Source organism: Scleropages formosus, chromosome 1, assembly GCF_900964775.1.
Source record: "Scleropages formosus chromosome 1, fSclFor1.1, whole genome shotgun sequence".
Classification (NCBI taxonomy): domain Eukaryota; kingdom Metazoa; phylum Chordata; class Actinopteri; order Osteoglossiformes; family Osteoglossidae; genus Scleropages; species Scleropages formosus.
In genome coordinates this window covers 31912978-31973587 of record NC_041806.1, presented here as the reverse complement: position 1 = coordinate 31973587, position 60610 = coordinate 31912978, and the positions used below count along the sequence as shown (strand labels likewise).

The 60610-nt window shown below is 44.9% G+C and overlaps 2 protein-coding genes across 3 annotated transcripts; one reads left to right on the top strand and one right to left on the bottom strand.

Annotated features, from left to right (window-relative positions):
• The first annotated feature begins 3545 nt into the window (after positions 1-3545).
• Positions 3546-16563, top strand: LOC108924106 (ras and Rab interactor 3-like). 2 transcript variants are annotated; one of them, XM_018735278.2, is made up of 10 exons: positions 3546-4044; positions 6185-6608; positions 7129-7243; positions 8539-8611; positions 9342-9433; positions 9731-11062; positions 12656-12964; positions 13555-13686; positions 14098-14261; positions 14520-16563. In XM_018735278.2, exons 1-10 carry the CDS (start codon positions 3998-4000, stop codon positions 14835-14837), a joined length of 3006 nt encoding a protein of 1001 aa, XP_018590794.1. In that variant the 5' UTR covers positions 3546-3997; the 3' UTR covers positions 14838-16563. The 2 variants fall into 2 exon arrangements, with proteins under 2 accessions (XP_018590794.1, XP_018590795.1); XM_018735279.2 differs by lacking the exons at positions 3546-4044; positions 7129-7243 and having other exon boundaries at positions 6477-6608.
• Positions 16564-30511: 13948 nt separating this feature from the next.
• On the bottom strand, positions 30512-52821 carry tmem121ab (transmembrane protein 121Ab). Its single transcript, XM_018735162.1, has 2 exons — positions 52613-52821; positions 30512-33041 (listed from the first exon to the last, which is right to left on the bottom strand). The coding sequence occupies exon 2, from the start codon at positions 32276-32278 to the stop codon at positions 31334-31336; it is 945 nt and encodes a 314-aa protein (XP_018590678.1). The 5' UTR covers positions 32279-33041; positions 52613-52821; the 3' UTR covers positions 30512-31333.
• Between the last annotated feature and the right edge of the window lie 7789 nt (positions 52822-60610).

Sequence of the window (60610 nt, the reverse complement as noted above, 5' to 3'; positions counted from 1 at the left end):
AGAAAATCGGTCCTATATCCAGACAGTACAGCACATGCATCAGACCATACAGGGGCAATACTCGGGGAGGGGGAGGGATCCTTTCACCCCTGCTGCATTTAGCCATGAACAGTAAGGGGAAAAAACACTTGTAGTGCAGAACTGGTGTCATCGTCTTTAACAAGGATGTGACTTAGGTGGAATGACTTGATGATGCTGAAGCTCATTGTTTCCATTCGGTCCCTTCTATTTCACTTCCCATTGTGGTGAGTTGCACAATGCCTCTATACACTGAGCTCTGTCACTAGGAAACTCCCTTTGACACACATCTTGTAGGGGGGGCGGGGTTCGGGCAAGACAAAGGACATGTCCTACTAGTTTCCCGGGAGGTGAAGAGATTATGGATTTATTAAAAACGGGGTTAGTCGTGTGTGAGACTGCATGATGTGTGGGTGAGTCAGTAAAACTTGCACTGTGATCTCTCCTCATGACCTGCAGATCAATGTGCCAGCCTAGTTTCTGATATTGTATTCTGGTTCCACAGTTCCATGTTGGATTTTTCTTCCCCAAAGGATATTTTGTGCTTCTAGACTTGGGGAAAGGTGGCACACCACCACTGGGAACTGTTCTTTCTTGCATGACAGATGACATGTGAATATTGCACTTTAATGAGCTGCTGTCCTTTTACTCTGAAACAGTGCTTCCTTTAATGAGGCAGGGTCAACACTGCCAGTCTTCACATGGGCTGCAGATGAGATATGACATGTTCATTTCTCCTCCATTTGACCTCCAACACCTCTTCCTACCTTAGCAATGTGCGCACAGCTGCTGGTGAACCTGGGAACCAAGTACACCGAGCATTGCGGCCCACCAGTGCTAGGCTAAGGGGGAACGATGCCACGGAAAACATCCTCGCCCTCAGACTGGCAGCTATAACACTACACTGCCACATTGCAGTCAGGATGTCTGTCTTCCTGGAAGGGGGGGGGGGGGGGGGGGGAAAACTGTCCAAGGAGTTGAAATCTGATGGGTTTAAAACTGCAGGGTGTTTTGAAAAGGCAGGAGGAGGCTGCTCAGGTGCCAATGTTGAAAGCTTGGTGTTTGGGTGTATGTGCAATCTAGAGAAGGGCAGCTTTAGCCTTTATTTGTTCGAGGTGCTGGTTAAGGAATTTAAACCAATTTATTTCTAGAAACACTTCTCATGGCCTTGTACAGGGTATGCCGGTATTTTGGGATGACTTCTCGGCACTCCGGTTGGACCACGTACTGGACTCTTTCCCTCAAGGCCTAAAGGATGTAAGAGATGACTTTGGACCCTTTCTGCCAGCTCCCACATAAACAAAGGTTGATGGGTCTTTTGAGTTTCCTCATGGCTGCGGCTATGAAGGGGCATTACTCTCTACACCTGTGTCTGCAGCCTAACCCTGCCCACCAAAAGCATGCAAGTTCTGGATTGCTGGCTTTTTTTTTTTTTTTTTTTTTTCCTTCTCCCTTCTTTCTCTTGTCCTCTGAGCAAGACTGCAGAGCATCACTGGCACCGGGAAAGAGGATTTCCTCATCTTGGGGTGTTTGGGTGGCCTGAGTGTAAAAGTCTACATTTTCCAATGGGGAAACCTGGCTGTGGACCTTTGAGGAAGTGACCATGTGTGCTTCACTGCAGCTGTGTCTACTGCATTCTATCCCACAGCCTTGTCACCTAGCTTTCCTCTCCTTTGTCCTTTTAATCATTCACTTTAATCCCCCCCCCCCCCCCCCCCACCATTCTTTTGTGGGCTTGTCTTCTTTCTGAGGAGGAATTTTTTTTGGGGGGGGGGGGGGGGACTCCAAGGTTGTTCTTCCCCTGTCCACTGGAGAGGCTCTGGAGCAGCTCACTGGTATGGTCACAGCATTATGTTTAGGCCCTGACATAAAAACACCCTGCTGTTACACTCCATGTTCTGTATATGGTTTAATGTTCCACAGAAATATTTGCTCCTCCAGAAATATTTTTACAAGGTCATGGATGGGTGCATGAGCGATGCCATCATTGTAGGGTGTTGGATTCACGGTCAAGCGTGTATTCTCAGTGAAACTGTGCACACACGTGTACATGAAGGCGTTTCTCTAAGGTGAATGCAAAGTTTCAATACAGAGAGAAACACTTAGGTCATTTGTTGAAAGTATATAAATGTGATGGAAACTGGAGTATAGTGGATGTGTATAAATGACATGAATGTACTGTCTTGCTGTCAGTGAACATATCGTAATACATTTTATTGTAAAGCAATAAATGACAAGGTTTGATGTACAGTTAAATCCTTTAATAGGGGTGTACAATCACAAATTAAACATTGCAATGTTTCCTAGTTGATGTGGGGGGTTTTTTTGGCTATGCCTTCGGTATTTTTCTGTAGTTATATTTATCTCTACCTCTTTGTTCTCATTTTACATGTCTAAATTTTGCTTGCCGTCTGACCCATATTAGCAATACTGTGAGGCGTCTGAGGAAGAGGACACACCGTAGTACATTGGGGGAGATTCCCATGAGCCATCTTTCAGGAAGCAAAACCCGTGCTGCTTTAGTTTCCGCTGACCAGCCTGCCTGGAACTAGTTTCACGAGAGGCTTGTGTAGTAACGGCTGCTTTCCGCTGCCAAAGCTTCCAGAGCAGTGTGAGCAGCAGTCAGCCTTCCTGAAGGGGAAGTGAGCGCTGCCATTTCCCCCCCCTCCCTAATTTCCTCCCCTTTCCAAACTGCCCAGCAGGTTTGCAAACTGGACAGTTTGCTGACTGTAGTTTTGTTTGCTCTAAAAAGTGGAGTAAGCACCTTTTGGTTTAACTTTAAGATGACACCCAATGATGAATCATGTACTTACTCTTTCATAACCTCCAAATTTCAGAGTGCTTCTGTGGAAAATGGTGGCTGTAAATGTACAAATATCAATTATACCCTTTTCAAACCGACTAAGGTAGTGAAAAGTGTTATGTTCTGGAAGAGGGTCACAGTAACAGCCTTATTCCTTAAGAGCTGTGACAGCTGATGAGTGGAATGAGCAGTCGGTCTCTGCTTACAAAAAAAGTTCACGAAAGTATATCAAACAAATCCCAGAGCTCCTGAGCTGTGACCTTTCCACAGCTGGCTGAGCTGACAGCTGCAGTATACACATGCGTGCACATACACTCCCTGTGAAGCAGTAACCTTCTGCCAAGAAGGGGTGGGGGGTGGTGCAACAGACTGTCTCTGTGGGCCGCCTGGTTCTGAGTAAACATGAGTCGTGTTACAGTATTATCTCACTCCCTATGAAGGTCTTTGGTCCATGTTCTGCGTTTCTAAAGGGGAGGCGCTGCGAATTAATACATGTGGTGGTTTCTCCCCTCCCTTGTTTCCTATAGCTTTTTAAATTTTCTTGCATGCTCTGTGAGAAGCGGAGTCCGGTGTCTGCATACCACAATCCGCACTGCATTCCACGCATCTGGATCCTTTTAATTTCCACAGGAAAGCGGGGGGAGGGGGGTGTGGACCAGGCTGAGTCCTGAGCTTTTTTTTTTTTTTTTTTGTCGTCCTGCATGATTCTTTTGGGGTGAAATGCATCAGCAAGCGATCCAGTGTTGCTTGGGTTTGGGGAGCCAAGATGAGCTGAAGGCTTCTCCTCCTCTGTGTCGATGGAGGAGGGGGGCATTGGGGGAGGGGTAGCTGAACGCTGAGCACAGATGCAGTGGGTGGTGGATCAGGGAGGCTCAGTGACCACTCTGGACAACCTCATTCTGACAACACTGCTGTTCACATAAACACAGGAAGTCTAGAGAGAGAGAGAGAGAGCGCGAGTGAGAGAGAGGGGGAGCGCACGGGGAAGATCGACTTCTTGCCATACTTCTTTTTTTGGTTGTTTCTTTTCACTTTGCTCTGCGTGGGACAACTAGGTGAGGCCGAGATGGACTGGCGCCCCCGCTGTGGACGGGCTCCTCGGCAGCAAAGTCGCGTGTGACGCTGGGTTCGAGAGGAGAGACGAGCACGGTTCCTGCAGCTCGGGCGAGTTCCAGGATGTTGAAAGCGACTGCTATCGCTCAGGAAATGAGACCATCAGCTGGGTATGTGTGGTCAACGCTTCACCTTGGTCAGATTCCGGCCTGGTTCTGTGATCTAAGAACCTACTGGTCTAAGTGCGTTGTCTGCCTACACGGGCTCAAAATCGGGCCCAAAAAAAAAACAAAATCTTAAGTTTGCCGTTATTTACATTGATTCATTTAGCAGACGCTTTTCTCGAAAGCGACGTACATCTCAGAGAAAATACAATTTAGGCATTACATTAGGAGAAAGACATAGTTGGAGATGTGATTCTTAAGTAAACTTTTGTTTGTTTCCACTTTATGCACCGATGTTCGTTGCACGAGTAGGTGCACAGAACTCAAGATAGACTAATCCTGATCACCTTCCTCCAATTTTTTTCCTTTTTTTTTTTTTTTTTTTTTTTTAAAAAGGTAGAAACATTTACACAATACAGGAGAAGCGGCTGTGTAAAGGCTTATCTGGGCATGGTGATAAAGTCACGGTGCAAGAACATTTACACCATACACGAGCTTGAGAGATATCTTTATATTTGAAATTTTATTGAATGTATTTCCCATGCATCATGTTTGTCCTCACAAGTGACATCTTGATGCAATTTCATCTGTTCCTGCAATTTGTAAAGATAGAAAGATTCATGCAGCTATTTGTTTTTAAACTGTGCCTCATGAAGTGTTGGAGTTTACACATTTTATGGTTATTCTCTCTTACTGAAGAATCATCTTAAAACCCATTAAAATGTACATTTCTGAAGATCTTCATTTTGAAGGTACTACTTTTGTTTTATGTTTTCTCTTCTCCATTATGTTTACTCACTTTTTTTCCCCTTTATTTTTGGAACATACTGTCATTCAGTGAAATGTGATTAAAAGTTCTTTCTGTTTTATTGGACAGTCTAAATCAGAGAAAATAAATTTTCCTTCAGCAATCTGATATTTTTCCTCTGGTAAAAATCAAGCTGCTCCTCGAATTATTGCCAGCGTGTTAAAGTCAATAATCCTTAACGTATGAGTGTGAAAGAAGTGATGGTCTTTAAACAAGTTGTAGCGTATCCTGTCATTTTGAAGACCTGTGCTGGGTAAATAAAGGTTTTACTCTCTCAAACATTGTGGGATGTGTAACGATGAAGTGTCCTCATTCCAGTAAACATAAGTTTTGAAGAAAGCGGGTTTTAAGGGATTAAAATTACCGACAAACAAGTTGCAGTAGGCTGCCATTCGAGAGGCTTCGACTTGGGTCAACAAGTACTTTACCCTAACAAACATTGGACATGTGTAGTGGTGTGGTGTACTGCTTTGCTCTTGGCCTTAGTTAATGCTTCAGTGCCATTCGGGAGAATTTTTTTTAAACTTTTTTTAAAAATCGTGCTCCGCTCTAAAGGACAGGCAAGATCACCGACGGATGGGTCATGTGAGCTTGTCCCGATTCTGTGTTTGGTTTGTCCCACACTTGTAGATGTTTGCTCTGGTTGAACGTGGGGCTCTGCTGCACACGCTGAAGTGTCCGCATGTTGCTCTCTGCAAACCGTGCCTTGACCGCCCCTGATGTCACTACACGTCTTTGCAACCCGAATGTCAGGGTAACATAGCTGATACGAAGTTTTTTTAAAAATAAAAAAGAAAAAATACCCGCAATCCGAGTTGGATAAAAAGACCAAACGGAAGCCACTTACATCCCTTGACACTGGATGCATGTAATACTTGTTTGATTTGTGTGGTTTTTTTTTTTTTTTTTTTTTTTTTTTTGTGGGGAAAAATGTGGTGTAAATTTGTAATTGAGAAGCTTGATCATGTGCAAAGGAAGGAAGGCCTAGTGACTGTCTTTAAACAGAATACTGCTGCTCTTTAGCCGCGCGATAGTTGAAATATTGTTGGAGGGAATTTTTAAAGAGCAAAAAATAAAAGAACGTTTAACAAGTTTCCTACGAGACATTCTGGGGTTTCAGCTGTGTTAAGACTGAAGTATCTTGTTGCGTTATGGGACCCTGGGGACAACTGCGTTGGGGGTGGTGCGAGGTGTTGAAGGCACAGCCCTAAGCCGGGTGGAGGATGAGTCACTGTGAGTAGGGTGGAGGAAAGGGACGGTTTGCTGGGAACACGTCTCTGCGTCCTTGTCCTGCAGGGAGATGATGGTTGGTAATGGACTCACTCAATGTCTCCACAGGGCCGGTCAGGAGCCACGCTCTCCCACTAGACCACGGATGATGGCCACCTCACCCCGTTCCCCGACCAGGTTCAAGCTTCCGCACACAAACCCCAGGACAACCTCCAATGGCAGTGCCGTTCACTTTATCCCTCTGAACCGAGTGTCCTCCTTCACTCCAGCCCCTGCGCCAACCCCAAAGCCTTGCTGCCCCAAGGATCTTATTCCTCCATCTTCTCCAGCACCCAAATTACCTTGCACGCCCCCCTCTTCCCCCCCCATGGACCTCATTCCCCCATCCCCCCCAAGTTCCTTGTCCCCAGAACCATCTTCCCCACCTGGCATAAGCATTTTGGAGAGGCTCATCAAGACTTGCCCAGTATGGCTGCAGCTGGGCATGTCCCCAGAGCGTGCGGCACTCATCCTGTACAGAGAGACCCCTGGGGTAAGTAACTGAACATGACACACAGCAATCCAGCAGGAGGCGCAAACATGACTAGGTGTCTAGCACTTCTTTAGGACCGGAGGGATATCAGTCATCGCAGAGGCTTTGCTCAGTGAAAATGTCACCTCAAGGTCAGCTGATTCTGCCTATGGTACTAAGTGGTTTATGGTATCCTGTGCCCACCGCAGACGAGGAGAAATCGCACGTATAGTGACACTGAGCCAGTTTCGAGGGCGCTGTGAACAGATTTTGTAAATGTTTATGGAATACCACAAATACAAAGTTTCTTCTTTTAAGTACATTCTCCTTGAACACCTTTGACAGCATAGAGCTCAGACTGTAAAAGTCTAAATGTTCTCTTGGCAGGAGCAACAGCTAAACACCCCCTCAGAGCCATTATGCAGCGAGAAGTACTTTAATGAGCTGTTGGATTATTTGTCTCATAGGATAAAAATAAAAATCTCTGCATCTCTTGGGTATGTGGTCGTACCAATGAAGGCAACTTCCTTTGAATGCATAGATCTTCCTTGTGAGGAAGAATCCAGTCCTGAAGAAGATGATCCTATCAGTGCGATTCTGTGACCAGGAGGGGGAGCCACAGGTCCAGGATCTTCTCATCAGGGAGGAGAAGTCGTGTGAGTAGGCTGTAGAGTGCAATGTCTTGCCAGGGGACGGCAAGTTATCGAGGGAAGGAGAGCGATACTTGTCTGCAGTCATCGTTGGGGCGTGTAGCTGAAACCGCGGCGAAGCTGACCAGGAATCGTCTGCACTGCTTCTCCTACAGTGAAGACACGGTGCTTAGCGAGTGGTTTTCTCTGCTGGTTGAAAAACACCTTCTGGCCACCTTGGAGACTGCTGATGCATTCATTGTAACACCTCCAGCGAGCAAAAACCACACACCAAGTAGCTCTGTAAATGGTCTGTCGGGGCTGCTGTTCGCTATGGGGAGACGTGCCATCCGCTTCCTGCCTTCTGGCTCGTCTGAAGGTCGGGACTTCCTGCTTCGCCGTCCCCATCAGACGAGCTAGTGTTCCCTTTGCCTTCTCAAAGCAGCTCTGTGGGCTGGTGGTGGGGAGAAGATGATGATGTTTCCTGCGCCGTGTTTATTGCAGGGGTTGCTTGGGAGCAGGAGTGCGTTTGGGGGCAGGGCGCCGTGAAGCAAGCCACGGAACCGGAAATGTGAACAGGACAGAAATAGCACCACGCTAACCGCATTTGTCACGTTGCTTGAGAGTGAAGCTCTACCTCAGCTGTTTATTATCTCATGACCAGTGAAGCACGCATATGTAAATAAGGCAGGAGGTCCAGCCAGTTGAATACTACGCTTTTACATTTACTCATTCAGCAGATGCTTTTCTCCAAAGCGACTTAAAGGCATGACCAAGGTGATGTGTAGTGCTACGTACAGTACAGTACAGTGCACTACCTACAGTCATTTACCCATCAATACAACGGGCCAGCATAACGCACACACACGTACACACACTACAGGCGATTTGGTGTCACCAATTAAGTTGAAATGCATGCGTTCGGACTCTGGGAGGAACTAGGGCAATATGTCGACTCCACACAGAGTGGGTGGGGATGGAACCCATGTCCGATCCCCTTGATTTTGCAGCGCCTGCTTCAGGTCAGGCTTCCAGCTGCTGCAAAAAGCTCAAGTTCGACAAAATGCATGTGGATTCAAGAGGCCCAAAGGCCATCAACTGTGTTGTAAAACTACATATACTGGGATATTACCTCAGTCTATCTGTGTTCAAGGCTGGTGGTCAGTGTCACACAGACCTGCACACACTGATTCTATTGTGATGGAGCAGGAAATGGTGCTGTGTACGTGTGTGTGAGAGAAGAGCTCATCACTAAATTACACGCACCCCAAGCCCCCACCTAACCACTCACTGTCTCTTGCTCTTTTTCCTTCTCTCTACAGTGGTGTACTTGGAGGGCTCAGTCCTCGTATTTGACGACATTTTCAAGCTCATTGCCTTCTACTGTGTCAGTCGGTAAGCTGAACCCCTATCCCGGTTTGTACTATACCGTGCTTGGATGACGTCTGGGTAAAGCAGGCGGTAAGCTCATGCCTGCTACGGTCTATGACATCAGCACCTGGAGTAAAAGAAAGGCCGGACAAAGTGCTGGTCAGCGTGGTCTCGCTCTGGTTGACTCGTATCGGCACTAGAGATTTTTCATCCCACACAGCCTTTTCAGGGACATTCTTTACACTAACAGGGTGCGCAGTGCAGACATATTTATATAATACTCAGGGGTTTGTACTTTTATCATAAATCATGTGGTTAGAATCCAAAGCACTCGAAGTTGGTGTAACAAAGCTTCATGACATAAGTAACTAAGGGAAAAGGTCTGCAAAAATTTTTTTTTTTTTTTTTTTTTTTCCCCCTCCCCCCCCCCTTATCTGAAATGCAATACACAAAAATAATGCGAACAGCATCAAAACACAGGGACGGGAGTCTGTTGCGACAAAAGTCACAGTAAAGAGGAGTGTGATTTCGGACCTCAAAGAGTTTTCTTATAGGCAGCAGTCAGTTTAATGTCATACATTAATCACAATGTATGTAGATTGTGAGTGGAGAACTGTAAGAAGATGGTGGAAAATGCTTTCTTTGGAGTGTCATCCCTCTAGAGAAAATGTCCCATACGTAATATAGTTTCGCAGCCATATACATGATGAAATGACGTTTCACAGCAGTGGCATCTCATATTTTCTCCCATCAGAGATATTCTTCCATTCAAGCTGAGGCTGCCGCAGGTCATCATCCAAGCAACAAAACACGAGGATATGGAGATGATGTCAAGTTTGGGATCAGGTAAGTAGGCAACGTTAAGCTTCATCCACAGTGGACTGTGAGGTGTCATTCCGAGGTGGCAAAGAATTACGAAAAAGCCTTGAGCAAGGTTCTTTGTTCCCAGCTGTATAATTGGGGGAAATTTTAAGCTGCTGTGAGTTATTCTCTACTCAGCGATTTCTACAGTTCATAGGATGGTCAGTAATTTGAATTCTGTAACTCCGAGGTGGGTCATAAAGCTGGTGTTTTTCGCCCTTTTGGATATTAAGGGCAGATGGCGTGATGAGTTTGACCCGTTTTCTCGCTTTCCACCTGCAGAGTTCTGGGGATCATCGCTCAACAGGTGTGCAGAGGACAGGAAGTCGTGCAGTGAGCCAGCAGGCCAGGTCCCCCAGGCTGTAGCTCACAGCAGTCGAGACCTGAGTGAAACGGAGCCATCTGCTGGAGGTGACCGGCTGTGGTACGTCAATCCCATATTTATCGAAGAACACTGCAGCAGCCTGCCCATTGTCAGGAGCCAGAGCCTGACCACACCAGGCCCAGCTGTGCTGAGGTACAAGAGACCTGCCCCTCTTCCTCCCCGCCCTCATGCCTTAGAGGAGCACCCACTTCTAGCCATTGTTCCTCAGTGTGCCCCCAGCCAAGTAGAGAAGAAAGAGGAGAAAGAAGGCAGCAGAGGGGAAGCCAGCACGCCAGAGGAGCTGTTGCCATGCAGTCCACATACCGCAACGTCACAGCCATCAGGTCAACGTCGCATTCCCCCTGTCCCACCACGCCGAAAGCCATCTGAGAAGCAACTGCTGGAGGAGCAGGAGGAGGAGGAGGAGGAGGAGAATGTCTTGCTGAAGGAGGATGAGAAGCCCGCCTTGGTGCCCGTTGCCACCTTGGTCTCCATTGACGATGCCAGCACAACAGAGACCTTGTCTACTGGAGACAAGGTCCCTACTCTGACCACATCAGTCCCCCTGGCCAGGCTGACCAGTGATTCAGAGAGCACTGTTGCCCCTACTGCAGGAAAAGCAGCAAAACCTGTTCCCCCACCTCGTCGAAAGAGGCAGACCTTGCTGACCAAAATGGTGTTGACATCACCGGTGAGTGGAGACCCATCCTCAAACCTGGCCATCCTGGAAGGCATTAGAGGTCCCCCTCAGACCTCCAGCACCCCTACCCCAACACGACGTTCTGCCTCAGGCACGGACCTTCAGGGCTCTGACATGTCCCTGTACTCCCCTGAGGGCGGACCGTCCCAGCTCGACCCAGACTCCTACTCAACCAGCAGCACCGAGGAGGATCCCGATCCGAATAGCAGCAACATGGCCACAATAAAAAGAAGCTCCACCATCATGCTGGACAAGGCCAAGCAGAGGCTGTCTATGGTTAACCTGTCACACATCTTCACCAGCTTCATGAGTGCAGACAAGAAGTTGAAGAAGCGCATCGTGGAGCTGGCCCTGGACCGGGAGTCTTACTTTGGAAACCTGGTGCGGGACTATCGTACCTACACCCTAGAGACTATGCAGAAGCACAGCTCCAGCACAGAGATGCTACAGGAGATCCGGCTGATGATGACCCAGCTAAAGAGCTACTTGATCCAGAGTGCTGAGCTGAAGAGCCTGCTAGAGCCTCTAGTCCCCCCTGAGGAGAGGCTGGGTAAGAAAGAAGCTATAGTACTTACTATTCCACACCTTCTCAACTCTAGCATCTCGTATTGCACCTTTTAATACAGAACACAGCCACAACACATGACAGTTGATGCTCAAATCAAACTCCTTGTAAAGTTTAGGCTGCAACTCTTCATCTCACCCACTTTCTAGCAGTGTTATATTTTTCTTTTGTTCATCGAGTGAATGCAACAATCAGTGACAATAGTAAAGTTCCTCATGCTACTTATATGGGTTTTAAACACATGCTGACTCATTGAGTCCTCCCAAGTCATCTCCTTTGGAGCAGCGTGAATATACTGTTCTGGGACTCATTGTCATAGACGCCAAACAAAACGGCACAGACTCTGAAGAGCGATCTAAGATTATTCTCATCGTGTGCAGCAGCAGCACAGTCGAGACTCCCTTTTCCGTCGTAATAATATCAATAATTAAAGATAGGAACACATGGTGGTTGTAATAATACAGCACGGCGATCTGCTTGCACATTATCGTGATGGTCTTCAGCTCATTTAAAAAATGAATTGAGTTCTCTCAGTGGTCTTAATTTACTCAGTGATTTGGATCTTACAGTGAATTACTGATTTATACAAAGATGAATATAATAAGAGGGTGGCACAGCAAGTAGCGCTGCTGTCTCACAGCGCCTTGGTAGTGTGAGGACATGAGTTCGATCCCTGCTCAGTCTGTGTGGAGTTTGTATGTTCTCCCTGTGTCTGTGTGGGTTTCCTCTGGGTGCTCTGGTTTCCTCCCACAGTCCAAAGACATGCTGTTCAGGTTCCCCAAAGTGTGTTAGTTGACAGAGATTGTGCTCCACTGATGTATGGATGAGTGACCCCTTGTAAGTAGTGTATCTAGCAGTGTAAGTCACTGTGGTGAATAAGGTGTGTGGGCTGATAACACTACATAGAGTTCATTGGAAGTAGCTTTGGAGAAAAGTGTCTCTTAAATAAAAGATACTGATTTATAAAAAAAATTACTTGTACATAAAAATCCAAACTTTGATCAAGGAGACAATTATGCTTTCATAGGCATGATGCAGAACTGTTTTTATTTCTTCATGATTTTGTGGCTTAACCTAGAATGTTAAGCAGTCATAATAGTAGGTGTTTAAGCTTGGTTGTTTAGGGTTCTGCATACTCATGCATGTTTGTCTCCATAGGGTGGCTGGTAGCATAGTGGTTAGCACTGCTACCTTTGGACCCAAAGGTTGGAGGTTCAAGCCTCATGTCTGATTGTACTACCCTTGAGCAAGGTAGTTATCCAAAATTGCTCCAGTCAAATTACCCAGCTGTACAGATGCGTAAATAATTCAGTACCTTAACAATGTAAGATGCTTTGAAGAAAAGTATCAGCTAAATGAATGTGTGTGTGTGTGATGGTCTGCACCTTCAATGCATCATGACCATTTTTTCACCATCCAGATGTTAATGAAGAACAACTCATTATTCTGCCTTTATATTGCTGTAAGAAGAGGGCGGAACAACTCTGCAGTTATGTTCTAGTGCTTTTTTTTCATAACATTAACATTGCAATGAGCTGATGAAAGAAATGTTGCGGTTTGGGATGGGGGACTTTGTAGAGGCCATCATCGAGGCAGCGCTTTGCAAGAGTGTGCTGAAGCCCCTGCGCGAGGCCATCTACTCGCGTCTGCGTGACATCCATACACAGGATGGTTCGCTGGATCGTGTCCGGGACAACCAGCAGGTGGTGCTCAACACCACCACCACAGATCTGGGTGTTACCACCAGCGTACCCGAGGCACCCGCCATGGAGAAGATCCAGCTAAAGCTGAGTTCCCTGTACAAGGAGTACTCCCCTGAGCAGAAGATCTCCTTTCTGCTCAAGACCTGCAAGATCATCTACGAGTCCATGTCTGTTAGCAGCCCAGGTGAGCAGAGACACTTCCTGTTTGGCTCAACATATTTTCTGTGCCCTTATTGTTATTGCCTGATGTTTTTCATTAATGATTTTGAAACAGCAGGGTATTTTTCCTGTAGAAGTCTGCATTGTGTGCTTTGCTCAAAAACATTATAGCAGGGCCCTTCCAGTGGTTGCACTCACTTCCTTCAGTTTACTAGTCCCCCGTCCACATCTTAACTATGTGGAGTGCTGATCTTCAGCTGTCAGATATTCAAATGCCTTCCCTGTCAAATCACATATGCTTTAACATCACACAATGAGTGAAGTAGCTGAATTTCCTCTAGCAGAATGGCAGTGTTCTCCTTTGATCATGCACCTCTGTCTACTAACCAAGCTCCATATGGTCTCCACGTCCAAAGTCGCTCTCTATTAGACAGTGCTTGCAAAGGCAATGAACGTACGCTGTACTGTGTCATTGGCTTGCTGGTCCAGACTGCTCACTCCTCAAGAGATTGAATCACAAGTCATCTACTAATATTAATATACATATATACGTGATGTGTGTAATGAGCTTTATTTATGTTCGCCTATTTCCGTTATGTTCCCATTCTTCTGCAGGGAAGCCCTACGGTGCGGATGACTTCCTGCCTGTGCTCATGTATGTTCTGGCGCGCTGCAATATGGCCACTCTGCTTCTGGACGTGGAGTACATGATGGAGCTCATGGATCCAGCGCTGCAGCTGGGAGAAGGTGGGGAGTGATGTGTGTGGGTGGGTTTGGGGGGTCCTCCACTTGTCTCACACATGCACAAGGGAGCCCCAATGAGGCGTAGCTGGGTCGACACGGTCTTGCACGGTTCATTGCCGCCATCCGCTTCTCAAAAAGCTGGTCTGAAATTTGGAATCTGGGTGACACTTAAGACTTGGCTCTGTGTCCCTGGTAATAAAGCTGGGAGCCTTGTTGTGTACCACATCAAAGCAGGCTGCTGTTTCAATTACGGTAGTGTAATGCCTGCTGTTTGCTAATGAGCCAGATTGTAGCTGAGGGACGTTTTTCGTGTCTGGAACCACTGTCAAAAAAGGATGCTTGTTGAGTCACAATCTGTGCAGGATTAAATTAGGGGCGACACTTGCTGTGTCCCCGCTTCTGTGTGTCACTCAGGCTCATACTATTTGACGACTACCTATGGAGCGCTGGAGCACATTAAGAATTATGACAAGCTGGAGGTCACCGGGCAGTTCAGCATTGAGATCCAGGACTCGATTCACCGCTGGGAGAGGCGGCGCACCCTCAACAAAGCCAGAGTGTCCCGCAATTCCGTGCAGGTATGTGCGGAGATGGTCAGAGATGTGTACTTGACTTTAAATGCGCTATAAATGTAACCTGAGCCATCCAACCTTAGACTGGGTTGGATGCTATAGCAATCTGTGGAACCTGTCAAGCTGGGCCAAAAGGCAGAGGTTGAGGATACATGGTTGCTTGGGCTATGAAGGACCTGGAATGTGGCTCAGGGAAAAGCTGTTAGACTACTAGATGGTTCTCAGGGCAATGACCAATACCTCTTACTTTTATGTACCATACAGGACTTCATTAATGTGTCCTTCCTGGAGGCAGGCTCTAACACCAAGACCTTGGGTGCCCGCCCGGGCACGACAGCCCTTGACCTCTGCACCCAGTGTGCAAAGAAGTTTGAGGTTCTGGAGCCAGAGTGCTATGGGTTGTTTGTGCTGGTGGAGGGATGCTACCGGGCTCTGGCCCCTGATGAGCTGCCTTTGTCTGTGAAGTCCAGCTTACACCACAGTGAACCCCGCAAGGAGTACTACTTTGTTTACCGACCGGGGGGCATGGGGAAGGAGGCTGTGCCTCCTAAACCAGACACCCCCCCAGACAGCTTGATCTGATGAACAAGGCTGAGATCCACCATGGGTTTATAAGGTGCTTGTTTCTGCTTTCACAAAAAATGTTTTTGCAACAGAATGAAAAATTCTTTTGTTTGAACACCACTGAGGTTCAGTTCAGTTCACTTTATTTTTGTGTCGTGCTCTTCACTGGAGTGGCAGAGCACTGAACAGTGTTCCAGAAGACACTGTAAAGAGTTCCAGATGAAGCAACATTTTTGGTTAGATGGGTAAGATATAGTAAGTGATTAGATAAGGCAACTGACACGTGAGGAGAGGAAAACAAAAAAAACTCAGAATTAAGAAAGGAGAGAAATAAACCTCTTGGGTCCAAATATCAGTGACTGCCCACTCCTCCTGGACATTCTATGTAGTGACATGGGACCTGTGTAGATATATTAAACCAAAGGGGAAAAGCATGGGTGTCCCAGGATGCAATGTCACACCTCAGGAAGAAAGAGATATATATGAGAGGGGGAGAGAAGAAAAAAAAAAGAAACTCATGAGTATATCAGCTGGCATACAGAAACAGAAAGAGGAGGTCAAAACAAGTGGGTTTTCAGTCTAGGTTTAAAGGCCACAGTAGAAGGTGTGCTTTACTGCAGTAGTAACTTTCACTGGTGTTAGGGGAATGATGGCTGAATGCTTTGCCACCCACAGTTTTCGTGCAGATCTCCGGGACCACAACAGACTGGCCTCCTATGAATGCAGAGAATGACGTGGCTCATAGTTACTACATCAGTGATGTAGGTTGGCGCAAGACCTTTGAGCTCCTTGCAGGTTGAAAAGAGTATCCTGAAGCCACATCTACAGTATATGTCAGGTAGTCAGTGAAGGGATCCAAGAACTGGGCTGATGTGGCAAAGTTTCTTGAAACCTGTGACATTTCTGGCTGCTGGAGGTGGAGGGAACACAAAACACGGGTTAGACGGAGGAGAGGACATAGTAGGAGCAGCCAAGCAATAAGGAGTTGCAGTAGTCCAGCCCACTGGATACGAAGGCATGAACTAAGCTTCTCAGTGTCCGACCCTAAAATGACACTGAAATTCCTTGCAGATGATGTATAACAATTTTTCACATTTTGCAAATCTTTGCGCTGAGCCACCCTATGTGGACTGAAGGAGAAGCAATAACTTTTTATTTTTTCTTGCCAATCTGTAACACTGCTAGACAGGAGATACCCAGACTCTCATTCCACTGAAATACATATGGCCAATCATTTTGTCTTGGGTGAATAGCCTTTGTTTTCCGCAGCTTTCCATTAATGACAAACCAGCATGGTTGGTGCACACAGCCTTCCACTTCCAAACTCCCTTCCTGCCACTACTGTATGTATATTACCTGGCATTTTTGCTCCCGCAATGAGATCGCTGAACTGCCAGTTGTTTGGAAATTCTTCTGTAGGTGCCATAAAATCCAGAAAGTAAACGAGTTTTCATACAGAATACATATCATTCTGACACCACTTTCCCTTCTGGTATGAGCATATTCACATTTGGAATACGGTTAGTGCCTTTTCGAACAGAACTGCAACTAATCTGCCCCTTCACCTTGTAGAGGCAATGCTACTGCTATAATTACTTTCCTGAATTAAAACACAATATCAAGTTCTATACCTTCAACTGGCAGAAAAATTACTCGGTGGAAAAAAATTTGTGATGACTGAAATGGAAGAAGAGCTCTCTGCCATCCAGGACTGTAAAAGAAATGTATGTTTTTATTTATATATACACATTGTGTAATTTTTTCCATTATGCAGTATGTCACAGTTAACTTCTTGACTTATAAAGTATTATTGTGTGCGGTGGTGACTCAATTTATCATGTTTTTGACATTTTTATACTTGGGCTGTACAGTATGTTGCACCAATGTATATACTTAAAAAAAAAAAAACAGTAATTTGTAATAAATCAGACATTTTTCAAAGCAAAAAGTATCATTTGTGGAAATCTGGCATATGAATATGTAATTATGCATTGGCAAACACACTTTTATTGAAACCATTCTGTCCAGAATGGTCATATGCCAGGGTGGAGGGGAGAATATGGACATGAAACAGCAGCACAAATAGGTGTTTTTGTGTTTGAATTGGAAAATGGATGGGGGGCTGGGTGTTTTTATATCTCTAACAGTACTTTGAGGCACTGGTTGTTCATTAGCCTCCCTCTACACGAGTATGAGGACTGCATCTCTTTCTATTCACAGGATGACTGAACAATTTATTTTTCAACATTTTTCAAGTGAGGGTAGTTTTTTATAAATTCATTTAAAGAGTAGCAGGGTTTACTGTCACAATCACCATGTGTTCTCAGCTACACCCAATATTCGACAGTGTGTGTTCCTTCAGGGTTAGATTTATTTGACTCTTGAGCTCTACAGAGCACAGTAATAAATTGGGTGAATCCAATATAGACATGGAGGCTCTTAGAACACCCCAGACAAGAAATTAAAATTTTGTTCATTTCATGCTTACACCAAAAGACTTTTTAACGCATCAGAGGATCAGTAAGTCCTTCCTAAGGGCTGCTTCATTCTCATTCCCCAAGTAAAGAGTTGCGTTTGGTCTTTATTCATGTAAAATTCATAATAAGAATGTTTTTAATCCCATCAAGGACTTTAACTGATGCAATAGAGACTTTTGCTCTAAGGGCAGTTTGAAAATCCTGTCTTGGCTCAGTATTTTTTGACATGGAGTCACTGGCCACCAGTTGCCTATAGATGCCTGCATCTTGTACCACTACTGATGTCAAATAACTTATTTTGCAGACTCTATTTACTCACGAATATAACTCAACCTTCTGCGCTGTCAATGTTTTTGTTTGCTACCCCTGTGACTGAAGCCATAAACTGATCGCAGCTGGTTCTTACAATATGAAAGTCTCTAGATGCCATTTTAACAAAGTATTGACTTCTATTGTGTCTAATTAGACACTGATGCTGTGTAAACACAGAATGATTCACCGCTACAGTTTGTCCCCACGGTTCACGGCCATCCTTTGAGTCACAATGACGGTGCTGACACATTAGTGCCATCACAACATTGCGTCTGTTTGAGTACCAACTGACTCACAGTCTTAGGCCTATGAATAAAATTCCATGTGACCTTTAATAATATTTCACATTAACTTTAATGTGTAATACTGGAGTTCAAAGACTGACTTCAGTCATTTACAAACACCTGTAGAATGGACTGCACATCTTCATCGTATCCCTCTCCAATGCAACAGGGTGACTAAGTGGTGTGGCACCCCCAGCTGACAAATCAAGGTGGCATGTCATGCTCTCTGCTCTGTCCTCATTTGTGCGGCAGGGATCCCAAGCATGGGTGCTTGTTGAAAAAGACCAAGACTTAAGCTGAGGACTTTGACACTAACTCCTCAGGAGATCAGGCCAACAGCACTTCACATTATGTTTGGAAGTAGTGGAGAAGGGCCTCCCTCTTTTCAGATACATTCTGTGCTTCTGCCAGCCATTCATTTAAATGATAGCAATATCAAGGAACCCTAGCAAGTAGAGCCTGCAAACTAATAAAGAGATCGAAGAGGCCTAGTGTCACCATACTAGATCACTGAAATGGAAAAAAAAATTGTAATTAAAAAAACATCTGGTCAGCACTCCTGAGTCTTTCAAACGATAATTTAACCTCACAGATTCTTTCTGAGAAAGGTTTAATTACATCTGATAGACATTAGTAAAAGTGGAAGTGCAACCAATACTGTTAACCTTCATGTCCCCCAAAAGCATGTGTATTTGTCCAGGTACAGCCTACAATTGTATAGCATACAGTCCCTCAACCATCACAGGTACATCTTCGCATACTGAAGCGTGTCTTTGACATCTCTAGCAACAACTGAACACCACTTTCAGTCTCCAAGACTGCAGTCCTTTATCTTCCTGCTGGTCCTTGCCCTTGTCAAGAGCTCTCTATGTCCCTGGACTCCTTGTTCATCTTATCCTCACAGGTAGTCAAAAGCCTGGGAGTAACAACTGCCTCTAGTCTTTTCTTCTCCCAACACATTCTAGCCTTAACCCACTCTTGCAGACATATCCTCATAAGGACGTACTATGCCCTTCACATGTATCTTTAAGAGCAATGAAATACATCATCTGAATCAGGTATGGTATCTCAGTGTATTTATAATTATTCGTTTTCCTCTTTCATGTGTTAGAAGTTGTGTTTTACTGTGTTTTAAAGTTGCTTTTATGAAGAAATGTGAAATCAATTTTTTTGCACTTGGTAAAGCAAAGCGTTTTTGATGCACAGATTTAGAAACTGATGAACGAAACTGCTTATATGACTTAATCCAGTAGGAAAACGGGCAACTGGTCCTTTCTTTGACAGATCTATAGCCCAGATTTGTCAACGATGTTATGTAAGGTCGAGTTTGAAGTCTTTTAATGAGGATGCTAAGACAAGTCTGAATTTTTTCCGAAGCAATCTAACTCATGTCTCAAGCTAGTACCAGTGAAAGGTTACATATAAATTTTAAAGAAAAAGAAAAATCCATTAGAATGTTCCTTCTTTTGTCCAATCAGTTTGCTGAATGTGGATCTTAAAATTGTAACCAAAAAGTTGGGCCAAGCATGCTTCAGACTTACCTTCCAGACATAATTAAACACGATCTAACCGGATTCATTAAAGTCAGGTTCGGCTCCGATAATATATGCCTTATATATTATCAACTTCATTGCTGTAAAAGCAAGAACCATCTCTAATTATCTCTCTTGATATTGAAATGGCATTTGACCAAATAGAGTGGAGTTTCCTATTTGTTGCCTTGGACAGACTTAAAATGGGAAACAACTTTACCAACTTAATCAAGCTCTTATATTCAAATCCTTCGGTGCAAGTTAACACAAATCGCTTTCTGTCAGACACTTTATCTGTTGGAAGAGAGTGCCAGCAATCACTGGTGAGCTTCAACCTTTTAAGGAATAATTTCAGCCTACCAAATAGACTTCTATAAATATCAACTCTGTCACTTTATTGCTGCCCTAGAAAAGCAGAAGAGATTACTGACAGAAATAACAAAAGTGGAGAAACAGCTCATTACACCAAACTCCAGGGCCATGATTTTGGCATTATATACAATTTTATCAAGCACTGGTACCTGCTTTTTTTTATGAACCGAGGGGGACTTGGGAACAGAATTTGGGCGAGTCTCTTGGCGACCATGAATGGTCATCTATGTGTGGTAAAGTGTTCCCTGCCTGTACCTCCCTCAGCATCCAGGAGCAAAACTTTACAGAATCTGCCTCACTCCAGTGTGCCTTCACAGGATGTTCCCTGGGGCATCTCAGTTGTGCTTTAAATGCAAATCCCCTCTGGGCACTGATTCTGGGGATGTGGTAAGACAAAGTTTACTAGACTGAGGCACATGCAACAATCCAACCAACCAATTTCAAAAACCACGTGTCCCAACCGGGGTCGTGGTGAGCCGAAGTCATTGGGCGCAAGGCTGGGGAGGACACACCCTGGACGGGACACCAGTCCATCGCAGGGCTATGACTAGGAACCCAAGCGCACAGCCGGGCAAAGGTAATGGAGCAATTGTAGGGCAAGCACCTTGCTCAGGAGCATTGCAATCGGAGGCGGGGATCAAACGGGTAACCTTTGGAGCCAAAGGCAGCCACCCCCTAGTCAAGAAACCATTAATTAAAAATGATTTCTCCCTAACTATGCCCTTGTTAAGACATGACCCAAACTCCTTTCTTGATGATGTTATGGTCTATAGACTCTACATTTTCACCTATTTCACCTATTTCAAAAAGAACTGTTTTTTAATATCATGGTCGAAGTTCCATCTGTAAACATGTTGATGACTAGAGCATTTAAATCTCTCCCATTGGAACAATTAACATTTGAGTTGCATGACAATTCTAATGAATTGTGTGGAATATCTGGAAACCCTTCTGGAAGTTATTAGAAGGTGCTACATGATCACACTTGTGATAAACTGTAATCTTTTGACCATGACTCATCACTCTATGTATGTGGACATATTTTTAGTCCCTCTTTAGTCCCAGTTTTAGTCCCTTTTTAAAGGTAAAAAAAAGTAAAAGAAATAGTTATTTCGGTAAGGAATTGGCTGTTTTTGGGCTAATATTAATATAAAATGACTTCTCATATGTGTCAATTTGTCTGAATAATGACATTACCTGTAGAAATTCTGTCTTAAAGATCCACTGTGACATCAAAAATACTGTATTGTCGGTAGCCACTTGAATACCTATGCTAATGTTATTAACATTAATAACTGCATTAACTCATCGGCCAAGGGACAAATGGTTTTTCAGAGTTACCCTTTCAAAATAACATTTCTGAATGTTTTTAAGGAGGTTTCTAAAGTCAGACTTTGTTATCCCTGAGTCCTTTACTTTTTGTGCATATGTTACAGACAGCCCTCGTCTTGATTTTCCCACGATCTAGTTTTCTGAAGCTGAATATGATCAAAAATAATGCTCCCATCTCTCAGGTGGTTTTGTTTTAGAAGGAGGTAACTGAGGGATTGTTAGGTGTTACCAAAATTATCCTCAAGACCATACTAAAAAATACAAAATCAGAAACATTGAATGGAATACAAAGCATCTTTTTGCGGATATTTTCTTTAATGCTGCATTTTTATTTTCTTGACACGCATTATTCGGTTGATTCTGGAGTAAAATGTGTCAAATGGATAAAAGCATCAGGCATTTCTTCACGTCCTGGTAGAAGACTTGATCAGATGACCTGCCCAAGCTGTGACTCCGTCAGTCTCGGTCACTGTGCATGGAATCAAAGCAATGTGTGAAATTTATTTGTCTTTCTTTTTGTGAGGGAAACTCATTACCTCTATATTTACTCTCACCACCTTTCATACCCTTCAACCAAATATGTGAGAAATTCACTTTTCTGCATCCAACATATAGCAAATCAATACGTGCTGGCAATGTGAGATCAGAGCACAGTTCTGACATGCTTCTCAGCTCGTCAATCGGACACACAAAATTTCCTGTTACGTGTATGTGGCTACCCTGCAATGGAATGGTGTACACCCCCCACCCCCCCAGTGATTCCTGGAAAGGCTCTGGACTGACGTTACCCTGCCCATGCAGTTATTCAAAGTGAGTGAGAGTTTCGAAGCAAAGTGCAACCACATGTTGCTCAACTGCTTGCTTGCTCATAAATCCAAATCAGACAGGATCTGCAAATTGTAGGTAAGCTTTAGAAAACATGACCTACAGCGGTGCATAAAGGAGATTTAACTTTCAGCACCAGCTGTCCACTGACAATATGAAGATACTCTGGAATCACTGAAGATCTTTTAAAAAATGCATCCAGATTTTTAGCCCCTTCCTCATGGCCAGTTCATTTAATTCCAGCTCTCTTCCTATTATTTAGAGATAGCAGACTGAAATGACTATCCAAATTGTGAAATAAGTCTTTATGCAGACCGTGTCTCTTTATTTACAGGACCTCTCCATCTAACTCACAGCAATTTATTACATCATAACCTGGTTCAGCAGAATGCCAATCTATTAAAAGTAATACATCAGGTGATATAAATCTTGGCTTCTTCCTCCAAGAAGACCCCCATGAGGTATTCTGGTTCACTATCTTGATTTTTAACGTGGTCAGGACTTGCTGTCTGCTACTTAAGAGCATTCATTTCACTGAAACTTGAAGAGATGTAATAGATTTTTTCAACTTCTTAAAGTATCAGATGGATCCTTAGCGGAAGGTCCAGCAACTGTTCATAAAAAAATTAACACCTTACCGGAGATTAATTAGCTGCTCTGCCGTATGCTAGTTTACACAAAGTCTCATCTACTTTTTTTCTTTTCCCAAACGCAGAGCATCGTGGATTAAGCACAACAAACTTTCTGGCTCTCGAATAAACCCTACAAATGAGATTAAAGGATTTATTAATTAGATTAACGTACACGAGTCGTGGGCAGAACATTTAAAAAGCCCATTATTTGTACCTGAAGTGCATTTCTTCCATGTCGAAAGCTCACACAGATGCTGAACACAAAATCCAGCACCTGCAAATTTACACCGGGAGGCGGAAACCTTCTTGCATCACCGAAGAGCCAGAAAGGATTTGAGACATCAAAAAACTAATTAACATCTGTCTCCATCCCTTCCTGCTTCCCAAAGAGAGGTTGACCCAAACACTGGCACCAGCAGTACGTTTAGAAAAAGTAACAAGTAAATAAATCCCGGTGAAAACAAGACATTTTGCCTGGCCCAAATTGTGGGAAATTAGATTTATGATCTGTGATTTGTGCACGCCTCGTGTAATGTCCTTGACAGCTATTACCGAGCTTTATAGCTCTGTGCTCCTGTCTAATTCATTTAAATCTCACTCGTTCTTCTCTTGAATGTCCTCTGACAAACCGCTTCCAAATATTCAGTCATAACACTCATGCAGTAAGGCAGGCAGAACGTATTAAGCTAAAATTTGGCATGTAGTTCTATAGCGAGGCCATGCCCAAATAACACGAGAGCTGGGTTTTCAGCTACTCTGCAGATACTTCTCATCGGTGAAATGGGAATTTTACACATTTAGCTCCTCCTGCCCCTAAAACTCAAATGTGTAAGGTGCCAGGGTGCAAGTGAAGCCCCAAGAGAGCGACCTTTAAAGTGCAGTCCACAGAGCTGGAAAGGTGGGCACCACTGTTCAGGGAAAAGCCCTAAAATAAGACGGAGAATAAGCTGTGGTGCCCGATAAGAGCCGGGCACAATAGCCATGTTTGCTTTAACTCACACGTCAGCCTTTCTTCATCTGCTCATTTTGTTTTTCTTTGGTCTGCAAGTGTGTGGGAGGCTGTGGTTTTTCTCACTCACACCCCAGCAATGTTCCATGAGGGTACTTGTGCCCGTGACTTCCAAACAAAAACACATTTGATCCTGCACACTGTGTTGATGCAGAAGCAAGTGGACTCCAGTGACCGATGTAAATTTAGTCTTCACATAACATGCCCAAGTACATGTCCCTTTTGGGTGAACGAAGGTAAATGTCATTTATGTTGCTGTGAAATATCCGATTTATCCAGCACTTATGAGCATATGGGCATCTTGTTCTTTCCCCCTTCTTGCTCTGTTCTCCCCATTGTGTTACTTTTTTTGCACAACAATAGAGTCTTTCGGTTCCCCATCATGTTACTGACCTCAATTTAACTGTAAAACTGACCACAGTCCATGTACATCACCACGTCAGACCTGGGTGCCACAATGGTGCAGCAGGTAGTGCTGGTACCTCACAGTGTCTGAGGTGTTTGGGCGTAAGCTCGAATGCATCACATTAAAATATTCTCCTTGTGCCTACGTTCCCTTCCAAAGCGTGCCTGATTCTGGGATCAGCTGCAACACTGCCCAGGTTATCGAAAGGAGGTATGCTCATACACCTACTCATCATTGTATTGGAGAACAGGCTACAGGACTCAGGCGCAAGATATGATGACTCTTGGGCACCCAAGAACTGATCACAGGTGGAAGCTGTCAAACTAGAAGTGGATCTTAACTGATTGACCAGAAGCCCTAGGAGAGAAGGGTTTCTTTTTTTTTTTACATATATTTATTTAGCAGATGCTTTTCTGCAAAGCAACTTCCAACAAAATCTATGTAGTGTTATCAGCCCACACACATTATTCACCAAGGTGATTTACACTGCTAAATACATTACTTACAATGGGTCACTCATCCATACATCAGTGGAACACGCACACACTATGGCTCAACCTAGACAGCATGTCTTTGGAGTGTGGGAGGAAACCAGAGCACCTGGAGGAAACCCACACAGACACAGGGAGGACATGCAAACCCCACACAGACTGAGCGGGGATCAAACCCATGTCCTCTCACTCCACCCAGCTGCTGTGAGACAGCAGCGCTACTGGCTGTGCTACCATACTCTTTTACAATGAAATGGTTCTACATGAGTGGTTTAGGAAAACACACAAGTTACTCAATTTATAGTAAATTCCTCTTATTAAAATCTATTTGAAACATGAACTCTTTCAGTGTATCAAAATTACATTTACAGGGAATAAAAGCTGAATGCAAAATATATCCCAGAGATTTGAAATCCTGACAGACATGCCAGCCAGAATTTATCTTTGTCAAGAGGTAATTACACGGTTTCCACACACACATCTGGTTGTTCAGCATGCAGCAAAACTTTACACTAAAAACTCTTTTTTACATGCAGACAAATCACTCCTGTTCTTCTTTATCACTGGAGATTCACTGATTTATTAAGCTTACTATTCACTTCAACATGTGAATTCTTACAGTGAATATTTTTTCATTTATGTACTTCTTCTTTTTCTCCTTTTTTTCCTCAAATTAAGCCCTGATTATTGTGCTATAGACACCTTTACTGGACTTTTCCATTGCACCAGTAGCTGGTCCACCTGTACAATGTTAGTAAACCACACTAAGATATTTACAATGATTTCCTAATTTGTACAACTATATGCTGTCTCTTAAGTCCCTTACTCAGGTGTACTATTGCAGTCAAATTCAGGTCCTTTGTGATGGCCCTAAGCACTATGCTACCTGCTGCCCTAGCTAGGGTGTAAGTGTAGGGATACTCTTTTTGCTGACACTTCTTTCTGCAATATCGTGCAGAATATATTTTTTTAAATTTTCCGGAAGCAAAATAAATATAGTATTACTCAGCAGAATCGAAGGCAATTAATTATTTATTAATTTACGTTAATAATAGCACTTTCGAAGTCTCAGAAATATCTCAGAGGAGTGTGTGGTGCACAGCTGAGTGGGGGAGGAGGTAAGGTGGTCGGTGTGAGTGGGTGGTATGGAAAGAAGACAGTACTTGTCAGCCGTTGTTTTATGACTCTTTTGTTGCTGTGCAGAGAAAGCCATTTATTGGGCGGATATGGCCCTGACAGATGTGATTTAAGCATAGAAGATATACATTACTAATGAGCATCTGCTGGGGGTCTATTAATAATACTGCATGTATTGTCAGTAGTGACACGTGGTACTGGACCTTTCCCAGAAGCATTCGGCCAAGACAGCTGCAGGACAAGCACCAAGGATGCGGGCAGTGCTGGCAGTGGTTGTGTCGCATGTCCATGAGGTCTTTGGTGTGGAACATAGGAGTTGCCCATGCTGCTTGCTAAACGTTGTGTCCTCTTTGTTGTGCCCCTCTCATAATCATCTGGACAACATATTTTTCATTTTACTAAGATCAGTTTTTTTATGTCATTGGATTTTTTTTTTGTGGGGGGTTGCGGTGGCGTGGCAGGTTTGCCCGGTGCCTGCTGTGCGGTGGGTCTGGGGTTCGAGCCCTGCTTGGGGTGCCTGGAGGTGGACTGGTGTCCCGTCCAGGTTATGTCCCCTCGACCCTGCGCCCTGCGTTGCCTGGTAGGCTCCGACTCGTCGCGACCCCGCTCGGGACAAGAGGTTATAGACGTTGGTTGGTTGGATTTTTTTGTGATCTAAACCGGCTGATCTCTCTGTCGCCTGCAGTGAAAATCAAAGGCAAACATCCAAAGAAGGAAATCGTTGAATGAAGGTGTCACGCAGTCAGGTGCAATAAAAGTAACCCTCTTTCGGCTCAACGCGGGGTTTTCAGCATTGGCTGTTCCCTCATGCTGGGTTACGTGCCAAAACAAACATCCTCTTTAAAGCCGGTCCGAAACACTTAGTCTTAATGTCAGAATAAGCCACATAAATGTCAAAACAGAGTCTCTTATGTACCTATTGAGGAGAAACAACTCCACCCTGGTGCACCTCGCTTAGAACCCGAAATGCCACTCGCCTTCACTGTGCCCCTGGCCAAAGACATATTACAGAAGAACGAGTCTCCTGATACTCTTCTCTGGATATGTCAGCTGCAGCGAGAATAACATGCCGAATAACTTTGCCCTGTACGACTAGTAGAATTACAAGTATTTAACTCACCTCTCTGTTGGGACGGAGATTACAGCTTCCAGATGAGGAGAAGTGCCGGTTGTGGGCAGGGATTCAGGCTTTTCCGATAAAGAGTGTGTATTTTTTTTCCCCCTCAAAAGGTCTGTCACCAGAGAAACGTGACCTGGCTGTCGCAGTTCAGCTTAAGAGTACTTTTACCTTTTTTTCCCCAAGACCCGATGTTCCTTGGTTGTAGATTTCAGGGAGAAAAAAAACTGTTTTTTTAGTTTTTTTCGTGCGTTTGAAAAGCAACATATTCAGTTTCATTGAAAATCACAAAGCACATTGTATTTATTGCACACAAATTTGTTAAAATCCCTTTTTCGTATTTTATATATTTTATAAAAAAGCATTGTTTTGTACCTTTTCTTTGCATGAATCCTTGTTTTGGAACATAAGGGTACAGGGCTCGGTGGGGCATGGCGTTGCAGCGGCACAGCAGGATTGGTCTGTGCCTGCTCTCTGGTGGGTCTGGGGTTTGAGTCCTGCTTGGGGTGACTTGTGATGGACTGGCATCCCGTCCTGGGTTTGTCCCCTCACCCTCCACCAGCCTTATGCCCTCTGTTGCTGGGTTAGGCTCCGGCTCACTGCAACCCCACTTGGGACAAGTGGTTTCAGCCAGTGTGTGTGTGTGTGTGTGTGTCTACATGGCTGTTTGGTCATGGGTTGGAGAACTGCTGCTTAGCCTGAACTCACCAACTGTTCACTACAAAATCTACACCATATGATCTGTAGGTTTTCATGTGGAAGTTTCTAAGCAGGGCACAGTGTTGATATTAACGAGCTCCACTTTCAGACCCGGTGGTGCCTTGGAGCAAATATGATGTTTTCGTGGGTCAAACTGTCCCAGATTCGCCACTTCATGAGTTTAATATGTTTTCGCTGGAACACTTGGAGTTGCTGTGAATATGCGGAGATTTCCATAAACGCGATTGCCAGGGAAGTTATTTACTGTATTGATGAAGTTTACTGTTTTGCTTTTTCTTGTGGGGTTAAGACTTAAAGAGGATTTTGTGCTATTTTCAGGTCCACGTTTGTTTCAGGTCTCATTTCCTGCTCTCAACATTAAGTCCATCTATTGGGCCTCATTCATCCGACTGCACACTTATGGTAAATAAATTGTATCAAGGTGTTAAATAATTTCTCTGATGATGCAAAACAGTCCCACTCTGCTCACAAAATCCAAGACTCACGGTTATTAATTTTTAATTGTAAACAGCGATCTTGGCGGATTCACATCACACCACAGAATCCTGAGATTGCTTTTTAAAAACTCCCATTGAAAAAGTGCAGCAGCTTATTAGTCTCAGTTTAAAGCAGATTTCCTCAGCGCTGTTCCCAAGAGCAGCTCAAGACATGCTTCCTTTGATTCCCCAGGGATTATGATGAGCCGCATTTAACTCCAGGATGAATTATCTCAGATTTTTCTTTTTATTGTCTAGCTCTTCACCAAAAAGATATGAGGTGAATGTTTGTCAAATGTTATAAGAAATGTTACCTCCAGCAGAGCAAAATGTGAGATGCTGAAGAATAGTGGGGTGGCAATAAGTGCATTATTAATGTGTATTGACCAAACAAAAACCACAATATAAGAATATCTTGCAAAGGGGCAACGGGAAACTTTTCACTGTACATTTATGCATTAAGCTCAGTTCTTTGTGTCTAAAGAGGGCTCTGTATGAGTCCTCTAAAGGATTACTTGATGGGACAATCACATTTGTGCGACAAACATAGGGAGCCTCCTGATGGAAACAGACTGAAATGCATGGAAAACAGCTTTTGGAACCCCATATCTGGGTGGGGTAGCTGTGGACACTTCTAGAAGGTTCTGGAGACTGCTAATGCAAGTGAGCTGAGGCGATGGAGACGTGAGTCTGTAGGAAGGTCCGAAAGAGAAGTGCAAAGATGGTTTTGAGAGAAAGGGTGCGAGAGCGTGCTTTAAGAAGGAGGCAGCAGCCACAGCAGGTGACTCAGCACTGCTGAATAGCGAATAGCAGGGGTGTGATTAAGGGGCTACGGCGGCACAGGGGGACGGGCCACATTATCCCCCACAAAGAGCCCCGATCTGCTCCCTCTGCACGCTCGGCTGACTGAACGCGTTGTTGAATTTGAATATTTTATAGACTGCAGAATGCAGAATGCATCCTGCATGAGAACAGAAGGGCTGTCACGACCCCATTGCATTTGGGAAGTGCACTATTAATTTCCTCATTGCCGATGATTTATGAGTTAATCTCTTATTGCGAGTCCTTATAAAATGAGCTGGTGCCTCAGGTAATTTATTGTGTTTCTTGTGTTTGTGTTACCACTCTCTTCACCGGATTGTTTGTACAAAATTGTTTGTCTTGTAATTTCAGACGTAGGTCATATTACTGGTTATTATTCATACGCAAAGCCAATGAGAAGCTGACGGAAAAAGCAGAAGCAGTATTTTTAGGGAGGCAAGTGTGTTTAAAGTGGAATCAAATCCTGGAAAGAAGCGTTATGTGGTGAAGTTGCCATTAGGCAAAGTGTTCTTGCTGAAGGATGTCCCGGAGTTTGGAGTGACAAGCTGAAGAGCAGGCAAGAAGGATTCTGGCTATTATGCGCCGTCACACTGGCGAACACATGGAGAATTCCTAAAACTGATGCTAAGTGGAGGCTGGTCTCCTCTAGACGTTAAATCCAGTGGATGGCACATCTCTGATTGGGCACAACCTCTTAGGGGTGAGGAGTGCTGCTCTGAATTACTGACACACACTACACACACACACACCTCTGTCCTCTTTACAACTGCCAGTTACACACTAGGCTACTCCACAGCTGTATGGTCCAAATGAAGCATAAAATACAGCTCAGTGTCATATAGCTGTGGAGAGCCATGAACAGGCAAGGTGTCCCTTCGAGAGTAAAAGAGGGAGGATTGGGTCTGCAGAGAGATTTTTTGCCCTGCATGATTCCTCATGTCCCCAGCAGCTCCAACACACCTACTCTGTCCTAGCATACTGCTTCTGCAACCGGACCTGTCACCTAAAGGGTGCAGGTTCAAGTCCCTGAAGGACCCTGTTGTTCTACACCAGGGAGAGTTTGTCAGTTGTTTCAGTAAAATACCAAGCTCTGTAAATGGGCTAAAGGGTGTAAATACACACTGTGAGAATCATATTGGGTGAAACTGTCTAGTAAGCAACTTAATAATAAATAAATAATGATGATGGATCACTAATCCAGCAAAACATCCTGTTCACACAATAGGATCCCTGTACCTGCAAGCATAACCCGACCAGCAGTAACCAGATTGTGCTCCTCCGTCTATTTCCCAGTTTGGTCCGGCGGCCCGTGGTGTTACTCTGCTTCTGAGGAGCGATCCATCATGACATTGTTCAAGGCTCTGCCTAGCCTCTGAGCCCACTGTGCATGCTGGAGCATGTTCCTTTATAGGCACACTGTGGCTGAAACAGCGTGTAAAAAGGCAAAGGCAGAAAAGCAAGTCAGAGCTGCCTGTGTGCTGTGCTATTCATCATAATTATGGAGTTCTCACACTGAGCAGTGGGGCTTACATGTTCAAGACAGGAAAAGTTGGGACATGAATCAAACGAGGAAGATATCGAATATATTCACGGTTCTGACGGTGTGCATTAAATCTTACGTTTCTCATTAAAATTTTCTCCGCAAATTTATTAAATAAGTAATAAGGCTTCTGGTAATAATATTAAATCAGTTTATTGAATTGTTTGAAACATCTGTCAGCTTTGGATTGTACTTTTTGTTTCACGTCGTTGAACAAAATCTCTACCGAAAGGAAACCTTTCCAATGTCCTTTCACAGGAGGAATGTATGTACTGTAACAAAGATCTCTTACAACTACCCTCTTGCCTGTTTATTCCCTTGAACCCGCATTCATTCCCACCTTAACTGTAACAGGAGAAGCCAGGCCTGCTGTGGTATCACAAAAAGCCTGAAGCGCTGAGCTCGGCAGAACCCCCGGCTTTAATCATCAAACACGTGGTCGTAAAGCACCACAGTCACAGAGGTGACAGTTCCAAAACTGGTGTACATCCCCTGCTGCTTTCCCTCCTTCCCCAGCCTCAGGTCTTTCCTCGCTCTCCGGACTCATCACGCTTTCCCACCATCTTGGAACAAAGAGTCCGTCAGGCCAGCCACGACACGCAATTGATTGACTCACGACAAAGTAACAGAATGTCACGTACAAAGCAGTCATTAAAAAGACATCAGTGATCCATGAAAAACCCCACAGTGGCCACATCGGCTCTCAGTCATTCGCCACACTGGGTCTCGCCTTTCATTTCCGAGGCTGACAAAGTGTCAGTCGGGACACTCAGATTGAAAAATACACACACTTAAAAGCAAGAGCCACGTGTTCCTTCAGTTTCTGGAAGGGGCTGCTATATTCCTGGTCTAGATGAACGAATGCTTGTGGCAATTCATCCCACCTTACTGGGCAGGGTTCGAGTGGACGGAGGAACAGTTGTGGCACCGCTCCACAGCTTAATCCTTCAGATGCTGGTTGGGTCCCACACAGCCGGGGCAGAGGCAGGACAAGCGCCGAGGATGCGGGTGATGCTGGTGGTGGTCTTTGTCACGTGTCGATGAGTTCGCGTGCTGGAGACACATGTTCATGGGGCAGGCTGGTAGTGGCATTGGGGAGGGCCTCTCTGTGGCCCACCGAGTTCTGCTGCAGCTCCATGGCAATAGCATTCTGGGGGAGCTCCTTCACCTGCCGCTGGTACTCCAGGAAGGTGCAGGCCTTGGTGGCAATAGCAACAATGTTCTTCCCAATGAAGATGGTGGAGACGCGGCTGTCCTGGAAAAGCACCATGTTGACGGCACGGATGAGAATGGTCACCACGTTGATGGTAACCAGGCTGAGGACGGGGTACAGCATCATCTTCTGGGGCGAGACATGTTCACCCTGCATGCTAATCTCACTGAGTGACACACATGGCAGGATCAGCAGTAGGATGTAGCAGTAGAAGAACATCAGGCCCTCTGCCCAGATGGGCAGCCCAGTCCGCTGGGGCTCCCACAAGTTGGCCTGGATGTCTAGGATGTCTAGCAAGTCCAGCGCCACCCAAAAGAGGCGGCCCCGCATGTCCTCCTTCTTGCGGAACGTCCTGACGTACTCCATGCTGTCCAGGGCCACCAGGATGAGGTAGAGGCCTGGTACGCAGATGGACAGCAACAGCGTCAACGCCTTGCGTGCCACCGTCTCCAGGTTGTGCCGATCTGCCTTGTAGTTCTGGAAGATGAAGTAGAGCTTGATCTCCAGCACAAAGATGTAGAGAAACCAGAGGATCATGGCGTAGCCACGCTTCGCTGTCTTCACCTCAGCGCCCACCCACACAGCAACGTAGCGGAGCACGATGAGGAAGCAGATGTCCCCGACCAGCACGATGATGCACACGCCGATCTTCCGCGGTCCCTGGTTCTGCTCCACCAGATACGCATCCATGAAGGCCATGCTGGTCATGATGACGATGGTGGTAAGACACACGTGCCGTCTGTCTGGAGACGGCAGCACCATGTTGAGGTCCCGTGCTGCCAGAACGATCTCGGCCCTTCCTGGTTTCTTTGCTAGTTGTGTTTAGGGCGGAACACCTGGAGATTAAATGCACATTGTTTCTGAAAGGACACGTGTCCAAATCATCCTTCCAAAGGGCACCACGATCAGACAAGGTCCATTCGCGCTTTGAGGCTGTCGGAAAATGAGGATATGAAATGTGTGGCAAGCAGCCAGGATGTGAGTCTGCTGTTTGCTTGTGGCCTGTTTTCAGGTTGGGTGAATGGAAACATCACTTCCTCTCAGCGGAGTTCCATTGATTTCTTCTTAAGCTGGGAGAGCTACCGACACACTTACGGGTTTAATTCAGACGCATCATGATCCTTCCTCTCTTGCTGAGAAAAGTAGGCTGCCCGTAAAATCAGGATTTATTTGATGGGGGGAAAGGGGTTAGAAAGAGTTTTAAAAGAGGGCCAATCTCTGGGGTGCATTGGTGCCTTCTGACAATGGGCCATTTCATTGGCAATGGCTCATTGCGTGACATGGAACCGCTGAAGAGCAGGCCCCCTGGGGGGCTGTCGGTCTCAGTGCCAAGGGGCTACACAGGTGTGCAGAAGTGCAAGCTTGCAGGAGTCGCACCGTCGGGTGGAGCAGCCCGGTGGACCTGCCTGCTGCTCCGGAGTCTCAGCAGCAGCGACCACGGAAGACCGCAGTGTGTCCGATGAGCGTTCCCCGTTGGCGGTGCTGCCCGTGGCCTCCAGGCTCATTGTAGGCCCCTCTGCACCATCTGGGGATGAGATCAAAAACACAGGTCAGTGGTAATGTGTAGCTATGGCTTCAGGTCCTGAACTGGTGCACTGGGGACACCGTTGACCAGTATGGGACACTTCGGGGCATCGTAGCCGTGACAAATTTATGAGTGACTATTTGCTAAACTGCAAAGCTTAAGCAAACAATCTTTCGAATTTAAATTTTCTTAATTTTAATGTCCTAAAAAGGCAACTGAAACGGAAAATAAGTGGAGTGCCAACAAACAGCTTCATTAATATAAATCAGAACCAATTTACATGTAATTACTGGTGTGGTTAAACCCCTTCTGAGACTAATATAAATCTTTATTTGTGCAAACACGTTGTGAGTTTTTCATGAAACATTGCACTGTAATAAATTAGCTGGCATTTTCCCAAAACATATTTACAAACGAGCCTCATTATATGAAGAGTCCGAATCAGTATGTTCTGTATGTTCTGGACAAGGTGCGCGGCAGAGGGAGCTCTATGGACCAGAGCCCTGAAGTTTTGGTAACTAAAGCTCCATCCTGATGCAGTGCATTGTGGGAATGTCAGAATGACATGAGTGTCATTGATGTGGTGCTCTCAGACAGGTAGATATGCAGCAAAGCTTCCCATTCATTATCATTTTCAACCACCTGTATATTAATATACATCGCCAGTGTTTAGAACTGGTTTAACAGCAGAGTTGAATATCATGAAGAAACGTGACACTACCTAACCTATCATTTAAATACATTCTGCAAGTTTATCTCCGCAAGGTTTTTTCTAAAAGGACTGGAGCTCTGAAACGAAACCAACTGATTCCCTTAATCCGCAGCATTTCAAGATGGTGATAAACTGGTAGAATACTTGACAACATATTTACCAACAAACCCACCAATGTCCAAAACCGCTTGTCCCGAGCGGGGTCGCGGCGAACCGGAGCCTATCCCGCCAACACAGGGCGCAAGGCCAAAGGACGAGGGGACACACCTAGGATGGGACGCCAGTCCGTCACAAGGCACCCCAAGCACGGCTCGAACCCCACACCTGCCACACAGCGAGCACTGGCCAAACCCACCGCGCCCCCTCAACATATTTACATTTACATTTATTCATTTAGCAGACACTTTTCCCCAAAGCGACATACATCTCATTGAAAATACAATGTGTGCATTACATTAGGAGAAAGAGAGACATAGATGCAGACGTGTGGTTCTTAACTGCAGTTAGTTTGTTTCCTTCATTCCTTATATTTATTCTTTCCTTCAAGTTTTGCCAAGAACTGGTTGTCCTCATGCAGGTTTGTGGTGGTCTGGACCCTATCCCTGAAACACAGGGCCCAAGGCAGGGTACGCCAAGGATGGAATCCCAGTCCATCGCAGCAATATATTTATTTCTAGGAAACTTAGCACTAAGTGCAGCTAATGAGTAATTTGGAATAAGCCATGGAACATTCATTAACACGAGACATTCTACAGTGCTTATGATATCATAAATATCTTTGCTTCCACTCCTGAACAAATCACCCCGGGAGACATCGCGCATGGTAGCGTCGATTCAATTGATCCGAAGGCCTTACGATATGCAAGTGAAGAGCTGTGCGCTTTTACTCTTTCGTTTTTCTTATTGCCTGTTTTCGGCTTCAAGGGAAGGGAATGAATCAGTTTAAAATGGCACAGTTAAATATTTTGCTAAGTGTGAAGTGATAATGCTGGCAGTCGATCCTTTCTCAGCCATGCGGGATCGTGGTTATCTGAAATCTGTGGCACTATCGGCCGGGTATAAGCGGCAGACTAAGGGAATCGCGGCAAAGCGCCAATACACCAATATTACATACCTTCAGCGAAATCACAGTCCCTTCACAACAGGCTATATGAGCTGTGTGTCTCAAACCCCTCCCTCCGCCTCTCCCCCCCATGAGAGCGCTTCTCTCCTTCCTCCTCCGCTATCTCCACTGTCCGCTGTCCTTGAGTTTTTCCGTGGCTCGTAGGAAGACGTGATGCTTACTGACAGTCAACCAATCGGCACTGTTAGACAGAAAAGGAAATTAACCAGGGCGGGTAAGAGGATATCAATACAGGGAGTTAGGCATCACCACGGTCCATACAAGGGATAACAAGGAGTAACAGTGAGGGCCACGGCATTCTCATCAGAGTAACAAGATGTGAATATAAAGGTAATGGAGCGGTTTCCCAGACTCAAAGTAAGGGTGACAATGATGGGCCAATGTGTAACTGGGAGTAATGACAAGGGAGGAAACGGAGAAGAGCAGGACAAACTGAGAGCTGCAGAGAAGCTATGGGAGTGTCGTTCGGGAGAACAATGGCATCGTCGTGAAGGTAACAGAAATGAAACAGGGAAAGAACCCTAGTCACACCAGCAGGAGGGGGCAGGGACGGTAACTGCCTGGCTCACGCCGGGGTTTGGGATCAAAACGCTGCCAGTAACCGCATGTAAATAGGCCTGTTGCCTATTTATGATTTTTTTCCACCTTTTCACTAGCTAACTTATTTTTATATGTATTTATGTGTTTGGTTACTTTACATTTGTATGTATATACATATGTGTCATATGTTTTGTTGTACATTGTAGGCAGCTGCAGAGAAAGTGAATGGGATTTAATTTAGGATTTAATACATTTCCATCCATCCATCCATCCACCCATCCACTTTGCCCACTAACCACACAATTAGGGAACATGCCCTGTCCTATGAAGTCCTATTAATAGTAAGAAATTGCTATCCATCCATCTTTCATCCCGCTTGTCCTAATAGGGTCGCAGTGGCAGCAATGGCTATTTTAGTACGAATCTGCTGCAGTAACACATAACACATTAAGGCACAGAGCTGTCACTAGTGGGCACACACAGCCATCCCAAGCCTCCCTGAAGTCCTGGGTGTCTCCAACAGTGATCAGTAATAAAGCCAGGAAACCATCAGCAAATTATTTATTTATTTATATAGCAGTGATTTCTTTCAAGAGATCCCCCTTGGGTCCGCAAGTATTTCGGGGAGGGATGTCTTCTCCCGCCAGTAAAATCAATGCTGTAAAGTTCAGCAAATTAATTTATTATATAGCTGGGATTTCTTTCAAAGGGAGACTCCTCCTCCCAGTCCCCAAGTTTTTCACAGGAAAAACGGCCCAATCTCAAAATCAATTTTTCAGTGTTGGGATGTCTGTGGAATTTATCTAAAAGGTTGGGGGGGGGGGGGGGGGGGGGGGGGTCTGAGCAATATTCTTTCAGGGGCCCCAGAATTCTGACCTGTGCCCTCATTAAATCACAAGCACCGGAGCTGCAAAATGAAGTGAAAAAGCTTATAAAAAATATTTGCAGAAGCACAGTCACACCCTGAATGGTTCGCCATGCCCGATTTAAGAGACGAGGGTCAGGAGCACCCATAGCATTTGATGGACTGATGAAGGACAGGAGTTGTCACACTGCAGAGCTGGGACTGGTGTTGATGTGTTTGTGGCCTGAAAGCTCGCGTTTTGGGTTTCCTATGTGTCAGTTTTATGTATTCAGTAAAGATTTCTGTAAAGCCACCCTGTACTACCTCATGCCTGGTCTCTCCCCGAACCTGGCACACAACATCTCAGAGCTGTATATATGACGGTTGGTTATCAAATACGTACTAATGAGCACAGCCTATAAAGTGAGCATTAATGAGCATGGTCCAGACATGGCACAGTTGTCAAAGTATGCTATGCTGCTGGTGACCGTGTACAGAGTTAACGGGGCAGTGCCTGTACGGGCCAGCATTTTAACAGCAGAGACAGAATGCTGGAGGGAAGCCTGTTTGCTGCTCCGCTCGATGGAAAGCAGCATCGATAATGGCAGCGCTCAGATTTTAATAGGTTTTGCTAAAGCAAACCCGAGCAGGGATTATGCCCTCTGGAAGAGTCTCCACGGCCGACACCGTGCAGAAATCACAGAATTACAGGAAATTAACGCCGTGCAGTGGCAGGTGTAATCGGCTTGCCATCCTCGCCCCCTTGTCCTGTTGTCAAGCTTTGACATGCTTCTAATAGAGTCTTTGTGAGAAGGGAACCTGCACCAAGGGGCCACTCTGCCCTGACTGACACACAGAGGTTTTCCCCTGGTGTGCCGTTTGTGCTGCTTGATAACAAAGTGCCACACAGTGTTTTTACTGTGGATTACATGTGGTGCTCTGAAGCCTTGGGCCCTGGTCCCATGGTGACTGGTGCCACGGAGGAGTCCGAAGAGACACGACCACCCGGGGTAGAGAGAAAATCACGGCTGTATACTGTAAGGGAGGAGAAGAGGGTTTAACTGCAGGCAGCATGGTGGCACAGTGAGTAGTGCTGCTGTCTCACAGTGCCTGGGCGGTGTGAGAGAACGTGGGTTCGATCCACACTCAGTTTGCGTGGAGTTTACGTGTTCTCCCCGTGTCTGTGTGGGTTTCCTCTGGGTGCTCTGGTTTCCTCCCACAGTCCAAAGACATGCTGTTCAGGTTTACCCAGAGTGTGTGTGTTCCACTGATGTATGGACGACTGACCCATTGTAAGTAGTGTATCTAGCAGTGTAAGTCACCTTGGTGAATAAGGCGTGTGGCTGGTAACACTACATAGAGTTCATTGGAAGTTGCTTTGGAGAAAAGGGTCTGCTAAGTGAATAAATGTAAACTGCACAGCATAATTATTTTGCAGTTCAAAATCTCATCTTGCAGTCTCACTGCCTGCTCTACTTCAGACGTCTGTAGAATGACCTCCGAGACGAAACTGTTTTTTTTAGGAAAATCTACCTATAATAATAGTAAAACCCAAAAGTCAGAATCAAGGTGCTATTTTAAGGTTAGATTTAGCAGTGTGACAGGTGGAATGTAAGGGTCTCTAACTCAAAGAACTTATCCATACCGCTTTGCTTAAGGTACACGGGTAGCTAAGCTCACCTGGGGCTGAATGGTTTAGTTGCGAATGTTCTGACGTCACACAAGATGCCATCTTCAGCCTCTTCAACTAAACCACTCCACCTCGGGTGTGCTTAGTGACCAATCTATCCTTCCAGCGCTACATAGAATTTCTCTTATTTCTTACTCAAAGTAGTGATGTTGAACATCGACTACAGTATATCACTCACTACATAGACATCACACGCCAACTGTTCTCAGGACAAGCGTGTTTATTGTGTTTATGGTTGATGACATGTTTTGATTTATTTTTCCAGGAGTTCAAAGCACCAGTTACATATACAGTTGCCATAAGCTTGAATCACTTGCTTAATATTGCACTGAATACTGTGCACACACGTACATATTAAGTCTGTATTTGTATGTATATACACTGTATCCTTTAAAGGGTCTAGACTAATTTACTAATGTATCCATGCACATATTTCATGACTGTGTTTACTAAAGCTGACTTATCTGCAGTTTATATATAAGATTTTCTCATACGAACACAGGTTGTGACAGTTACTGTAATCATTGTATTGTTTTTTTTATGTTGCAATTTTGACATGGCATCCCTTACCAATACCAGGAAATAGGCCTATTTGTCATTAATACAAATTGCTGTTGTTTCACTCTCGCGATGATAACAATAGGTCAGTTGAAACTCTTGTCTTTTTCATTTCTTTATCATAATGTCATGTGAAAAAGAAGTATCTGATTTCTACCCGTCATATGGTTTTGCAAGAACGTTGAAATTACTTTTAGCAGTGATAAAAAAGGTTAATAAATACCGAGGTGGTCAGATTCACTAGTAATATACAGTAAGGAGAAAGCTATGGCACATGGCCATCTTTACCTAGGAGCTGCATGTCACATTCTTAAATTTGTCTGCATGTAGGGATAGTAGAACTGTGGACTTCATTTAAGTTGCCAAATTTGGTGAGAAATTGAGTCTTGACTATTGAAGGGTATCAGTGGAGGACAGAGAGTGGAACTCAAAGGGCTGTACTGGAGAACTAGGTTTGAATCAGTATGTTGGCCAGCCATTCCCACACTGGTCGACTTTACGGAGCTAGAAATTGAATATGACATTTTCACGGCCTATCATGTTGACTTTGTGTAAGCAGGGGTGGATTGCCTGTAATAAGCAATGTAAAGCGATTTAAAAAAACTTGAACTATCAGTGTGTCAGGAGGCCGATGTGCAGAAACTTGGCCCAGGTACTGTGGATTGCAGATAATTTTTTCAGATAGATATCCCAGCCAGATCACTGCTGCCAAGGACCCTTGAGAAAACGATTGGAATAGCTGATGGTGTGCTATCCATACTACTTTTAATGTAGTTTTGACCACATTATGTCCAGCATGCCCCCATCATCCATCCACTCTCTTTTTATATCTTATCTAACTCATAAATGTTTCATATTTTCAGTAGGAAGCCCAAAACTGAAGGACCATCAACAATATGTTATTAATGTGTTCTCCAACAGCAGAAGTAGAATTTTTCTGATGACGAAACAACCGCGTGAATGCTGATGCACTTAGCCGGGGAAGGCAATGTTGTGTAATGCAGAAATTGCAATAGCCACCCCAGGCAATTCCACATGTGCGTTTGAGTCTCAGCATGTGGCCGGCAGCACTAGCAAAGGCCAGGATGGAGTAAGAGTTTAACCAGCTGTAGCTCAGACTGAAAAGAACCTGGCATGTGGCCTTTGGAGGAATGACGTCAGAGATATCCTGAATTTCTCAACGTTCCATCATCAGCTCCCCTGGAGATGAAACAACTGATGTGAATGACAGTGTGGATGAACTTTTAAACTCTCCAAGCAGCCCAGCGTACATAGATTGGCAGCAGGGGTGCCGATTTTACCTTTCATCCGAAGCTTGATTACAACGAGGCTGATGGATGCAAGTTGAGTACCAGAAGACTTGTCTTGGATGTAGGCTAACAGCAGGCCCCCCCCGTACTCCAAACTTTCACCTTCATCACAGCAAAACCAAATCACAAGGCTAACACCTGAGCTGCACCGAAAGAAGTGACAAACTGCAATGCTGAAGCGGAACAGGAACAGCAGAGGGGACACTTCTTCCACCCGAGGGACATGTTTGCTGATGCAAGGCTCGTGGCGGCCGCAGGCATCCCACAGAACTGCCAATGCATCTGCAAAAATGGGATGTTTATCGATCGGCTCGGCCAGGTGGGCAAGGTTGGAGCTGCTCTGCAAGGCTGCTCCTGTGATAGATCGGCCTACTCGGACAAGGTGAGGTCAACCACGGGGCGCGTCGGGGGCCTCGCCAAGCACTGAGGAGGACCGACAGGGGAAAGCCACACCAGCAAGAGCAGAGTAACAGATTTAGAATTTGTATGTAGGACAGCAGCTCCCTGGACTCCAGGGGACAAACGTCAGGCAGGTGGCGAGGGGGGGGGGGGGGGGCAGAGCTGCCACAACACAGAGCAGGAAAGGGATGGTGTTCGGTCCTGAAGTTAGAAGAACAACCAGAATCTTTGTTCTGTGCGATAGCATTTAATGCAGGCAGCCCCTGGTGGGAACTGTAGGTGCCTCGCTGGATAGCAGCGTGACATCCTGTGGTTGTGTTCACTGAGAAGGACTTCCTGTTTACCGTCATTTTAAACTCATTTCCTTTGGGTTCCAGCTGTTTCAATCCACGGCAAAGCGTGCAGGTTAATAACACTGGCAAACACCTGCTGCATATTCCAGGCTGCAAGATGCATATGTATAAAAGCACAAACAGATAAATATATACACACACCAGTGTATACATGTACATTTACTCATTTAGCAGACGCTTTTCTCCAAAGCGACGTACATCTCATTGAATGCACAGGAACAAGAGCCATCAAAAGTTTGCGTAAACATACTGGAAATTAGTTTTGAGCAGGAAATCAGAACACGCATCTTCCCAGGTCTTCTGCAGCAATTTCCAGAAAGGTACGACACTTGTGTGTTGCCTTTGTTTTGACTCCTGAATCCAGTTCATTCTATGCAGGTATTGCCTATATCCCCAGGTGTACTTAGACTTTTGAGTGGTACTGTATATATGCAATAAATATTGTTTCCTTTAGTATTCTGATGATTTTTTTTTTTTTGCAATTTCACTTGAAATGACGATACAAAGAAATGCTGCATGTTGCCAGAAATCAAACAATTAGTCCGTCAAACCCTAACTGAGGGATTAAGTTGCTTCTTTTCCTTCAAAGAACTGGGGAAAAAAAAAAAAGAAAACATAAAAAAAAAGAGCACCTGACTATGAATGAATAGAGGACAGTCCAACTGCAGCATATTTGGCCGAACTCCCACGGAGCTTCTGTAAACCAGTTTTTAGGCGAGACAATACTCACATGTGCTTATCAAAAAACACCTCCCTCCGAAACTTGAATTCTAATGGTATATTAACCTCATATATACGGCTGCTGCATTCGTTCTCAAACTATTGGACGCATGAATGTGTCCAAGGAGGGGGCCCACAATGTGACTTTTCAGAGTAAATGAAAAAATAATGCAGTTCGGTACTGAACTCGCCCCTCAGGTTTTTTTTTTTTATATAAGACAAGGGAATCTGGATGCTTGGCACATGAGCTGAAATGCAGACCTGGTTGCTTGGAATGATAAAGAGGCAAAAGCACCACTGGTGTTTCCTCATTTGTGTCGGCGAGCGTGAAAGTGTAATTATGATTAAAGGCGGCATCACTAATGCAGCCTCCTAGTGATCTGAGTTTATATGACAGACCTGCAGAGCAATTATGAGATAACAATGCATTTTTTTTTTTTTCCAGCCTTAGTTCCACTAGAGCTTGCTGTTCTTTTTAAAAATACTGCCCCAAACTTGAGACCAAGTCTTAATGGAAAACAACCACCTCTCTTGCCCAAAGAAACACAAATTGCAAAAGAGTGCAGTGAAAAGCTACAGTAGTGGGCTAGAACTCAGTCATTAGTATCCCCATCAAGAACGTTTCCGGAAGACGAGGATTCTGTTATCACGCCATCAGACATGCCGGTCTCAATGCCCAAGTGGGGACAGCTGTCAGGTGCCTGATTGATGTGTCAGCCATGCACTGGAGCAGCCTGTCAAGCCACCATGCTGAAAGCCAAAGGCATCAATCAAGTACTTGACAGTGGGCCCCTGGGGTTGAAAGTCGTGTGTGATCCCGAGGTAGACGATAACCCACGAGCTTGTGCTGATGGTGGGTTGCCAGATGTCTCCCCAAATTTAAAGACAATACTTTCCCATGCACAATCAGCTGATTTCCAGAATAAAGTAGAACTGTTGAATTGGGATGTTTACGCAGTCTCTTGGCACTGTGTTGACAAAGTCCATGATTTGCTTTGTATACCCAATTATATTTAAAACTCATCTCAATCTGGCAAAACACTGACAAAATGCACTTCTAACGGACACCTCAATCCTTATCCTACCCTTAATATTTCCAGAGATGCTAGTGAAGGACATTTTGGCAAAGAATGGCAGCTTCTACCAGTTGTAGAATATGGTCTTGTAGGTGCTGCTCCAACATCACATTGGTAAATTGTTGTCCTCTTGTCATCTATGGGGATGAGACCCAGGGAACACAAATTAACTCATGCTCCCTCTGGTGGGAGAAATTGCTTTGGTTTTCTCCATCATTGCTCACAGCAGCACCTATGGCTGGCTGGGTGCCTACAGGGCTGCAGGAGGTATTGGGCAAATATCAATCCGCTCCAAGTGCATTACGTGACGATGAAATGAAGCTTGTAGAGAGAAAAGAAGCTGGTGGCTCATGTACCTAACAGGGTTTGCTGGATAGAAACTGCTAACAGTTTCTGAAAATTAAAGCAAACCCTTGTACACGGAATTATCATCTTACACAAATCTGGCACACTAACCTACAGATATCTTAGACATGTCTTGTATTACTCCACAAAATTAAAAATTAGCCCTTTGTGCCCATGTTTAGCATTATGGTGGCATGGTCAACATGATGAGTGATGCCTTAGATTTTCCACTCCATTTTTTTTCCTACTCAGGGAGTCTAGAGGCTATTTCAGACTCACTGGGTGCTAGGCTAGTGGGGGTATACCCCATACGGGACACCAGTCCATCATAGGGTAGCCATACATACACGCACACGCACTATGAGCAGTTTAGCATTGCCAGTTCACCTGAACGGTATATCCTTTGAGCATGTAAGGAAACCAGAGCATTGGGAAGAAACCCACAGACACAGGGAACACATGCAGACTCCACAGACCGAATTGGATTAAAACCTACACCCAAACAGCCCAGGCACTGTTAGGCAGCAGCACCACTTGCTATACCACCATGCCATTGCCCTTATATTGTCATTTAGTGTAAAAACCCCATCTAGTTATTTGGCTTTTGTCTTTGCTTACTTACAAAATTACATTTGCGTACTAAGCTACTTATGATTATTTACATATTTATACAGCTGGGTAACTTAGAAGAGTTCAGGGCAAGTACCTTGCTCAAAGGGTACTACAGCAGGAGTGGGACAGCTCAGCCAAGACCTTCCGAATATAAGGACACACCACTACGAAACAAGTCGCCCCACATTGTGTTTGTAGCTGTGTCTGCATGATCGACATGACAGGAGGTACTGTAATGTGTTGCTTAGTGATACTGATTCGAAACCTGAAGGTTGCCCTAAGTTATAAGCAGAGAATGCAATTGGTCATAGTAAACCGTTCCAAGTTGCGGGGCAAATGGGTGAAATTGTAAGTTTGTGAGTATAGTCAGAGTCATCTAGTTAAACTAGATGAACAGATGGGTTTAGCCCACAACTGCTCTTGATTCACTCTAGGTTACTAGTGGTTTCTGCAACTGGGGGTCTGTCATCATTTCAACTGAGTGAGCAGAAGTGAAACAAGCGTCTTGTGTCGTAAAACCTTAAACATAATCCTTGTTCCTAACAAATGATGGACTCTGGGAACTATGAACTATGGGAAACTGCCCTTCCTACCTGCATAGAAAATTATCTGCTTTACAGGTTTGAGTCCAAACTGGCCACACAAGCAGCAAATGACTTACTTTCACAGAGGGCTCCCAAACCCCCTCCAAGCCATTAGTATTCCACATTTCATTCGGCTTTGCAATAGATGCATGTCAAATTCTGCGTATTTTACAGTTATTCAGCTTGTAATCTGAATAATATTTCACGTTGTTTTTGTAAAAGATGAATTTAAAATAGGTCATTTAAATATCAGCGTGAGATGGAAATGGTTTGAGATTTTAGCTTGAAATGTCAAACTCTTTCTTTGTATTTATTGCAGGGGATCTGCAATCAAGAACCGTTGTACGTCTTCAGACACCTCTGCATTTCAAATACTACAGGGAGATTTTTCTCTTTCTCAAAATTATTTTTCCAAGACCACTGTGATTTCAGCAGCTCCACTGTCACGTGGAAGACTGAAGGCAGAGGAAGGTAGGTGCTGTTGACATTGAGAAGAACATACAGACCACGCGTCCCTCCCCAAGTACCAAGGACACGAAGCATACGGTGCATCCTTTTGTTGGATGTGGAACTAACATCAGAAATGCCTTGTGTCTGACCTTATTCCACAGAGCTCCAGGACTATTCCTATAACACAATCACGATCTTATCTCTGCATGGCAATTGAAAGGAAAAGCTCCCAATGGCGACTCGACGCCTGCAGCTGGAGGACAATGCAAGACATATCTGATTAACTGGGTAAAACTGGTCGTCTTATCTATGCAGCCAATCCAAATGTTTAGCGTGCCCTTTTCAGGAATTCAGGCTTTATAAAAATCACTTAAACACACTTAATTGGCAGTTAATTATGTTTGGAACTGTCCTTAATTAAAAGCTTTGAGCAACAGCATAGAAAGTATGACAAAGAGCCAGAAAAAAAAAAAAAAAGAAAAAAACCAATCCTCTTAAATCTCATGGGACACTGATAGTCTACCCTGTGGAGTAGAACTTCTCATTTTTATACTTCTATGTACACCTGGGGGGGGTGCGGTGGCGCAGTGGGTTGGACCGCGGTCCTACTCTCCGGTGGGTCTGGGGTTCGAGTCCCGCTTGGGGTGCCTTGTGACGGACTGGCGTCCCGTCCTGGGTGCGTCCCCTTCCCTCTCCGGCCTTACGCCCTGTGTTGCCGGGTAGGCTCCGGTTCCCCGTGACCCCGTAAGGGACGAGCGGTTCTGAAGATGTGTGTGTGTGTACACCTGGATACTTCACTAAAAACTATCTGGAGTAAATACCTTGCTCAAGAGTACTACAACAATGGGGTTGGAATTCAAGCCAGCAACCTTCAGGTTACATGTCCACATACCACTAATACCATGCAATCTGCTACGCCACTTCCACTCATTTTTCAAGATGTTTTTTCCTCCTCGCCATCTTACTTTCCACATTCTCCATCTATCCTTACAAGGGTTTTGACGCTACTGCCCTCGTGCTGCTAAGTGTTGGCTTATTTTCTGTGTAAATGAACTTCTCGCCATGTAGCGTAGACTCAGAGGAAATGGGGAAAAAAAAAATGCTGCGTGTCTGGTGATGTTCGGATCCAGCTCAAGGATTCCCTTCACGCATCTCTTGATCAATCCTGTTCAGAATGCCCCCGCAAATAGATTAACACATCAAGAGAAATTTGGGAACTAAAAGAGAAACACCAGGAGGTCAAATCGCCTGCATCTGATTACCATGCTAAAGATTGCGTGTCAATGCTAATTTGTAATAGAGAACTTTTATTTATTCTCCTCTTTCTGAAGCCATAAAAAGGGTAGCAGGCCCAGACCTATTAACCACCTGGAGGCTCACAAGGCAAAGAGTCTGCTTCAGCATCTCTGCAGGTCTTCGCCGTCCAAGTCCATCATCTGAGGGAACCTACATGCTGTCCGAGTTTCACTATTAGAGCTGACGTCTGAACCCTAAAGCCCTAATCCCCCTACATCTCACTTAATTCCTTCGGAGTATCTTGACCAACTTTTACATCTTGGCCATGAGCAGCATGGTGATGCTCTCTGCAGTTGAGTGAACGGTCCTTTAGTGCGTGTTCTTTCTTCACTCCCCACGCATGATCTCAGGAAGAGAGGAGTTTTCAGATCTCTTACATCTCCAAGAAGATAGACCATTCCTCTTAATCCAAGCCTTAGGTGCACTTCCTCTCCATAACATCTCCACCAAGTTTTCAACCTATTAGCTCGAAAAGACCACATGGTTTGTGCCTTGCCTGCCACAGTTCTGCATGCAATAATCTTTCGGGTTTGATGTGCAACAGACTGTGTGAAACGTTTCTCTAGCACTGCAATCCAACAGAAGCCTCCGGCATGAGCTTCATTACGGCAGATATGAGCACAAGCAACACAGTACAAAGTCTTTAGAATGCTTATGAATGCAGTTGGTGTGCTACGCAGGGCCCAGACGCGGTAATGTGTCGCCTCAGGTGAAGCGTGACTTCCATCTGCACGGGTGTGTTTCGGTGGACAGCACCAAGTCTCCTTTAAGAGCTGGAAGGTTCAGAAGGTAGAATGCTCACAGACTGAAATAGAGCACCACACACACTCCGTGCCATTTTGACAGACACCCTATATGCCCTAAATACCCAACACCCCACCCTGATGTCATATACTGGATTCAAACTGAAAGAATGATGAAGGGTTGCTTTACATCCTAACCATACTGGCCTGGGAGTCCTTGAGCTCAGTTGTATGGATTGCATCCCTAAGTTTACCCCACTGTAAACACTAACCACAGGCCACGGGGAGGTCTTGTGCTGCAGCTAAAAATGGATGGAGACAGTTTTTCTCCACTTCGTATGTCTTTTTATCAGACAGTTAAATAAATACTCTGGTGTCCGCTAGTGGAACCACCAGGAGACCTGAGGAACGTCTGCCACTATTAAGCTGATGGAGAGCATGGTGCCGTCTCTGGTGGAGGCCCGAGATAAAATCACCTTATCTCACCCGTTATCACTCGCAATGTCTGCCTTGCAGGGTCTACGTCTATCTCTGCACCGCAGAATAATATGGAAACATACTGACACAGCTGCATTGCTGCTCGGCGCCCAGTGTGGGGGACGGTGAAGCAGATGGATCAGCTAAAAGCAGGGCTGAAGAAAAATGAAGATACATCCCATTGCCCTGACCTGCAGGAGCTGGGGGAAGTGATGAGAAGTCCTTTGCATTCCAAGACATTCCTCTTGCAGTGGTAGAGCAACAGGTGGCCATGAGGACATAACTCCGGTCTTCACCTTTTCTCTGAAAGACCCACTGCGATTCCTGCGCTTCTAACAGGAGCTTTATATAACCAGGAAAAAAAAAATCAGAAGCACAGCAAGCGGTCCTGATGCGAGAAAACAGACAAAGTTAATTAAAGCTGACAGAGGAGGTGAATCAGAAACAATGACAAAGGTGTGTAATAGATGGGTTGGAGGAAGGGTCACGGTTGGGCACTGACAATACCGATGAACAGGATTATTTTGTTGTGTTTGCTGGCTGGACCTGATAACTCCACCTTTAAACTAGGGGCAGCTGAGTTCTCAAATGCTACACAGGATTTGCAAATGGATGAGGCGGGTATAGGGAGGCATTGATTTCCCATCTTCACAATACCGTTATGTCACTACTCTCTATCCAGCCCCCTTGCTCGGATAGAAGATGACCTCTGACCCCATCACCACCCCGATCAACCTCGTTCACCTCTCACAGCACATTCTCAGTACTCCCCAGAGTCCCAACCATCCTGTGATGTGGTGCAATCCATAATATGAACTGGTTGGTGGGGAGAGCCAACTAAAGGTGTGCAGGATATGTGTTACAAGTGGAATCTGTTAATGCCAGAGGAAGGGGAGGGGGAATTAAAATAAAATCACTGCAGAGTAACCATTATGACGCCTATTCTCTTAACAACAAAATCATCACGAAGACCACCCACCTTGTTGAATTCCCCCTCTGTTCACCCTTAATGATCTAACTTATCTGCATACAGCAGCTCTCAACCTGTCAGTGCAGCGAGAGGAATAAGCACGCTTGCTCCAGATGGACTAAGCCAGCAGTTTTGAATCCGTACAACTCATGCTAAAGTGGGTAGAGCTGTAGGCCATGTGCCCCCCACCACCCCCATTCCGGTACATATCGATGACCTGAATGAGTGTCAGTGTGCTTTTGAACTAGCTGCAAGGCAGCGGTGCGACAGCTGGGTCCAAACAATGGTGAAGCCATGGGTCTCTCCCCGACGAGGCAGCCGAACGCTCCACCTGCCCCCTGCAGATATTTGTACCAACAACACAGCACCGGTGAGCATTTTTTTCCCTAGAAAACAGGAGAAGACATCTGCAGAAAAATTACTTTCCACAAAATGGGCTAACGGGAAGGTGTGAAATGGAGCGAAGATCCGTTAGTCAGCTGACGCAACCTAGCCAGGAAGCCTAGGAGATACATGTTGCTGCCGAGAGTAAGGGCTTGGGCCGGTTCAGCCTCCACATCTCTGAGAACAGCTTCAGGCTCCCCTGAGCAGCAGCCTGAAGCCCTTAAATCCTCATGTCTCCCATTTCGATCTGCCCTACTCTCTCTCCATGAACAAACCCAACCCACGCCAGCACCATCTGGACTGCTTGTGGAAGCACAGCAGCTTTAAGCCAGCAAGGAGAACATCGAGGGGTTCGCTCGCACACGGTAAAAATATATGTGGTTCTGCACCTGCCCTAACGAACACTCAGCTTTGCCAAACTTAGGTACACACACAAATAACAGTCCCCACAAAATCAGCGTCTGTAAAATGCGACTTTTATGGGGTTGCCGAGAAAGAGCTGAAAAGGCAGTACACACCTGCATAAAACCACAAACGGCCAAATTTCAGGTGGACACAGCATTCAAATTAGGCGTGATCTCTAGATATGTGGTCATCATTGTCGACTTTCTGCTTGACTCATCACACCCCAATGCGAGAGCACTGGCATAGCATGGGTTAACTTCACCCCAAGGGTGACTGTCCCTCCTACCCGCGATCCACAGTAACTGCTCCAGGTGGGATTCTGTCATTTTTAGCTAATTCACAGGCACCTCTCAGCACCTGGAGATGGGAGCGGGGGCAACACGTGTCGCATTTGTGTCAGCGGATGGATCCCCAGCAGTGCAGCTACTTGAGTTAATTGGTTTCCCCATCAGCTGTTCCTTTTGGAACTCCGTCGGGCCTCCGCCGCGCTACCCTTCCTCGCTCTTTCCTGTGCCAAAACACACATGTGCTTTTTCACACGTTATCTCGCTTTCATAACCCGCTAAGATATTTGTGTCGAAGAAGTGAGAGTCGCCGTGGGGTCCCCACAATGTTGTGAAGGAAACCTGCGAGTCTGCAAGCGCGCAATAATTTTTTTGTGGTTGTTACAGGCGAGCCGGGGTATTTTGTAATTAAATAAAGCAAACATTAGAACTGCTGAATATATTTTTCTAGCACTTCACATTCAGTGGAGCCCTACATACTGTAACGACCCCACGTTACTGTTTTAGGAGGGAAACTCCTAATTGTAAATAGTTGCATTGTGGGAAATAATGTTAAATGTGGGTGTGCAACCATTGGGGGCACTTAGGGGGAAAACGATGTGGTGACCGTGTCTACGGGTGTGTTTAGAGGAAGCTTTGGGATGTTAAGTAGCCTGGGAAGGCTGGTTATAGGCACAGGTTCTGGAAGAAATGAGGTCCTTGCACCCAGAGTGTCATTTCCCTGGTGCTAGTGTTCGAATAAATCGTTTGTGATGAATGTTGTCTCTGCATCCTTCTTTGCACCATACAAACCCACTGCACTGTGTGCCACACTACCTTCATAACAGAACATCTAAATTGTGGTTTGTTCAGAAAATGTTTAGTTCTCAGCTTGCTTCATTTTTTTATATTTATCACATTTATTTACACTAGCTATTAAGTGCATTGGGTAAATAGAGACAGGCACTGTTACGTCTCTGTGGTAAGATGCCATTGCTTCACCCGGGATAATAAAACCGGGCCCAGGTTAGTTACTGAGAGAAGCCCTCTAACTCAGCAAAGAGACAGCGAGTTTCACATGACTTTAGAAGTGTACTGTACTGAATAGATGCATTGTGAGTCCAAAGCACAAATTTATTTTGTGTTTTTTGGATATTATAGAAAGTGGCCCCTGTACACATGAAGGCCCAATTCATTTTCGGCCAGCACGGAAATTACAACACATCCGGATTCTTTTATCTAATCGTTCACAGAGAAGACAAAATTTGCTTCAAATAGTCTCTCTGGCAAATTGAAACAGGAGCCATCCTACAATAGTGAATAATGAATATGGTGCACCAATGTCTTTTCTATCTGCAATAAGGTAGAAGTTATTTATATGATGGTACAAACAAATTACAAGAGAATTCAACCAAATTAAATGCAACGTAGCTTTGGGAAATCATGACCGTATTTTATGAGTCGTGGTGCTGTTGCCTTTCGGCATCCTCCTAACGGGAGATTTTAGCGCACGAAACCAGAAGGCTGTTATGGAGGAATACGCAATTCAGAAAGATTGAGTCGAATGATTGTTATTGTATGTTGTGAAATACACAAGCACTTATTTTGCCATGTGGATGGAACAGAAATAACAGCCACAGCCAAGGCAGGATCTATCTCTGAAAGGTCACAGGAGACACAGTGGGATTACCTGGACACAGTATATAGGTAAAGCACACATCACTTAATGGCACAGCAGTCATTTCATTTGCTCGTGTTAAATTGCTTCTACGGGGAGACTGCTTTTTGCTGTTAAGCTGGAACATCCACAAACAGATAAGCAAAGCCCATCATTACACAGAGAGAAGTAAACTGGACTGTAATCTCCGTCTGAGCGATCCAATCCCTGGACAAACAGGAGTTGATGCCACTTACTTGTCAGCGCTTGATCAGACATCACCTCTGCCAGGTCTCTCTCAGATCGAATGGTACGCTTTGCGTTAAGTGCAAAAAAAGGTTCTTGTTTTACATTTATTCATGATTTTCTTTAAAAGAGCTTATAGTACTTACAATTATTTACCCATTTATAGAGCTGGGTAATTTTAGGGTGAGTCCTTTACTCAAGGGTACTACAGTCAGAAGGGGGAATCAAACCTGCAACCTTCAGGCCCAAATTTAGTAGCACTAACCACTACAGTACCAGCCATTTTAGTTCTCAGCTCATTAAAGTTGAGCTTTAGTTACACTTTCAAGGTCCCCTGAGGTGTACAGATGTCTGTACCATTATGAAACAAAAACATCACATTTTCTGTCATACCCTGAGCAAAGCAGACTATTAGTGAGGATGCCACTTATATTGTACAATATATTTCAGCATATTAAAAATCATATTTCATGCAATAACTTCTACAGGTTTTTTGCACAAGGTACAGGTGCAAACCTCACTCTAGGTAGGACAATACAAGTCACATCAGCAATGTAATATTTTGATATGGCACAAAGCATAAAAATATTTTATGCATATCCCCACTATGTCACTACCTTATATCACTGATGCATTTGAAAATATTAGCAAAACTTATTCATACTGTCAGGCAAATTAGTAAACATTTGTGTTTGCTGCAGGGAGGGACCAGTTACACTACAGACAGAGGTCTGACCACGGCACTGTGTGTGGAAGATCATGCGAAATCTAGGGGTTCTGAACACAGCGCACAGGAATTCATGAGTCACAGTAGTGTCAATGGAACGGTGGACACACACACACACACACACACACACACACCTCTGTGCCACAAGAGCACTGAACAATGCCAGTCACTGGCACCAGGCAGCACAGACGTTTATGAACAGTAGTATGGACAGCGACGCGTCCAGGAGGATCATCATCTCACACACACAAAAATGAAAAAGCGACATGACGGATATGTAAGAATCCGTCATGTTGAGACTTTTGAAAGTGGAGGCAGTGAGAGATGAACTGTCACTGTGCGAGAGAGAGGTGCGATCACACAGCGGCAGATGAACATCAACATGAGAAGATGGAAAGATGGAAAGATGGACAGATCACGTGCGATCGCGCTCGCCGTTCCGTCGTGTCTCCCCCTAGTTTCCCCAAATGCGGGCGTCTGATTCCTCCGTAGCTTTTCTGGCCTGTTGGCGGACTGTGCAGCACAGTGTTTGGGAGGAAATGAGGGTGGGCTCGCAGCCAGTGCGGGGGGCACAGAGAGATGGGGGGGGGGGGGGGATGATGATGTGCCCTCATCCCCGGGGGAAGGAAGGAGACGGAGACGATCGACGAAGCACAGACGGACACCGTAACTTCACACACTGCGGTATTTCCGTGGAGCTGCTCGGTGCGGGACTTAACCCCACGCTACGGACGGCTTTCCGTGAACCAACTACTCGCTTCCCGCAGCAGTTTTATTCACTTTCGTCGCATGCGCCTCTCGACGGGACCGAGCGAAACGCGGCGAAAACGCGCAACTTGCGCGGCGCGTGAAACCCCCCGACATACGACTTAAGTGCCGATTTGATCATAATGAGTCGAGTGTGTGAACTTGCGTTTGGCTGAAGGTTCGCGGACCAAGAAACAGCCAGAGAGACCCTGCACGTCAGCGAATGACCACGGGTTGGGAAGGAATACAACAGTGTAAAAACGTGGACATTTCCTCGCGCCACTGACAGCTTCGACCGCACACTTCGCGTACGCATTACTTGTAGAGATGCGCTACCTACCGCTGGTGAGGGTGTCGTTGCGAGCATTTTCGCTGAGGAACGCGAGGTTTGCGCTCGAAGCCACTTTTTCACCTGCTGTCCTGCCGGGCAGCCGCTGTCCACCGCGTTTATCTCCCTGCTGGAGCCCCGGGTTAAGTCCTATTCTGTGCCCCGCAGATACGAACCACTTGGTTACGAGCTGGAAACCCAGCGTGCTCTTTCCCCGTCACTGAAAGCAGCGAGGAGGAGAGCGAGGGGAAAAAAAAAAAAAAAAAAAATCAGTGCCAGCCCCCCCGAAAGACTCGAGCGTGACATCTGTCAAAGAAGCAGCATCGCGCGGTCCGCTTTTCCGTTCCCCGATTTGTCATCTGGCCGGCTGCTTCTTCCCTTCCTCTCTTTCTCTTCCCTCCCTCTCGCTCTCATTTATTCCTCCTCCACCCTCTTAGCAGAGAACATAATTTATTGGCAATTTACTTATATGGGAAGCGGGCCGGCGCTCGAACTGCGCGCTGCCTTCCCGGCCCGACCCGTGTGCGAGCTGTCCAGATGCAGCCTCCTTCCGTGGCAGGGAGCCCCTTTAAAGTGGGCGCTCGGGAGGTGGACGCTCACTGCCCCCTCTCCCCGCGCGCGCTCCCCCACGGCGCGCCTCTATTCGCCTTCCACGCCACGTGGCCCATGGACTTCACACGGGAGGGAGCGGGAAGCGGAGGGGCACCTAATTAATACGCGTCGTAATTAAGCAGCTAGGGCAGTTATAATTAGCATGATTTTTTTAAAGAAGGTAAACAAGCTGCATGAAAAGTGTTCGCCTGTACTCAGCAGAGTCCCAGCAGTGCAATTAGATGACCCTATAAACTGCAACATGGAGTTTCTTTAAATAATTCCACTTAACAAGTCTGAACAGGGCATCCAGAATAACATGAGGACGTATTGAGGAATAGAATAATGTCAGCGGAGTATATTTATCCGGGTATAATCACTGCTCAGCTGGAGAGGCCTCAAGGCATGAACAGCGCGCTAAGTTCCCGTTAGGGGCTTATGTATACGTGGATGTTTTTCAGAGTAAGGAACCGTGTGTGGGTTGGACTGAAGAGGTGTAGGCTACTGACCGTGTATTGTTGAAAGGAGAACATGCATGGCGGTGTAATTGTGCTTTGACTTACGTGTGTTGTTAAGGCAATCCAGGGGATAAACCACATAAATAAATCACACCGACTGATGTAAGGGCTCCCTAGAAAAACAGATTATACTCACAACAGCATTGCACCTGCATAAATAAAAGATAAAAAAATGCACAAATCTGCTACATTACATTATCGAAATGGTTTCTTTAACTTCCAGTGACAACCATATTAAATTCTGTTTTATACTTTCGTGTATAAGGCTGCAGTGTGGGGACCCAACCTCAAGCTGTCCCTAGGACAGCGCCTTGGGGAACTCCAGTCAAGGGTGACTAAGTAGAGGCCACTTTGCATTGAAGCCTCTTGCGTAAAGCCTGACCTCACTAAGGATACAAGGCAGCAGGCTCTTACACCATATAATTAATAATTTCTGGTCCTCTGTGCCAAACAGCTAATTACTTCTCTTTGTTTCACTAACTCTCAAATGCGGGATGTAGAGGTGCTCACACTGCTCTTGTGGATCACTTAAAGTACACCTGCTCCGCAACCTTGCCTCAATAGATCCTGGGCCCTTTGGGTCCGCACACCAGATGCTCTCCTTCATTACTTTAATTTCCAGCACTACATTTAGTGATAATTAGCAATACTCTAGTGTGTCTCCAACTGTCTGTGAATTCCTTATATTGCTCTTCTGTGTCAGCCGTAGGTGTCTGTTGTCTGTCTCTCATCTGCACTTTTGCAATAAAGCATGTTGAAATCCCGATACTGCTGGCAACCACGGTGTGATTGCACCAGTTGGTGTTTGGCAATGTCACATTAAAACTGCAGAAATAAAAATATCTTAGAAAATGTATTTTCCGTCGACTAGGGAAATGAGTAAGAATATTTTCCATTGTATTTATTACTTCATAGCTTTTTATTCTCTCCTGCATCTGATATGTACAAGTAACCGAATAACTTCTTCCATTAAACAGTGAATGTCCACATCTTTAAAGTGCTCTCTCTGTTTTGTGAGTTCACCCTTCCAAAGTTACCTTCAGATTTAAAATTTCCTACTACTGACCACTCCTTTTGACTTAATATTCCACAGTTTTCTATCTTTGAATTGTTCTGTATTCCACACGTAGCAGTCCTGAACTCATCTCCTTGCATTTGCTTGAACAGCAGTAGGCATAAGGTCAAACGAAGTGAGCCGGTTTACCTCTAGACAACACGAGTGGCAAACGTGGCGTAGTGGTTAACACCTCCACCTTATACTCAGTGAGCTCAATGTTCAGATCCCACTCCTGCAGTAGTACCTTTGACAGTGCACTTACCCTGAGTTGCTTCGAAAAAATTTTATCTGTTTCATAAATTTGTAATTAATTGTCAGTAGTAATGAAACACTGTAGGTTGCTTGGGAGAAAAGTGGCGCTAAATGAATAAATAATTATAACAAAAAGATGAGTAACACATACAAACAACCAAACAGAGGAGGTAAGGTACCATAAACCTCGCAGTGGGTTTGTTAGAGACAGAGAGTAACTGAAATAACGAGGTTGAGAGTAGATCCCGTAAGGTCAAGCATGTCAACAAGCAATGGTCTGGCCTTCATGATCCCTCCCTTCATGTATCTCATCTCAGTGCTCACTTTCATCCAGACTGTTCTATAAACAACCCTATTTTCCATATCAAAGATGGGCCCATGGTGCCTTCACTACTCTGCTCCAGGCAGAAAGGCAGGGAGATCCTGGCAGACTGGGGAGTCGAGGGTAGTGACAATATATGCGTGTGGCTGTGACACAGCAGAGCTAAGACTGGTGGACTGTATGTGTTTTCTTGCCTCTGTGTGTGTTGCTATAGCACACAGGTGGTAAGACCAGGGGAACCCCATCTGCATGGTGGTGTGTGTGTTTGTATGCATTGAATATGAAACCGTGCGGGAGGAAGGAGATGGCTGAAAACCCAGCTTTGGCTTGTGTCGGCAGACAGTAAAATATTTACTGGGTATCTTTCAATGATATCTCCACCATTTAAAATGTCTCTCTTGAAACCTAATGTGCCAGGCCAACACATGCTGCTCCTGCTGGATTGTCTCACTGTCCTTCTTAATCTGCTAATCACCTGGTCATGAAAACCAAGGTTTTCAGCAGGCTGGTAAAAACGCTCATGTGAGATCTTCAGCGACAGATTATTTAAGCACAAACATCTATATCGAATTGCCATTATTCGAAGTTCTGTGACATAGTTTGCCTTTGAAAGTTATGACTGAGTCAGAAGCTGTTTTCTGACACCAGGCCGCTGACAATTGCCAGCACTGACTTTGTAGCTGGAAAAAAAAAAAAAAAAACATCATGTTGCTGAGGCAAGGCTCTAATGAATGAAATATGCTGAGGAAATTTCTCACGCTACATGGATCAGGGCTAAAGCTTTCCTTGTCAAAGAGATCCTGGAAAGCTCATATCTAGTTTTTGCATTACGTATTTTTCTGTCTGTCTTTCAAAGCACAGAAGCTAGAATTCCTTTCGCTGAACCTTTCTCATACACAGATCACAGATCAACTTTGGCTGAGCCACTAGACAAACTCTACTGACTTAGAGCCCTTGGATAGATCCCTTTCACGCAGCAGCCGGAGTCCCCACTTAGTAGTTTGGCACTCTGTGTGGACAGAAATCTTTGACTTGGTTATGAGACATAACCACTGGGAAGCACAGAACATAGGAGTTCCAAAACCAAATGTCCTCTTGACAGAGTTGCAGAGAATAGCTCCCTGACTTATTCTGAAATGCAAGAACTGGAGGGTAAAGGCTCAGTGCTCAGGACTCAGCCATATCGAGCAGCAGCGCTAATCCTGCTGATCATTTGTATTCTATTTCTGTAAAATGCACACAACCAAGTGTTGAGAAATGTGGAAAAAATGGAGAGAGAGTCGATCAAACAAGACGGTGGATGGGAAGGGGAACTGGCAGGGCGGCCAGGTTGTTGCAGCGGCTGAGGATGCTGAGGTTGGACTGGGTCATCAGGATCAGACCAGACTGGACAGCTGAGACAGCACTCTGTCTTACATCAAGATCGCAGCAGTTACCTGTCTAGAGTGTCACACTGCCTGTGGTCGGAAGCATTCATCACTGAGACACAGGGCCTAACAGGGAGTTCACAGAATTATGGATGCTATTTGTATAACTTCCTGGGATTGAAACTGATGTGACTGCTTAAGAGATAAATTTTTAATCTGATACTTATGGTTGTGAGAAAAAGTTTGTTAACCCGTTGGAATTTTCTGGATTTCTGCGTGAAAGGCCCCTAAAGTGTGGTCCGGTCTGTGTCTAAGTAAGTGAAGAAATAAAGTTATTTCACTACAAATAACACACAGAAAAGTTTACATTTCCATATCCTAATTGAACAAATGGTTTAAACAATTAAGGTCATTGATGGAAAAATTTTTGTGAATGTACAGGATAATGACATCTTGAAAAGCGGGTGATTACAATCTGGTATTCTAATCAATGACTTAGGCGTTCCAATAAATTAAGATATGGGTTTTGACCACCTTGCTTTATAAAAAACACACACAAATTTGGTTTACCTGCTCTTCATAACAGAATTCTGCTGAAGTGCAATATAACCTGATAAAGGAGGTTTTGAATATTCTCACATTAGATTTTCAAGGTTCATAAGACTGAAAAGGCTTACAGAAGGTTTTCTAAAGACTTTGGACTTCCACCAGTCACGATGTACAATCCTCAAAGAAATGACAAAGCACTCTGGGGTACAGCTAAGGATCTGCATGCATCTTTTGCACATGATGACATCTGTATTCATGAGTCTAGTATCATAAGAAAATCACAAGAGTGGTGTTGGGAGGTTAGGGTTAATAGGAGGTTGCCAGAGACAAAACCAGTGCTCACCAAAAATATTGTTGCCTGTCTCAAGTTTGCTAAAGACCACCTGGATGTTCCACTATACACCAGCACCAAGACCTTACAGTCACTGAGGGTCAAAGGAATTCCAAGGTGTATCTGGAAATTATGTCTGTCTGTGATCTAAAGCTCAGAAGAAGTTGGGTCATGCAACATGGCAACGATCCAATATACAGGAGTAAATCAAACAGAAGAAAAGGACGGACGAAAATTCAAATAGAAGAAAGTACATATTTTAGAATGGCCAAGTCAGAGCGTTGACTCCACTGAAATTATGTAGTGCGGTAGACCATTCAAACGAGACTTCCCAAAAATATACACGCACGAAAACCAAGGGTTCAGAAGCTTTTTTCACACAACTGTATTTTGATTTAGCTTCATGTTTTCAGATTATGCGACATGTTCATGCGTGCAACAGTAATGATCCTTGGACTTTGTCTACAGTCTGCTCTCTCTACGACTGTGTTCACTGATGGACTATTGCGTGGTGCTGTAAAAGCGGGAGTCTACTCTGTATGCGTGTGTTTCTTCACTAACCCTAATCCCAAGTGTTACTCCCTGAAACAACTCCTCTTCCACGTGGCAGCTGCACTGCAGGTAACGGATGGCACTCAGAGCAAAGAGCATGGTGGAGAAGCAACGGCCCTGTCGACTGACGCAAGGAGCTTCTTTTGCAGGAAGCCACATTTCGGATCTGTCTCCCTGAGGCACGAAAGTGATAGATTTCTACAACTTTTTCAAAATGCTGACCTTCACTTCTGCCAGGTTTGCTGAAGCCGCCCACATTTCTGCTGTGGAGTTGAGTGGAGGATTTGGGCAGGTCCCACAGGGTACCCCCCTGGCCCTCGATCCTTTGTGTTGATTATTTCAAATGTTCGGCAACAATCAGATGCCTGCTGCTTCTAGAGAAGAACACATAATGCAGGGGAAAGACTGAGAATAATAGGTTATGCCAATAATTCCCTGGGAGTCTCAGTCTCCCAAAGGAATGTAGGACTGCTGGTGTTATTTCAGCAGAGGCTCTTATTGTTCTGATGTCATGGCTCCACGGCATCACAACTTTACTATGATCTTCCACTTGTATAATGGAATTTTCAGCAGAAATTAATGGTTGGTTTCTCTGAAACATATGAATTGTTTATTTATATGCAATTGATAAGTACAATGCATATTTATATGTTTTGCAAGAGAACATTCATTAAATTATTGAATATATTAGAAAAATTTGCTTCTTGTCACATTAGGTGTTAGATATTTACAGAAAGAGAAAAGAACGCTGACTTATAAGACAAGTATGCATAATTTGTGCCAGATTATGGGAAAAAATGCAGCACTGTGTTTGACATTGCTTTTTATTCCTCATTCATAGTTTATGGCTGCCAATTTCGGATGAAAACACGCCATAGAGCTTTTGCTTCTTGTTATTGTATGTGCATGATCTGTGCCAAAATTGAAACAAAAATGCAATTTTTGCTTTGCATTTTCCTTCTGACATCGCATTGAAAACCAAGTCTGTTATATACAGGCGGGGTTTTTCTGAACAGAGGTTGGGATGCTGTGTGAAGATTGGCCAGTGCATACAAGGTTGGGTTTTTGCTAACTGGGAGTCATCTAAAATGTCATTTATAACCTATCTCCAGCATACACGCACAGGCTGAAACCGCTTGTCCCAAGAGGGGTCGCGGCAACAGGAGCCTAACCCAGAAACACAGGGCGCAAGGCTCGAGGGGGAGGGGACACACCCAGGATAGGATGCCAGTCCCTCGGAAGGCACCCCAAGCAGGACTCGAACTCCAGACACACCAGTGAGCAGGACCTGGCCAAACCCACTGCACCACCACACCCCCCTGTCTCCAGTACACATTTATTTTATAAAATACACTTTTAATCTCTCCACTTGTTATGCTTATAATAACTTGAGGAGCATAGTGTTAATATGCTGCATACTGGAAATTTAAAAACTGATGATAGATAGATAGATAGATAGATAGATAGATAGATAGATAGATAGATAGAATTTTATTGATCCCAAAGGAAACTGCACAAGGCTCAAGGCCACAGTATGAAAAGACACTGAAATAAACAGGAATAAATTGTGCAAAAATAGACAGCAGATAATGCATAAATAGACACCGGATGCATATAAGTAAAAAGTGAAAAGTTGTGCTGACAGTACAATACCACTCAGACGACAAGAAGAGGTTGGTACGACCCTGACAGCGTGAGGACTGCGCAGACAAAGCAGACAGTTCCACACTGGCGTATGCAAAGCAGTGAATTGCTCCACCCTGCAGGTTTTACCATGAGTACTGGTGCAAAAGTGGTACAGGGCAGGATCAGCACTAGCACACATTCACACATCTCATAAATCTGTTGCGATGACAGAAATAGTACAGTCCCTGAACCAAAACCCGCTGTCGGTGAGGAACTGTCAGCATACAGCGGGCTGGGGTGGGACCGCGCGATACATCTGTGAATGCAGCATGATTGTTGGTATAAAACTTTATTTTTAAAACATTATTAGATGTCTGAGGTCTACAACAATCAGTCCCTGAGCCAAATAAGTATTCAATGTGTCTGCAAAGAGACGGAAAGCTCTCACCCAAGGAAATTAGCACTATTAGTTGTTGAGCTGGAACAATATTGACCAAAGCAGCACAAGAGACCACAGTAACCCCTAAAGCTCTTTAAAAAGAGAGAAAATAACTGAAAAAAAAAACAGTGAGGGAATAATGGAAGATGGCAGCTAAAAGCTAAAATAATCACTTAACGCATTGTCAGGCCTCTGGTTTAAGTATATGCATCTTTATGCTCATTGGGAGAGTGATGATTTAGCAGAAGTTGTAAGTCACCTTGGAAATGGTGTCAGCTAAAATAAAGTGAACAGCAAAATGCATTATTCACGGTCAATCTTTCCAGCTCCTACACGAAGCCAGTTGTCTTGTAGGTGTATAGGAGAGTTTTTTGCAGACGATGCTATGAGATGAAATGCGTTCAAC

Excerpts from the sequence above, each read along its gene's own strand:
- LOC108924106 (XM_018735278.2), top strand. The coding sequence starts at position 3,998 with ATGTTGAAAGCGACTGCTATCGCTCAGGAAATGAGACCATCAGCTGG. Across the intron at positions 6,609-7,128 it reads TGTACAGAGAGACCCCTGGG|ATCTTCCTTGTGAGGAAGAA; the intron begins GTAAGTAACTGA and ends TTGAATGCATAG. Across the intron at positions 7,244-8,538 it reads CATCAGGGAGGAGAAGTCGT|TGGTGTACTTGGAGGGCTCA; the intron begins GTGAGTAGGCTG and ends TTCTCTCTACAG.
- tmem121ab (XM_018735162.1), bottom strand. The coding sequence starts at position 32,278 with ATGGTGCTGCCGTCTCCAGACAGACGGCACGTGTGTCTTACCACCATC.